This window comes from Daucus carota, chromosome 7, assembly GCF_001625215.2.
Source record: "Daucus carota subsp. sativus chromosome 7, DH1 v3.0, whole genome shotgun sequence".
Classification (NCBI taxonomy): Eukaryota; Viridiplantae; Streptophyta; class Magnoliopsida; order Apiales; family Apiaceae; genus Daucus; species Daucus carota.
The window spans coordinates 30,811,278-30,872,225 of NC_030387.2; the positions used below are offsets into that span (position 1 = coordinate 30,811,278).

The 60,948-nt window shown below is 33.1% G+C and overlaps 2 protein-coding genes and 2 long non-coding RNA genes across 5 annotated transcripts; all 4 read right to left on the reverse strand.

Annotated features, from left to right (window-relative positions):
- Positions 1–27,952: 27,952 nt before the first annotated feature.
- LOC135147997 (uncharacterized) lies at positions 27,953–30,995 on the reverse strand. 2 transcript variants are annotated; one of them, XR_010285826.1, is made up of 4 exons: positions 30,549–30,995; positions 29,158–29,829; positions 28,985–29,069; positions 27,953–28,680 (listed from the first exon to the last, which is right to left on the reverse strand). It is a non-coding gene; the product is annotated as an uncharacterized LOC135147997 (long non-coding RNA). The 2 variants fall into 2 exon arrangements; XR_010285825.1 differs by having other exon boundaries at positions 28,985–29,829.
- A 5,205-nt stretch (positions 30,996–36,200) lies between these two features.
- Positions 36,201–38,846, reverse strand: LOC135147866 (uncharacterized). The gene is made up of 6 exons (XM_064081885.1): positions 38,181–38,846; positions 37,903–38,035; positions 37,470–37,781; positions 37,247–37,372; positions 36,648–37,148; positions 36,201–36,559 (listed from the first exon to the last, which is right to left on the reverse strand). Exons 1-6 carry the CDS (start codon positions 38,471–38,473, stop codon positions 36,353–36,355), a joined length of 1,572 nt encoding a protein of 523 aa, XP_063937955.1. The 5' UTR covers positions 38,474–38,846; the 3' UTR covers positions 36,201–36,352.
- A 1,794-nt stretch (positions 38,847–40,640) lies between these two features.
- LOC135147969 (uncharacterized) lies at positions 40,641–43,408 on the reverse strand. Its single transcript, XM_064082056.1, has 2 exons — positions 40,905–43,408; positions 40,641–40,644 (listed from the first exon to the last, which is right to left on the reverse strand). Exons 1-2 carry the CDS (start codon positions 43,406–43,408, stop codon positions 40,641–40,643), a joined length of 2,508 nt encoding a protein of 835 aa, XP_063938126.1.
- Positions 43,409–47,758: 4,350 nt separating this feature from the next.
- Positions 47,759–50,219, reverse strand: LOC135147697 (uncharacterized). Its single transcript, XR_010285464.1, has 3 exons — positions 50,066–50,219; positions 48,231–48,290; positions 47,759–48,068 (listed from the first exon to the last, which is right to left on the reverse strand). It is a non-coding gene; the product is annotated as an uncharacterized LOC135147697 (long non-coding RNA).
- Positions 50,220–60,948: the final 10,729 nt, after the last annotated feature.

Consider the following 60,948-nt stretch of genomic DNA (forward strand, 5'->3'; position numbering starts at 1 on the left):
CATATTATAGAACATATGTGTTCTACTTGTCGAACATAAATGATTTTCAATATTTTTCATGAAATAGTGATTTTTATAGAATGTATTTCACAAAATAACAAGTTTCATACATTTTGCAATGTTTTTATGCCATTCTATAGTTGCAGAACATACATGGTCTACGGTACTACAGTAAATATGTGGACTATATGGAACTTAACTCTATATTCTATTATAATATATTATATTAATATATTACATAGAAAATAAAAGTGCAATATTTTTAGTGTATTGAGATTGCATACTCTTTTTAACAACTAGTAATGTTTTAAAACCAAATTGATGAGTATCCACATAAATTTTAGTTAATTTTAAAATTTTCGTTAAATGTCACTTGATATCAAAATATTATTAAAAATCTTAACCGAATATCTTTGATTTTTAATATCCTAAAAAAATTCAATACAATCTGCACACCAAATACGATGAGTAGTCTAGACAAGAAAAGAAAAGTATATATTAGAAAAATCTAATAGAAAAATTTGTCTACCAAATTCAATGAATCTAGCTTAGAAATCATAAAAGACGATTAAAGATGTCATAAGACTTTACTTGAAACCCCTGAGCAAGTTCAATAAATCTATCTAGAAAAGTATATGTTTTTAAGAAATACAATAAAACATGTTTACCAAATTTAATGAATCTTGCTAAGAAATGAAATACAAATGAAGATGCCAGTGCCACATGGTCATGATTAAAACCCCGTGGTCGCTGCTGTATATCATCCCTACATACATTCATGTATAGCTACAGCTTTATAAACATGGTGTTAGGTTGCTGCACAGCCAACGCTGATAAAAGCGCAGGACGCCGAGTTCGAATATCACAATAAAGAACCACTAGACTGGAAAGGTGATATGTATATACATCTCTATAATATTATATAAAATTTTGATGCTTTTAAAAGATTTTCTAGTGAGAGTGAATTTTTTGGCTGGTAGATGACCTAGATCTATTGGAAACTGCCTTAATTACACGATTTTATTTACGATCTATTATGTTGATTCCGACTTTTTTGTTATATATTCAGATATACCTAAAAAATGTAATTTTGATTTGATTTTGAAGTTTTATTTTGAGTTTGAAAGTATTCAATATAAATCACATCTTTTAACTTTTGGTTGATTTATCCTATGGTATATTGAATTGATTAATTTCTATGCATGTGCAGACATTATTTGGGATTTTTGCCTGGGATTGTTGTTGATACATTATAACGACTGGTATGTGTCCTTAATCTCAGCAGCTACATTAATATCATCTTCTAGTTTGTTATGTAATTATTCCCTTTTACGGTTCAGTGTGCAAAATGTTTCAAATGGAGACTGATGCCGTCATAGGAAAAAATACATCCTAACTAACCATCATAAAAACTTTTCACTAAATATCATAAAAACTGGTATGTTTTATGATCGAAGGTGTACTACTACAAGTTACTGAACTTTTAACTAAATATTATTTTCTTACTTTTTTCATTTCACATTATACTAGAAATCTAGTATAAAGTTCGTTAAGAAATTGAGATTGACCTTTTGGTGCCCACTTTCCAGAATATTAATTGTCCCGGCCTTGAGTACAACAGCCAAGGTAAAAAAGTATCAAACAAGATTGTAATCAGGACTTCTCCACTAACTAACAGCTTGCTTTGTGTAAACTCAAAATCAAGACTACGTGCATGCATGAACCAGCTTGGATTCCTTAAAACAAGGTAGGCTACACACGGCTTGAATAAATGGAAGGTTGAAAAATAAAGATAAGGAGAGCAGCTGCATAAATGTGTATTCAATATATATCCTAAAATTATGGTGGGCTGTAGAAATATGAAGCAGGTTTATTAATTGTAAACATACATAAGTGAATAGGTGTGCAGGTGTTAGACAGGCTTATTATGGTACTGCATATGCATGCATAGTAAGATATACAAGTTTGTAAAACACAGAAGTGATGAGAAGAGCTGAAGCTCTTTGCATGCTGTAGCGTGAATTTCTTATAAAGAATAAGCCGTAGCTTTATCTACTAAGAAAAAGTGAGATGTACTATTTATATATTTAGTGTGTGAAGCTTATCACGTTTCCAAGCTCATGTAGCAGATTGTATTTTTCCTTGATTTTCAGGACCAAGGAATCACCTTGAATAAATTGTGAGATTCTACTTAGTTTCTCATCAAACTAACAAATAAAATATCCCATTAATTTAAAGCATATTAGACAACAGGTATCTCAAAATATTCTATAATTTGTGAGAATTGATGCCTAATGGTCCAGAGAATAACTTATGCATGTGAAAGGCAAGATAGGGACATAGTTAGACTTCATATAGCCATCTCTTGTTTTTCATTTATTCCAACTAACACATTTTTTCTTTCAGTATAGCAATATTCAATGACTGTTCTTTGTTCTTTGAAGCAATATTTTTCTTTCACCTTATCAAACGTGAAACCAAAAACTGAACCCTATGAAAAGAAGATAAAGATATAGAGAAAAAAATAATGTGAAAATAGAAGTAAGAATGTGACCCATTTATAAATTTTAATTACGGTCCTATTCCTACGGCATGAGTAGGTTTTGATTGGACGCCAATTTTAATTTTCAGTGTAGCAGTCTTTTTTGAATTTTGAATTTTTGAATTTTGAATTTTTGGTGGATTTTTCAATTTTTTATGAGTTTTATTTCCTAACAATTTCGGCAAGATTTGATTCACCCTAATATTGGACTAATTTGTAATCATTTCAAATCTTTTACTTTGGATGGATATTTGATATTGGTAAGTTTTGATCGGGCCACATATTTAATTTTTTCATATAATTTTAAGGAATATGTAAACAAAATATAGTCAACATAGTCAACCAAAAAATATAATGAAATTATTTGATTTCTTATATTTTATTAATATCGGTAAATTAACAATAAAAAAAAGTAGGTGGGTCTATAGAAATATTAGTCCTAATCACCTCTATATATGCTTAGATCATGAGAAGTAATTTTTTTAATTCAAAATATGTAAACTCAAAATGATAATAAATTTGAGTAGAAAATCAATATGAATTTAACACTTATATTTAAAATCATATAAAAGTTCTCGTATCGTAAAATCTTAACTTGCAAGAATTTTTAATAATGTAAAATGATGAATATTGACATAAATTTTTATTAATTTATTAAGATACTAATCTGATATTGTATAATTTCAGAATATTTCATAAAAATCCCAATAAAATATCTTTTTTTTTTAGAATTTTAAAAAATTCAATATGATTTATATGCTTCATATCTAATTTAATGAATTTCACTATGCAGAAGCAGACCCTGTGTTGGGCCATCTGGAGGGCTCGCAAGGATCTAGTTTGGAATCAGAAATTCTCATCTGTTAACAAGATAGTAGCAGCAGCGAAACACAGGCTTACACAATTTACAATCGCCCAGAGCAGGTCTTCTAGCATTCTTCTTGAACCACAGGCTAATAGAGATGGAGTTACTAGCTTCCTGGGTAAAGCCCCAACCAAACACAGTTAAGGTGTCCGTTGATGCAACTATTTTTGAAGATAGGTCTGAAGTTGGTTTCGGAATGGTCGCTAGAGATTCAGATGGAAGATTGATAGAAACAAAAGTCTTAACGAAGTCGGAGTGCATTAGCCCAGTTCTTGCGGAGGCCATAGCTGTGAAGGAAGCCTTAAGCTGGATTGATTAGAAGAAATGGTTAGGAGTTACCCTCGAGTCTGATTGCTTGGTTGTGGTTCAAGCCATCAGGTCAGCAACTCCAATGCGGTCTCATTTTGGAGTGATTAATTAGGAATGTCGAAGTTTTATGCAGTGTCATGTTCAATTGTTATTTGTCAAGTGTTCTACAAAATATGGTTGCTCATCAGCTTGCTTAGGGAATTGTATTTATACCTAGTCGTAGGTCGTCTGTTACTATCAATATTCAAGCTTGTATTGAGATGGAGTTGAGTTAATAAAATCTCTAGCTTTTCGTCAAAAAAAAAAACTAAGAAGTCGTTTGTTTTGGTGAGTAAAATTTTGATGGAGTGATAAATCTAAATATTCAACCGATGATTTTGTTTGTTAAAAATAATTTTTTTTAATGACACAATTTATTGTTTTTCAAGATTAATTATTATAAATTCAAAATTTTGGAAAAAAATATCATTACTTATTCTAATAACACACATTATTTGATTAGTTTATATGTCTTTTGCATAATTTTTTGTCATATTAGTTCATTTTTAAATAATAATCTCATGTTATTTTGATCTAAAATTCACAATCATTTTAATTTTGATAACATGTAAATTATGAAAAATGATATACATATTATTAACAAAAATTATCTAGTTAATCATAAATATAAATAATTCTCATAATGAGGCTATTCATTTATGTAAAAAAGTGTATAAAAGAATGATTGTTACTGCTTGTAATTCTATTACCATTCACTTCAATAAAAGTAGTGTGGACAAAAAAAATGTTACCAAACACTTTTTTATTCACTTCGCTGGGCTTGTTCACTCTTAAACATATGGGCCCGAAAAATATAAAAATCAAACTATCTCTCTTCCAACTTATTCTTCAATGGGCTCATTTACCCTTGAACAAATGGGCCTAAATAAAAAGCAAACTATATATAAATCCCTCTTCCTGTTGTCTAGGGTTATATACTTATGGTTTTTATAAGAGGTTTCGGCTGCGGCGCCTCCATTATTGATAAATCTGTGGACAACGAGTTGGGAGAGTCTCAAAATAAAGAACCAGAGGACCGCAAAGGTGATACCTATATACATTTCTATAAAATTTTCTCATTGCTTTTGATTATTATTTTTTTGGTTAATCTTTTTTTGGCTGGAAGACCTGAATTTAGTGTTACTGTTATGTTTAGGATTTCTTATGTTGATTCCAAACATTTAATTAATTTTTTTAGCAAAGTTTATATTCCATTTTTCTGTATATGTTTGTATCTGAAAATGTAATTATAATATGATTGTTAAGTTGCATTTGTGATTTGTAAATATTCACCATGAAGGACAGTAGTTTTTTGATTTTTAAGTAATTTACTTTATGATGAGTATTGAATTGATAATTTTCTCTTTGTAGACCTTATTTCAGATTTTTGGGGCGGGGGTTGTTCTTCGTGTATCAAAAAGAGGCTGATTCTATCAAATAAAAATTACAAGGATATAAGTGAAAACATACCATAGCAATATATGAAATATTGTGTGTTGTGTTAGTGTTGTAAGTATAATTTAGTCTTATTCATCTTTTTTGAAAAAAGTTAGATTTATATTTTGCTAATTCAGAACTAAAAGCTTAATATGGCCTACTAACTATATGTTAATATATATAGTTGCTTACATGATATGATTGATTTTTGTTGCCATGTCTGCTCTCCTTTTGTAAAATATAAATTTTGTGTGCAGTTTTATTTTGCGAGTATAATTAATTGTCTTTTTGTTTATGTACCCTTCAAAGCATAAATGGATAGTCGATTATTTAATAAGTTTGATTTCATAGACTTTCTTATTAGTCCCAATTATAATAGATACTATATATTTTACGGGCAAGTACTATTATTTGCTTTGGATTGTAACTAGGTCACATTTCATGTACTTGCTCAGCTTTATTTTATTTTATTTGTGACTTGTGAATGATTTTTTCTATTTATGTTGGCTAGGGTGGATAACAAGTGGCAAGGAAGACGAGGATTTCACAAAGAAAGAGGAAATGAAAATGTTGCTAATGGTAAAATCTTGAATCTACGTAGAATCTTGGAAACATATCTTCAATGATGAGCTTACAATTTTATTGTGACAAACATTGAATTTTCTCTCTATAATTCCCATATTGAATATATCTAATATCTTCAAAATGATTTATGATAGATTTTTTTTAATATAACTCCCCTATCATATTCTTTCATGTTCAGCTAACACCTATCAATGAAGTACTTCAAGCAAATAATGAAGAAAATGCTCCAAAAAAGATTGAGAATCAGATGTCGGCGATATATATTTTAAGGTAATATTATTTTACTTTTATATAATGAAATTATTTCATGTTAATTGATTATTGAATTTATGTTAAGGGTTGATATGGTTATGTCCTTAAAAATTTGTTGGCTTGTACATAATGCAAGGTACAGAACTTGCAAATCATGTAATAAATTTTTTTATTATAACTTTTTTTCCTCGCTTACATTTGATGGGATCAGGGAGTATATATTAAAAAGAAAGAAGAAAATTTAATGTATGAGTAAGGCGAAAACCTTGAAGCTAGACATCATCATATTCTGGTGTTATTTGATTGTTTGTGGTGTCAAATCCAAGTATCAAAACTAAATAATATAATAAATAGTCAATAAACTCCATTAGGCCTTTTAGGTGGCATAAATATAAGTTCTGGCTGTTGACAACTCATGAACATGAAGTATTACTATCGATAGTTGGGTAGGAATTAATGTATGTTAAAAGGAATTAGTAATACCAACGAAAATTTAAATTTGAACATTCGTGCAATAATGCAAATTAAAACCTCCTGTAGTTTACATTAATTTGGATTGCACTTAAGTTGAGTTATAATGCATGCGCGACCTATAGTTTCTCTTTCTTTGTTTGTCTATAATCAACACATGGATAGTTGGGTAGTTTCTTGTAGTTTACTATAGATACTTGGGTAAAAGTGCATGTCTTCTTTCTTTGTTTTCTCCTGTAGTTTTTGCAACATGTTCATTCACTATATGCTGCAATTTACCGCCCTTCTCTGTGCAGGCCAGGGTTTTTGGTAGTCTACAATCCTCCTCCTCCACCACCGCCTCCACCATTCAGATCTGGTCGTTTCAAACTACCGGAAGGTTGGGAGGTTGAGGAGGTGCCTCGCGCTGACGCTTCTCGTATTGACAAGGTCCTCTTTCCATTTCCCTACTCATTTAACTTCTCTAATCATGTTTCAATATTCCGGCTCAATCGAAGTTCAGTCTGAGTTAGGCTCTTATTGGTTCGGCCACTTGTGTTTATGTGCACCTGCGTCACAATTTAGCTTACTATCTCTTATGATTGGTTTGATTTGGATTGTGAGTGGGGTTATATCTGTGTGTATGTTTTAACTAGAAAACTTTATGCGAAAAATGATAAGAAGGCCTTTTGAGATTCAAAAGTTTATTCCTAATAAAATTAGGTACATGGTCCTGGAGCTGACTTAGACACCTTGTGTGTTGGGCCTTATAATGTGAGACTAGAGGTACGTGAAATATAAATTTCTTTAAGTAGTGTATAAATATGGCAAGTACCAGAACATCGTGTTAAATTAATTTGGTTGTTTGCGTTCTTTTCTCTACAGGAATGTTTTTCCTCCTTGCATAAAATTTTGGCTAAAATGGATGAAGTTACCAATCTGCAAACTATTATGGATTCTTATGTCCCAGTAATGAAATTCAAGTTCCAAGGAATATTGATTGATCTCGTTTATGCTCCTATATATCTTCGGGGTGTTCCAAATGTAAGTGTCAGGACAACCTTTTAATCTAAACTTATTTTCGTAGTTTATTGGTATATCTAGTGACAAAAAATAATATAATCTATCATTTAAATCGTTAACTCTTATTCTAATGAAGACTATGTGATTTGCCCTTCATTTGGTGTCTCAAGAGTAGCACTGAACAATGAGCCTTGTAATAAGTCAAGTCGATCTATCTTTAGTACTCATGCAAAAGGCCTTCTTAATTACACTTTAGTGCTAGAAAAGAGTTTGCATCTTTGTAAGCAAGTGATCCCAATTAATGTCATATATATATATACTGTTGATTCAGCTAACATGTTTGTATAGATGACGAATAGATAATCAAATTGTTATGCCACATATGATTAGCTTACTCACTCCATCTTCTAAAGGATGTTGTCAGTGAAAATGCGCAATTATCACAAAAATTATTGTAATTAAACAATAGAAATAGATAAGAGTTGAAATATACTCTTAATTTACTATGTTGCACCATATTTGTGTATGCCATTGTATGCCTTTTCTCACAATCAATGAAATCTTATTAGGAATATGCTTAATCCTAACTAGAATATATATGGTGGCCATTGATGTCCAGGAAACTTTTACCCTCCCTTACCAGCAAAAAAGTATAGCTAGATATAGAAGTGCCTTTCAGCCAAAAATTATAGGTGGAAGTGGAAGTACCTTCAGGCTATAATTTTGTGCCAACCAGGAAATGATGGCCGGTTAAATGGTCCTGGACATTGATGGACAGGGACCGAGAACCTTAAAATATTAGTCCAAGCCGCTACTGCTTCTCCAAATAGAACCCTTGGTTTGTTTAGTAGCCCTTTAATTTGAAATAAAGTGATAAACATGATGTAAATTAGAGTTGCCTGAAAAACTCAAGTGTTAGATTGTACATAGCCTCAAATAAGATATATTGAAAGCTAATCTGTATATATATTGACTGTCGCTGGCTTGTTGCCAGATGCTGAAACTTGCAGATGAGAAGGCCCAAATAAGTACAAAATGGCGATTGTTCCCGCTAGAAAGACCCCATTTAGCTCCCCTTACAAGCTACCTGAAGGTTGGGTTGTGGAGGAGGTACCTCGTAACACCCATGAGGGCTATGTTGATAAGGTATGTTCTTTCCCCAAAATATTGCCACTTCATTTTAGCCTTATAAAGCTGGTGTTTCTTCAGAACTATAGTTCTTGTAGTTACAATTTTCATCTCTGTTGCCAGCAATTTAGAGGATTTTGCAATTTTCTCAAGATAACTATTTGGATGAGTACAACTCAGCATGCTAAATCCAATTAATTAGGTCTTGAGTATTTTAGGGTGCACTAAGAAAAGGTGTGGTATCAAGTATTTAGGTGTATGCCTTTTTTTCCTTTGAACTTCATTACATTCCAAATTTTCATCAATATTAGTTTTTTCAAAGTGTTTGTTATTTGGGTTCTGGTTCCATTGTTGATTTGTTGCTTTTTAAGTTTCTATTATAGCCTTGCTAGTTCATTAGATTATTCTTTCTATCATTTTCTGAATTTGATGGTGTAGTTCATATGCGAATGCTGTTAGGAAAAGGAACTGCATATGCTTTAACCACTTTTTTGTCTTTTTTTGATACACTCCTTAAAACTTTTTATCGAGTAATTGTGTTCATTTCTGTAACTTGCATCTTATTTTAGAGAGTAGCTCCTACATTTATATAATGCACATGTTTGCATAATATGTGTTAGTATGAGAGTTTTTACTTAAGTTTTCATTCTGAATTTTGAAACTTCTTACCACGTGAACAGTATAAGGAATTGATATTCTTTCGCATTGCAGGCCAAGGTCTTATTTCCCTAGTTGAGTGTGGAAAGAAACACTGTAGAGTGCGCTAAAAAAGGAATGATATTGAGTATTTGAGTGGCTTTGCCTCATGAGGCGGAATGAGTGGCCTTGCCTCAATTTTTTTGACTCGAAGGCCTTTTCAAGAAAACTACGTGAAAAGCCGAACACCTCATATTGCTTTTCCCGATGGGGGTACTATGAGGACTCCCAGATCTTCTGATCAAGAGAGGCCCTTTTCATGGGCACATCCAGAAGCAACTACAGACTTGTAGCTCGGAATGCTAGACTATAGTTCTCTCTATCAGACCCTGAACCTGTAGAACCAAGTTGACAGTTTTACAATGTTGGTTACACATATGAACCTCCAGCAAGACGAAAGGAGAAGAATCTAGGCATACGGGAAAATGGTTCATCATACGGATTTAGTTGGTTTGTTGACACGTGTAGAGAAGATGATGTTTAAGAAAATATTCTATTTACCATGTTTGTGTGTTCATAAAAAAAAAAGTTGTCTAATTTTTTTTGTTTGTACTTGTATTACTGGTTAGCTGTTTTTTATTTTAAATATGGTTATTGTAAAAGATATACAATTAAAATAAAAATGCTAGTGACTAGATATACTTGTCTTCATGAATGGTACATGAATTTTATATAGTGCATTTTAGCTGCGACATATTATGATAATCGCCATGAGAAGCCTCGTGCTTTTAATTATCACCAAGCTTTTACTTCCTCATCAACAAGACTGTTATCTGCTTCTTGCTTTTGATTTCATCTAGGAGCTCTCCCCTCAGTCATCCTAAAACTCTTGATCAGCATCAGTTTCTGTTGTTATCATCCTCAAACTCTTAATCAGCATCAGTTCTTGTTATCCCACAACGCTTGTCACCTTGTAGATGATCATCATGGTAACAACTGCTTAGGTGTCTGAGTGTGACAATATTAAAAAATAGTTGTATTAAGTCAAAATACTTGTCCTTTGATTAGATGAAAATTTTTCATATATAAAAGAAGTTCTCTGATACTTTCAGTATTTCGGTACAATTCACAGCTAGGGGTCGTTTGGTTCGTGGGTATCTCTCAATTATGGGGATCGCCCATTCCAAACTCATACCTACTGTTTGGTTAAAAAAAACAAAATACCAAACTCATATCTTAAACCCTCAACGTATGGGTTTTTGATACCAAGTGGGGAGGTGGTTATGAGATGGAGGTATGAGATGCATTCATTTTTTATTTTTTTGTCTCTATTTAAGTATGAAATATTAATATTTTATACAAAATTAAATCAATGATGCAAAATATATAATATTGTATATACTGATTCCAGCACTCAACCAAAACATATGATATAGATATGATACTCAAACTCATACTAGTTTAACCGATTCTTCGTTCCAACTCCGTACCACTCCTCAAATCAAACGACCCGAAAAGACAATTAGAAACCGATACAGTATTTGACCAGTAAGGTTATTCTTTTATTTACATATAATTAATTGCCCCAATATTTGAAGTAATTGGTATGTGTAAAACAAACTTAAAAATAGATATAATAATTCATCACAATAAGAAATTCATGACATGGCACTGTTATAACCGACCGTTCTCTGTGGTCGGTTTTGTTTTCCGCGGAAAAATAATTAAAAATCAATTTAAATAAAAATATCTGTGCGTCAGCCCCTCAAAACGACGTCGTTTTTTTGTTTGGTACTAAAACCGACCGATTGGTCGGTCGGTTTTAACTTGCAGCTTTTATATCACTTTTTAGCTAGTAATGAGCTCACATTCACTTGAAATAAAAATCAAAGGAGAAGAAAGGAGCTAAAGTGGGGAAGAATTATTGCTTGCAAACATTTCAAGTAAGTGATTTTCATTTATTTGCATTAAATGTGTGTGTGGTGGGTGTGTTAAATGTGTTTGTTATATTAAATGTGTGTGTATGTAATTACATTGAATGCTTGTATTGCATTAAATGTATGAAATTCATGTGAAATTATTTGTTAAATGTATGTGTGTATTGAATGTATGTGTGTATTGAATGTATGTGTTATTAAATGTATGTGTGTGTTAAATGTATGTGTGTGTTAAATGTGTGTTAAATGTGTGTGTAGATGACAAACTTGGATCGAAGTTGGATTAGTAATCAAGTGCAAAGTGATAAAATTTCGTTAACTCCGGAATATAGGAATGGTGTAGAAACTTTTTTAAAATTTGCAAGTGAAAATGGAATGGGAGAAGATGGTACAATGAAGTGTCCTTGTAAACGTTGTAGGAATTTGAATTGGTTAAGTATCGACGATGTTAGATTCCATTTACTTGCTAAGGGGATGCTTGAGGGTTATACCGTTTGGACATCACATGGTGAAGAAAGAGGAAGAAAACATAGTCGAACATCGCATAATCGTTATTGTGTTCGGGAACCTACGAGGGTAGAACAACCGGTAGATTTGAATGCGATGCTACATGATTTTGCCGGTGAAAATTCCGAATTTTATAACAACGTGGATACGGGAACTAGGAATGTAGAAGAAGTTCCAAATGATAGTGCAAGAAGTTCCAAATATATACGGTGGTCAAATCTAAAAGTCGTCCGATTGATGAATCAATTATTGTGCAAAATGATATAGAGGACGCTTTTCAAGAAGATAGATCTAATGCCGCTAGCTCATTTTCACTATTTGTTGATTTTGCACAATATGGACAAATACCATTTATTCGGCATGAAAATCAAGATGATGATGATGATGAAGAAGACGAATTGCGAGATGATGAAAATCAAGATGATGATGATGATGTTGAACACAATGAAGAAGAGGAAGATGATAATGTAGATGATGATGAAGATAATGATGATGATAATGAAGATGATGATGAAGATGATGACGGTTTTGATGACTTTCAATGATGTGTAAATAATATACAATGGTGTAATCATATACAATGTTGTTTAGGCTGCTTAGTAATTTGGTTATGTATTGGTATTTGATGTTGGTACAGGATTTGGCAATTGAAACTACAAAAGAATCTGTTTTTTTTTTTTCAATTTTTGCCCAGAAAACCGACCGTCAAACAACATAACCGACCGGTTTTGACCATTAAACTACCAGAAAACCGACTGCATTCATATAAAACCGACCCCCATTTTCCAGAAAACCGACCGCATTCATATAGGCGCGGTCGGTTATAAGCCGGTCGGTTATAAAATCCAGGATAGCGTACTGCCACAAAACCGACCGTGTCAAAACCGACCACATATAACCGACCGTTGCAGGATTTGACATCGGTCGGTTTTACTCAAAAGTCAGTCAAAGCCTCTGTATATTATTTGTTATATATATATAAATTATAATAATATAACTTTACCAGAAAACCGACCGTGTTCAAGTAAAACCGACCAATTTTTTCCAGAAAACCGACCGGATTCAATTAAAACCGACCGTCTGCCCAGAAAACCGACCGCTGGCCCCTTTGACTTCGGTCGGTTTTAACTAAAAGTCAGTCAAAGTCTACATATTATTTATTATATAGACATATAAATTATAATATATAAACAAATATATATATTATATAAATATGTATATATATATATTATTTTACATAATATTTTACATGTAATATTTATATAAAATATATTCGTAATATAAATATATATACAGTCATAGCTATCTCTTCAATCTTACATACACGGATGGTTACAAGTGAAGTGTCCGGAGAGGAAGGTGTGAAACCTAACTCTTGTTTCCTCCTTTGCTCACGGTGATAAGTAAACGTCGTTCATCTCGTCCCCTTTGACGGTATTCAAAGCAGATCGTAGACTGACTCAGTACTAGTCACTATCTTGTGTCTATATATTATTGGCTCATTTTTAATATATATTATTTTAACTTTTTTTTCCTAACTTCACGTGCCAAAAATTTAAGATTATTCCGATCATTGCATGTACATTCTTATAACTGATATATGTCATAAGCAGTGTTCTAATTAATAATCGCCCATTTAACTGAGTAATCCCCGATTACTCCACTGCAATGTCGGACATTGATTCGATTTTTGAAATACGATTAATCCTTATATATATTTCTTAATCGCAGTATATACGATAAATATACCAATTAAAATATTATATTACCTTAAATATGAATAATTATAGAGTTTATGAATATAATAAATATATTAGTTGCTAATATAGTAATATTAATTTTGATTTAAAATTAAAATATAATTAAATAATACTAGCTATTAATATAATATTATCTAACTATTTTTAATATTAAAATATTAAAAGGTATGGTTTCTATTTAATTAAATAATATAATTTGGCCATTTTTTCAATTTAGGGTTCCTTAAACCCGACCGACGTACTATAAAACCGACCGATCTTTTTTTGCGCCTAATTTTTCACGAAAAATTAAAACACGCGCCTTAGTGAAACGACGTCGTTTCACCGGACCCAACGTCATAACCGACCGCTCCGTCGGTCGGTTTTAAGCTCTGTATATATAAAAAAACAGCCGTTTTATTTCTTTTCCTTTTATCTTTCTCTCAACTCTCATCTCTCTCGCCTCTCTGAACTCCCCTCTCTGAACTCAAATCTCTCTCGCTCTCAAATCTCTCTCGCTGTCTAATCTCTCTTGCTGTAAACTCCTTCTCTCAAATGGCAATTCAATCTTTCATCTCTCTCGCTCTCAACTCCCTCTTTCTCAACTTGCTCGTGATTATGGTTGCGCTCGATTCTCTATGCGAATTTGTACTCGGTTCACAGAGGAGGGTTCGGTTTCCTCGGAAGAAGAAAGCCCCTTCGCTTTTCGGTTTGGGTTCGGATGATTCGGTATGCTCGATTCGTTTAGTTTGGGCTCTATTTCATTTTTTCAATTTAGTTTAGTTTAGTTTGTATGTGTATATGTTGGTGTGTATGTGTATCTGCATATATTTGTTTGTATTTGTGTTAATTTCTGGGAATTTCATCTATGGGTATGTATTTGTGTATGTTTGTAAGAGTATAAGTTTGTGTTAATTAGTATATACGTGTATGAAAAATTTTGCATGCAATTTGTCCGTCGGTTATAAGTGGGGTGAAATTTTTCTTAAATTTTCAATTTGTATAGTTTTTGTTTTCTTAGGCCCATCATTTGTATGTTTGTATGTGTTTGTATATGTTTGGTTGAGCAAAACACATACTAATTGTATAATTATACAAATTAGTATGTATATTTTGTATATGTATAGTTTGTATATTACTTTAAATATGAATAAAGTAAGCGTGTATGTGTTTGTGTTTGTGTTAAGGGAATAAGTGTGTTTGTGTTTGTGTTGAGGGGATAAGTGTTTAAGTGTGTATGTTTTTGAGTTTTGGATTTAACTTGATTTTAATTTTAATGAATTGTATTGTAGGGGCTCTTTGGTTGGGTGATGATTATCGTCATGATTTCAATGACGATATATATCATGGCAAGAAAAAGGAAAGCAACGGACAAGGACACCGACAAAGGCAAGGGAAAGAGTGTCGGTAGTAGTACAAACAAAAGGCGCGCGAAGGGAAAAGGCAAGGGGAAAGAAAAGACGGTGTTGCGTGACGAGCCAACGGATTCGGATACCGAATCGGACCAAAACCCAAGGGAGGCGGAGGCGGAGGCGGAGGAGGAACCGGTGAGAAGAGTGAGGATGCCGCGGTCACATTCATGCGGCATTTTTGGAGCTAAGATACCAACAAGACCTCGACGGATCAATATCTCCGATGGACAGTAAGTATATTTTTTTATATGTAGTGATTTGTAATGATTAATATATACAGTGTGCGTTAGTTATTAATAATTTGTTCACGAGTTTATATTTATAATGTTCTTATATAGTATTGAAGATAATGAGGTAAAAAAGACTTTGCTTGCGATTATTCGGGCAAGATGGCCTTTGGGTAAATACACGTTTAGTGACATAGACGCGGCTTACCCAAAGTGGCTCGGTCTAAGGGTTGAGGAGTTTCTAGTAAGTAGATTTTTTTTAATATAATATGTTTTTGATTTTGTTGGTAATTGGTGTGATTATTCAATTTTAATCCTTGTACTTGTTGATATTATGTAGAAATATTATAGGCAATTGAAAAGTCAAAGCCGTTCAAAAGCCAAAGCTATCATTGAAGATCACATAAAGGTCACAATCAAAAGGACCATGAATGAATTGAAGAGGAGGATCGAGAGGAAGTCAAGGGAGGAAGGGGTTTCGAAGTTGGCTTTGAAACCGGAATATTGGAATATCATTTTTTGGAAAGATCTTCTCAAGTATTGGGACACGGATGAAGGCCATTTGCATAGGTCGGAAGTTGGAGCTGCTAATCGGCAAAGCGTGGAAAGGTTGCATAGCGCGGGTGCTCGCTCCTTCAACCGTGTGCGCGAGGTAATACTATTTTTAATATGCAAACACACACACACACATTTTGTTTTTACCTTATAATTATATAATATATAATATAATAATGCAAATGCTAATATAAGTTATTTTGTGGTATAATTCAAGAACATGAGAAAGAAATTGTCTAAAAGTCCGACGAAGCTTAAGGTGTGGGATGAATGCCACACTAGGATCGGCTCCACTCCCGAGAGCCGAATATATACTACCCCTGCCGCTATGCGCATTGCGGTAATCTTCTAATTTTAGCATTTTAATTAATTGTGATAACCATGAATACGTCAATATGTTTATATGTTTAATTAATGCTTATATCTTCTTATTTTAGCACTTTAATTAATTGTTTATATCATAACCATGAATGCTAATTAATTGTGAAAAATGTGTAGGAACGATATGCCTCCATTCTTGATCGTATGCCGTGGAGGTTACTCAAGCGGGGGAGCGGGATGAGCCTTGGGATTGGTGGATGGAAGCAATGGAGGTTCCCCAAGGCGAGACGCCAAAAAAGAATTACGTTGTGGGGTTCCCTAAAGCTCGAGCTAGTGATTTGATCCCAACACTAGCCACTCACTATAGGGATTCCACCCGTGGCGGCACCGGCTCATCCTCATCCGCTCCAACACAAAATCCGGTGGTTCCCGATTCCATCTTCCTCCCAATTGTCCGCAATGTGCTCAATGAAACCCGTGCCAATCCTCTCCAATTTGCTCGTCACCTATCGGATGAGGAGATAACAACCTTTGCACGCACAGCCCTCGAGGCATCCGATCCAGCCGCTGACCCGGCTCGGAGGGCTGAATGGAATAGCCTTCTCGGCGGCGAGATTGTGCACATTGTAGGGACATTGCTCGAGGATGTCCTCTAAAAAATGGATGCTCGTGCTCAAATGGTAATATACTTATGCTTTGTTTTTTGTTTTTGGTTGATATGTAAAAATGAATGGATTTTTAATTGTTTGACATGTTTTTGTAGGCAACTGCGCAAGAGGGAGAGAAAGATTACACGGATGTGGACGAGGAGACGGATGAAAACACGGATGATGAGGGTGAAGGCGAAGGCGGTGGCGAAGATGGTGGCGACGGCGGTGGTGAATCATCCGATGTTTCATTGACCGATTAGTGTAATTTATATTTTAATTTTAACGGATGGTATATATTAAGACAGTGGTTGGATTTGGATTGTGAATGTTTGGGTTTTGAATTGTTTGAATGTTTGGATTTGAATTTGTAATTAGTATGTTTGGATTTTGAATTGTTTGGATTTGGATTTGGATTTGTAATTAGAATGTTTGGATTTGGTTTAATTAGAATTGTTTCGTTTAATTTTGTTGTTGGTATTTTGTGATGTTTGGTTGTTTAGGATGCTTGGTTTGATTGTTTGGTTGGTATGGTTTTGGTACAGGGAATTGATTGGAAACTGCAGATTCTGCTGCAATTTTTTTAAAAATTCACACAGTAAAACCGACCGAATGGTCCCAAAACCGACCACTTTTTACCATATTGATGCCAGAAAACCGACCGCATTCAACTATAACCGACCGTGCTCATCACATAAAACCCAGAAAACCGACCGTATTCATCAAGAGTCGGTCGGTTATGAGACGGTCGGTTATGTGAATCAGGGTGGCCTTCTGCCACAAACCCGACCGACTCATAACCGACCGCACATAACCGATCGTGGCAGAAGGTTGACTGCGGTCGGTTTTGTGTCAGAGTCAATTCAGATAAAAGGCACATAACCGACCACTGAAATCGGTCGGTTTTACCAGTCGCTTCTGACGTGGTGTGACACCTGTTGCCACGTGGTGACAGGTGGCATCAAGTGGGGCCACTTTTCTGGGAACAAAACAGCACATAACCGACCACTTACTTGGTCGGTTTTAAGGGTTAAAGCCGACCAATTCGTGTAACCGACCAGGGTTTAACCGACCAGCCATATCGGTCGGTTTTAGGCTTATAACCGACCGATATTGTTCATAACCGACCGATGCTGGCGGTCGGTTATGTCCTGTTTTCCCGTAGTGAAAAGATATACAATTAAAATAGAAATGCTAGTGACTAGATATACTTGTCTTCATGAATGGTACATGAATTTTATATAGTGCATTTTAGCTGCGACATGTTATGATAATCGCCATGAGAAGCCTCGTGCTTTTAATTATCACCAAGCTTTTACTTCCTCATCAACAAGACTGTTATCTGCTTCTTTCTTTTGATTTCATCTAGGAGCTCTCCCCTCAGTCATCCTAAAACTCTTGATCAGCATCAGTTTCTGTTGTTATCATCCTCAAACTCTTAATCAGCATCAGTTCTTGTTATCCCACAACGCTTGTCACCTTGTAGATGATCATCATGGTAACAACTGCTTAGGTGTCTGAGTGTGACAATATTAAAAAATAGTTGTATTAAGTCAAAATACCTGTCCTTTGATTAGATGAAATTCATGAAATGGGCTATGTCAAAATTTAAATTTAAAAAAATATATCTTTCCAAATTTACTTTACATAAAATAAGGGACTAGGTGTTATTTACTCTTTATGTTATACTCCCTCCGTCCCCATGGTTGTTTACGTTCACTGTTTGCACGCATTTTCGAGGGTCCTATAAAGTATAGTTTTATAACTTTTTTTAAAAAAAATCTTTTTTTGAATAAAAGTTTAGACAAAAAGTTTAGACATCAAACTTTTATTCAAAGAAAAAAAATTAAAAAAATATATTGTGAAACTATACTTTAAATGAGTGTGAAAAAACGTGCCAAAAAGTAACGTAAAGAAATGAGAGGAACGGACGGAGCAAAGTTTTAGAGAGGCTTAGTATTAAAAACTTATTTGACATGTTCACTAGCCGTATACGAACTGAAACACTTTTATTTCTTAATCAATACTCGCTCTGTCTCATGATAAGAGTCGCTTTGACTTTTTACATGTAATTTGAGATTGAAAAAAAACATACTTTTATATATTATTTTTAAAATTTTTATTTTTTAATAAAAATATAAATGTTAAACTTTTATTTGAAAAAAGAATTTTCAAAAAATATAAATGTTAAACTTCATATGACCCTCTCATTTCTTTACTTACTTTTGGGCACGTTTTTCCACACTCGTTTAAAGTATAGTTACATAATTTTTTAAAAAAAAGTTTTTCTGAATAAAAGTTTGATGTTTAAACTTTTATTCAAAACGAAATTAGAAAAAAATTATAAAACTATACTTTATATGAGCCTCAAAATGCGTGCAAACAGTGATCGTAAACAACCATGGGGACGGAGGTAGTATATATTACTCCCACATAAATATATTTTCGAAATTAAATTATATGTTTTTAAACACATAAAAAATGAATATTGCATGTTCGGATTTCTCACTTGAAAGAGAATCATTATATATTTATTTTGGTTTTGAGGATGGTGGATATAAACAAGGTAGCCCACTTCCTATACATACATGTATTATTTCATTCCGCTCTAAATCAACCAAAAAATTAGGATAAAGAGTCACGTTGTATCCGATAATACTCTTTGGTTTCAGGTTGAAATTAACCGAGCGAAAGACCTTTATTTCTGTCACCAAATAAAGGTCTTTCGACCCTGAAGGTGGGACTCTCAACTACTTCACTAAAGCCTGGTTTTTCTGCTTATAAAAACAGGAATCATTAGACCGGGAACATGATACTAGACCCCCTTAATCCACAACTCACACTAATTAAATTCTTGGCTTGGTCACTTCTAGCGTCCATATATGTAGCAAGATTGTATTTTTTTTTGATTTTCAGGACCCCGGGAATCACCTTGAATAAATTGTGAGATTCCACTTAGTTTCTCATTAAGATATATAAGAAATAAAATATCCCATTGATTTATGTTGGGATTCTCATTCTTTGTGTATTGTTGCATATATATATATATATATATATATATATATATATATATATATATATATATATATATATATACTATACTATTAAAGCCGAAAGATTAAAAGTTTGGTCGGTCGGTACTTGGGCCAAAATACGGGCCTATCTATATAACCAATTATTCTGGACCTATTTATATAAATAATTATTTTTTTTAATTTGGGCCATAGTACGGGCCTATCTATATAACCAATTAATAATCCTTTTAAAGCCGAAACATTAAAAGTTTGTTAGTTCAGTATTTGGGTCAAAATACGGGCCTATCTATATAACCAATTATTCTGGGTCTATCTATATAACTAATTATTCTTTTTAATTTGGGCCATAGTACAGGCCTATCTATATAACCAGATATTCCTTTTAATTGAAATATATTACTTTTTTATATTTTTGACTAAAAAACTCAATCTTCTAAAATAACATTGAGAAACATGGTAATTATTTTTTTTAACTAAACTATATTATCTTTTTATAAATTTTCCAACTAAAAAATTAATCTTTTACAATTAATACGGATATGGGCGACATATTTATACGTAAAAATGTGTGCCAAAAGTCTGAAAGTCAAATAATAAAAAATAGAGGGAGTATTATTATATTGGTCGGGCGGTCTGTACTTGGGCCGAAGTACGGGCATATCTATATATATAACCAATTATTCTTTTTAACTAAAATAAATTATCTTTTATATATTTTTCAGATAAAAAAACTCAATCTTCTAAAATAATATCGAGCAACATAGTATTTGTCTTTTTAATCAAAACACTTTATCCTTTTTAGATTTTCTAACTAAAAAAACTGAGTTTTTACAATTAACACGGGCACCATATATATAAAAATATAATATCATTAAATATAATTATTAATAAATAACATGTGATATTATTCCACCAAAATACATTAATAACATTATTTATAAATACCTTAATGATCTCATATTAAAAGAAATATTACAAATCTGTCATATACTATATATTATTACACTATTTAAGCCGAAAATAAAAATTCACTTGGTTGGTCAGTTAGTTGAGTTTGATGAATCGTTTGGTATTCGACCCACGGAGCTCTTGAATTTATAACATGTTATAGTATATTTTTTATTATCAATTAAACCAAAATATTAAATTTAGGTTAGTATGATGGGGAGGTATTTGGTTTCATGCGTATGTTTTATACCATATTATTAATTATTAATAACGAAATATCAAAGGTTGATTGGTTCGTTTATATATGAGTTTATAGGCCACCTTAAATTATAACATGTAAAAGAAAATATTTTAACATTTTCATTAAAATATATATGTTCGACCTAATTTTCAGTTAGCTATTTGACGGACTTAACTATGAAGAATTTATCCAACTGTTAAATAAAACATTTATTAAACCACGTTATTCAATCATAATTTTATTTTTACAATAAAATTAGGTAACTTTAAAATATATATAATAAAATAACAAATATATTAACCTCCCGTGCATTGCACGGGTTATAAGCTAGTATATATATAGGGGGAAGATCCTAAGAAAACCCAGTTTATCAAGAAAACTGAGGAACCCGTCTATCTACCGTTGATCTTATAATCATGATCTAATCAGTAATTTATAAAATAAGCAATTAAATCTAGTTAATAAGGGGTAGTTTAGGAATATAGAATTACACATAATCAATCAGAATATTACTATGTGCAATAAGATTGTAGAGAATATTTTTTCATAATTGCATGATACACGCTTCTGTTGCAGAAGAAACGTAAGATCATTATTGCATATTGTTTCCATAATTGCATAACACTACGCTTCAGTTTTTTTACTCTTGTTGTGCATTCTCATCTCTCTCAAGTTTTAATGGAGAACACAGATTCAAATGAAGCAATCCATTCAACTACTGGTAATTTTTTAAATATTTTCAAGTTCTCGAAGTTTTTGTAAAACAGATATATAAGCATGCATACTTCTTTTGTTGTTTATTTTCTATATTTCTATGAAAAAATAATATAATATATGAATATGTGTTAACAACATTTCTCAAATCAATATATCTATAAAATATATAATTTTTAGTGGACATAGTTATGTTCAAAAATAATTATACAAAAATTTAATATAATTTTATATCACATTGCATTCATTCTTTTGAATGAATAAAAATAAATTTTATTTCAAATTATGCTAAAAATATTTATTTTGAAATAATTTTTTTTCAAAATATAATCATAATAAACATCATATTTACATAATAAAAATAAAATGCACGACAAAGTAAATAAATTAATTTTTTAATAAATAAATGAATGATATAGTATCTAATATTTTATCACCCATCTAAACAAATTTCATAATATAAGTTATTTTATAAATATATCAGGCTCATTAAATTATAAAACAGTTATATAATTGAAGTTAAATATGTGATCATAAGGTAAATAAATAAACAGAAAAAAAGATTTAGGTTAAAGTTTTTATAAGTGTATTTTTAATCTATAGTTGACTTGAAGTGATAAAAAAATCCCGAAGACGTAGAGGTGGGTAGAAGTTAAAACTGTTCCTAAATTATAAATAGTGAATTAGTAGTGTATAAGGATGTACGCGAAGATTTATTGATAATGTATATACATAAGTTTTTTATATGAGTTATACTTTTATAGATTGAATTGATAACACAAAAATGAAAGCAAAACCGGAGACGTGTGTTCTAATCTGTTCCTAAATTTTAGGTCGTGAGTTAGTAGTGTATAAGGATGTACTCGAAGATTTACTCATTAAAAATATAATAATAAAAATACCTAAAAATAAAAGTGTTTTAGGAGTAACTTATGACTTATGGGTAATTTATATTAAAAAAAAGTTCAAAACAATTAAGTCACTGGAAAGAGTACCCCAAACTAACTTCTGGCTTTAAGTCAACTTCGGGATTATTTCTACTTTAAGCCCGCTTTTGACTTATTACACAACAAGACATTTTTCATCTTAAAGTTGGAAAAGCGGGGGCTTAAAGGGGCAGGCTCTAACACATTTTTTCTTCCAATATAGCAATCTTAAACGACCGTTCTCTGTTCTTTGAATCCTCCATACCAGTAATTACTTATGTGGCTCTATTAGAATACACAGAATCATAAGCCGCAATAGTTTTCTTTCACCTTATTAAAACTGGCAACCAAAAATTAAACCATATGAAAAGAAGATAAAGAGATAGAGAAAAAATTAATGTGAAAATAGAAGTAAGAATGTGATCCATCTATGAATTTTAATTACCGTTTTACTTCCTAGGGCAAGAGTAGATTTTGATTGGATGCCATTTTTAATTTTTGCCTTGGCTTTTTGAATTTTGATTTTTGGTAGATTTTTCAATTTTTTGTGAGTTTTATTTCCTATCAATTTTGGCAAGTTTTGATTCACCCTAATTTTAAATTCATTTATAGTCATTTCAAATCTTTTACTTTGGGCGGATTTTTGATATTGGTAGGTTTTGATCCGGCCACATATTTAATTTTTTCATAAATTTTTAGGAATTTGTAAAAAAATTAATCAACAAAATCAACCAAAAAATATAATGAATTTTTTTTTATTTCTTATATTTTATTAATATCGGTTAGAAATGCCTACATGATATGTGGATTAATAATATATATATATATATATATATTAACAATAAAAAAGGTAGGTGGGTCTTGAAAACATTAGTCCTAATCATCTCTATATATTGATCATCGGAAGTAATTTTTTTTAATTCAAAAGATGTAATTCCAAAATGAATAATAAATTTGATTAGCAAATCAATATCATTTTAACATCTATATTTAAATCATATAAAAGTCCTCCTATCATAAAATCTTAAAACTTGCATGAATCTTTAATAATGTAAAATGATGAATATTGACATAAATTTTAATTAATTATTAAGATACTAATTTAATATTGTGTAATTTCAGAATATTTCACAAAAATTCTAACAAAATATCTTTTATTGTTAGAATTAAAAAAAATCAATATGAATTATTTCTTCATATCTAATTCAACGAATCTAACTAAGAGATCATTTGTTTTGGTCAATGAGTAAAATTTTGATCTAGTGATAAATTTAAATGTCCAACAGATGATTTTGTTTGTTAAAATAATTTTTTTAAATGACACAGTTTATTGTTTTTCAAGATTAATTATTATTAGTTCAATATATTGGAAAAAAATATCATTACTTATTTTAACATGACACATTATTTGATTAGTTCATATGTCATTTAGAATATCGGCGCATAATTTTTAGTTATATTAGTTCATTTATAAATAGTAATCTCATGTTATTTTGATGTAAAATTAATAATCATTTTAATAACCATGTGTAATTTATGAAAAATGATATAGATATTATTAATAAAAAAATTATTTAGTTAGTTTTAAATATAGATAATTCTCATAACGAGGATATTCACATAAGTAAAAATGAGTATAAAAGGATCGTTACTACTTGTAATTTTATTACTATTCAATTCAATAATAGTAGTGTGGACAAAAAGAAGTTACCAAACACTTTTTATTCACTTCTGAGGGCTTGTTCACTATTCAACAAATGGGCCCTAAAACAATAAAAATAAAATTATATGAAAATCTCTCTTCCAACTTATTCACTCCAGTGGACTCGTTTACCCATAAACAAATGGGCCTAAATAAAAATCAAAATATATATAAATCCATCTTCCTGTATAAATTGTCTAGTTTCTAGGGTTACACATATGGCTTTTATCACAGGTTGCGGCGCAGCCATTGTTGATGAGTCTCTAGACAAGGAGTTAGAAGAGTCTGATGATAAAGAACCGGAAGACCCGAAAGGTGATATCTATAGATCTATATTCTATATACATCTCTATAAAATTTTTAAAATTTTGTTGTTGCTTTTAAATTTTTTTTGGGTTAATCTTTTTTTTTGTTCCTAGAAGGCCTAGCTAAATCGCTATTATGTTTAGGATTTTCTTATCCAAATTTTTAATTAATTTTTTTAGCAAAGTCGGTATCACATTTTTTCAGTATATTTATGTTTGTAACTACATGGAAAATGTAACTGTAATATGATCGTTAAGTTCCATTTTTTGTTTGAAAACAATTCAACATAAATGATAGTTTTTGATTTTTTATTATAATTTATTTTACGATGAGTATTGAATTGATAATTTTCTGTTTGTGGACATTATTTCAGATTTTTGGCATGTGGGTTGTTTAGGGTGCATCAAATGGAGGCTCATTCCATCAAATGAAAGTTACGAGGATATAAATGAATACATACCGGAGCAACATATGAAATATTAGGTGTTGTGTTGTTTTTGTAAGTATAACTTAGTCTTAGTAATCTTTTTTCTAAAAAATCAATTTAATGTATTTCTAATCAATGATAAAACTTAATATTGCTACCAATTACATATTAATATAGTTGCTTGCATGATATGATTGGTTTTTGTAGTCATATATACCCCTCATTCTTGTAAATATGAAATTTTTTGTGCAGTATTATTTTGAAAGTGAATAATTTAGTAGTTGTGCACCTTCATAAATGGATAGTCGATTTTGATTTCATAAATCTTCTTATTAGTCCCAATTATAGTAGATGCCATGTATTTTAAGGACAAATACCCTTTGATTGTAACTAGGTCACATTTCATGTACTCTTGCTCAGCTTTATTTTTTTATTTGTGGCTTGTGACCGATCTTTTCTATTTGTGTTCGTAGGGTGGCTAGCAAGCTGGACGGAAGACGAGGATTTCGAAAAGAAAGAGGAAATCAAAATTTTTGTAATGGTAAAATCTTGAATCTACTTATTGTCATTTTCTACATACATAAAATCTAGGAAACTTTTCTTCAATGATCAGCTCACAATTTATTGTGGCACACATTGAATTTTCTCTCTAAAATTCCCACATCAAGTATATCTAATATCTTCAAATAAATTTATGATGGATATTTTTAGCATAACTCACCTATCATATTCTTTTGTGTTCAGGTAACATCTATAAATGAAATACTTGAAACAAATAATGAAGAAAATGCTCCAAAAAGGATTATTTTAAGGTAATGTTATCTTACTTTTATATAATGAAATTATTCCATGTTAATTGATATACATTGTTAGGTAAAGAACTTGAAAAATCATATAAAGAGAATTTTTTCAATATATTTTTTTACTTGCTTACATTTGATGGGGTTAGTGAGTATTAAAAAGCAAGAGGAAAATTTTATGTATGAGTAAGGCGAAAAGCTTGAAGCTAGATACCATCATATTCATGTATTATTTGATGGTTGTTAGTGTCAAACCCAAGTACAACTAGCTAATATGATAAGTAGTCAATAAACTCTAAGAACCAATCTGAAAGATTAAAATCTCCGCCTAGACACTCTTATGACCCCAGTTTACTGAGAAAACACTCTCGAGAAGCCAAGCTGTCAAGGAAACAATCCCAAGATCCAGGGTCACGAAGACCACCTTGCAGACCAGAGTCTGACCACGACCATCAAAAAGAACAACCCCCCCACCATCAAGAAGACCGTGACGCCCACAAATCGGAGTCATTATCCACCACACCCCGATGCGTCAAGCTGAACCACTACTAAAACTCAGCTGTACCAGTGTCAAAGACGAGAAGAGTTGCCCTGAGCATGAGGTAGCACGCAAGAAGCTAAAAACCGTGACCTCCTCTTCTGCAGCTCTCTCAGATGAACACGAAGAAGATCATCATAAAAACCGGGCAGCAAAGGCGGCACCAAAGAATATCATTAGCAGCACCAGTGGTGATCATGTAGAAAAATGCTACCAGTACAATGCTGAGGATGATGAGTCAAGTGAAGATGAAGAAGATGATCGCCACTTCAAGACGCGGCCATCAAGGTATGTCGCGGTAGAGGAGGAAAGGCATTTTAGCAGACGATCAAAACGAAGAGAAAAGGGCAGTCATGGCAGCCATAGTCACAAGAGAAGAGTTTTTATTCTGAAGTTTGAAACTCCTTGCCACGTGAAGAGTTATTACTTGCTAGAATTGATATCTTTCACTATGCGCAGGCCAAGGCCTTCTTTCTAGTTGAGTGTGGAAACAACAAAGAAACACCGTAGAGTGCGCTAAAAAATGATGTGATATTGAGTATTTGAGTGTTACCTTTTCTTTTACCTTTATTACATTGCAAATTTCATCTATATTAGATTTTTAATAAGTAGACCAAACGTAGGAGTGTTGTGGACCATGTTGTACGGGAGAATATCATATGCACAGGTACTAAGAGATTGTAATACTTCAGAATATTTTTTTCGTTTCTTTTTCTAATTGTCGGATTGGATCCTTTTTGGTATTTAATTTCAGAATGAACTATTCAATTTATTTCATTTTTGATGATGAGTAATGTCCATTTCTCTAACTTGCATCTTATTTTAGGAAATAGCTCCTACATTTATATAATTCACAGATTATATAATGTAGTGTACATTTACATAATGTAGGAGCTATTCCCTACATTTACACAGATATGAGGCGATATCAGAAGAGCACGAGAGGCTAAAAAAATATGTGTCAATATGAGAGTTTGAAACTCCTTGCCACATGAAGAGTTATTATTTGCGGGAATTAATATACTATGCAGGCCAAGGCCTTATTTCCCTAGTTGAGTGTGGAAACAACAAAGAAACACTGTAGAGTTAAAAAAAAGGTGTGATATTGAGTACTTGAGTTTTACCTTTTCTTTTACCTTTATTACATTGCAAATTTCATCTATATTAGAGTTATGTTTCTATTGTAGCCTTACTGGTTTATTTCTTGTTGAGTCAGGAACAATGATTGGCACCGGTTACTTTGCTTGTGCGTGGACTCCAAGATGGCACCAAATTGTTTTGGATGTCATACCATTAGGCAAGGGACTTTGGTCCACATTTGAAGTTCAAAGGTACTTCTTTGAACATCCATGCGAGGAATGGGAAGGAGTCGCAGAAACCAATTAGACAATTGTACAATGGTGGTTACTCATATATATGGACTTCGAGCAAGACCAAGGGAATGGTGGTTACACGTGTATGAACTTCTAGCAAGACCAAGGGAGAAGGACCTAGGCAAGGTTTAAAACTAGTTTATGCTTTATACCATTTGTTAGTAGTCAAGTGTGTTAGTACAACAGTTCTATCAGGCCTCGCGTTGAAAAACTAAGCTAAATTTCACTACTAGAAAAACGGGTAAAATTGACCGCCATTTCCGGTCAATTTTAGTTAAATTTGACCGGGTTCGGTCAAATTTAGCTAATTTTGACCGGAATTGACGGTCAGTCATAGCTTAGTGGATTTTAGTCATTTTCGGTCAAAAATAGTTAATTTTGACCGGATAAAATTGACCGATTAGTTTTGACCGTTTAAAATTGACCGCCAATTTCGACCGTTTGCGGTCAATTTTGACTAGTGTTTTCGAACTTCGAATTTTCACGAAAATTCAAATTTCCCGCCTATTTTTAAATTAATTTGACCAACTCGGTCAAATTTATTTTTTCGACCACTTATATCCGGTCATATTTATAAATTTGACCACTTATTTCAGTTGGTCAATTTTATATTTTTGACTAGAAAGTTGTAGTCAAATTTATAAATTTGACTGAAGTTGGGTGGTCAAATTTATAAATTTGACCGAAAACAGCCAAATTTATCAATAATATTACCAAAAAAAAACGCCATGACCTAGCTTATATACTACTATCCCACCTGTAACCAAATCAAAATAACCCAATCCAATCACAACAACCCAAACTAACTATACTGAACTTTGCAATTTAATGTAAACTCAAATTCGAAAGACACTGTAAACAAACTTCATCATACACCATTCACAACTGGTACCATTCATAACTGATAGGATAAGTTTTACGCTGCAAAATCAATTACTACAGCAGTTAGAAACCTTGCATCAATTACAAGGGAAATTGATCTGCTTCTTCATCTACGTCTTCATCATCATGATTTCCTGAGAAGTCGCGATCCATTGGAGCTTTTTCAATACTAGCACCCTGCAATTGAATAAATTATGGAAAAATAAGAATGCAGAAAAGAAAATAATAGATTTGCAGGTGTGCGACATGTAGACAGCACGTAGAAGAATCCAATAAGCAATACTTAACCTCAAATTTTTGTGGTACCAGACAAATGGATATAGATACATAAATGCTAATTCTGTGCAAATTTCTTCAAACAGCAAAGACCACTAGAGTAGTATTCTAAAAAAGCAGGATTTGGCATTCAAATCACTCAAATATAAATCATAGAGGGCTACATAAAATAGAACTTCTTACTCGTAAATATTATGTCTCTCACCTAATGCAGGTCTGGACATGGTCAGACTTCATAACTCTCAAGTTCTTCACTTAAGCCTTGACAGGTATGTCTAGACAACCTGTCACTAAATTGAACACTTAATTGAGAATAATGCAAAACAGTAACAGGATATCATGCATACCATAAATATAATGTAATTTAGAAGGCAATACCTTGAAATTATAATATGAGATCCAATACATAATCGCTAACAACTTTTCCTTTTTATATCCAAATCCTTGCAAGTATCAGACATTCACATTTCTTTCTCAGTTTTTCTTTTATTGCTGGAAGAAGAGCCAAGTGTCAGGCTCTCATCAAGCCAGTCCAGCAACTCTCCCTAGATAGGTTAGTTTGTTTCCCCTCTACAAAAATCCTATCAAACAGATCCACTATAGAACTCGGCAATGTCCAAAATTTTACCAATGTAGTAATGTTATGATGGTTATGAATCAGTCGGATTGCATATGTTAAGAACTTTTAATGCTTTGTAATAATACTTCTGGGAATAACAAAACTTAATTACAAACAAGAAATAGCACTTACCTCCAAGACAATTCTTGTCCAGGAAGATAAACCACCATTATGCTTGTTGATAAGACTTAACGAGTCATCAAGTAGCCCAATTGCCGCAAATGACAGAGTTGCGACAGCCACAGCAGATACTTCAATAGAAGAGAAACCAACTATGACTTCTGCAACGATCACGCCAATTGGTACAAATAACAGTCCACCCATTATAGGAGTTCCTCTCTTCAAGGCATGCCTATTTGGCCCTTCTTTGTTAATGATTGATTTCATCTTCATTCTATGAAGTAAAGGAACTCCAGTATATCCTCACAGACCTACCATTTTATAATGTGACCATTATGACTCAAGTTAGAAGGGAAATAAAATATCCAAACCAGCTTGCAAATTAAGTGCCTGCAATGTTTAATTTTAATAGATTAACAATAATTTATATTAATTTCAAATAGCCACAGACAGAGCTTTTGTCGTGGTTCACTTTCGCATTAAGTTCTTTAATACATATAGATGTAACCTTGACTAATCCCTAAGGAAGCATACCGGTCGTACTAGTCTGAAGTGGTCAGCCAACGTTCTGGATTCCTATCTAATGTATAAATATGAGTGTATTAATATAATCGGAAACATTTCTTAAAATTGCGTCAGAAATGAAGCTCTTGTTTAGATGAAAATTTTGCTTTTTCAAATTAAAATTCCAAAAGCAAGAAGGTGAAAAAACATACATAACTCGCAAATTCTTCACTTAAGCCTTGACAGGTATGTCTAGACAACATCAAGCATACCATGACCATCTAATCTGAGCATATGGAACTCAACTTAGGCAAGTGTGAGCAGCGACATCAAAAATTAATACCACCATCATATGTAACGCAAAATGCAAGAAAAATTATTAATGTATATATATGCAATACTAGTGCTGCAAACATCAATGAAAAGGCCCAGACTAATATACCTAAATCCAATATTCTGAAATAATAAAGAAATTATGCCTAGACTAATATACTCAAACAATAAGAAACTAAGTTGAGCTGCTCACCTGGAGCCTGGTGCCAAGGGTCTTATTTTGCATTCTTCTTCGTGGTCCACACTCACCTGCTCAAGAAATGCGCTCGAATCGCTTGCAGACCTTCGGTGGGACCTACGCTTTGGGTAGGAGGAGAAGTTGAGGTAGTCATCAACCTATGAGATGCCCTATATGTTGAGATGCCCTGATTAAGAAGTGAAGAACAGAGAAGTTGAACTGAGAATCAAAATCTCAATCGAGAAGTGATGTTGAGAAGTGCCCTAAATCTCTAAATTGAGAACATCAAAACCCTAATTTGAGATATTATGTTGTGAGGTGAGATGTGGAAATGGAGGTCGCCACAGTGAGGTGAGAGAGATGTTTGTCTGAGATATCATATTGTGAGGTCGGAAGTGTGAGGTTAGATGTGGAAATGGGGGTCGCTACTGCGAGGAGAGGTGAGGGATCGACGAGTTTATCTGGAATGTCTGTAGATAGGAAATTTCAATTTGGGGACTTCTATCCTCTTAACATTCGCCTGTCTAATCTAATCCCGCTGTCTTTAAAAATATTAATTTATTTATTTAGTTTTAGTTTTTCTAATTTAAATTATAAATAATATACGTGTGAGAAATATTTACTTCTAACTAAATTAAATACTACTTTAATTATGTGACAAAAAAATATTACTTTAATTTGTCAATTATTATATTATCATTTTTGTTAAGTTTTTATGTAAGCAAAATATAATAATATATATAGACAATAACATCAAAATAAAAACATAAATGAAAACCAAGAGAAACTATACCTAAATGACCTAAAAGTAGGTATTATAAAAATTAAATTATGATTTTAATTTTAAAAATATCAAAAATAAAAACTACTTTTTTTAGTTTCAGATATATTGGAAGAAAGTTTCAAAACTACCTTTTGCAATATATTTAAAAACTACCTACTTTAATAAATATTAAATCAGAATTTGAAACTTCTTTTCGATTATTTTGTTATCAAAAATGGCTTACTTCTCTTCCAAAAAGTTGACCATATTTTTGTTAAAAGTGTATATCAAAAACAGAAAATATTTTTGATAAGTCGGTCTTTTCTCAAATTAACCCCTGTAAATGAGTTATACTATGCTAGATACTTTGAATATCGACATAGATTATTGACTTATGAGAGTAAGAGTTTGTCGGATGTGAGAATCGACAAATCCAAACAAGGGAGAAGAATATAGTCTTAAAATGATATTGATGGATGAAAATGGCAATGCCGAAACTTTTAGTGATATTTGTTTGTTGGTTATTCTTTTATAATATTTGTTTTGTCCGCACATGTTTGTTGTTTTTAATTTTTATATGATTTACTTTGTATAAAGAAAAATATAGACTTCCACAATATCTGTTTGTTTGCTATTATCTCATGGATTTAAGTTAATGTTCGTCTACAAAATATATACAAAATTCAATATAAATGCAAATAAAATAAAATCACAAAATTCTAATCAACTCATACCTAAAATTTATACTAATACACAAATCTATACTAACTTCATCATACATGAGTAACATCAAACATTTATACTAATTTCACAAACAATACTCTACACTAATTTAACAAATTTAGGAAACACAATTTAACCAATATAATTATCATAATTAGGTATTGAATTTATATTTTCAAAGAAAAAAAAATAGAATAAAACTAGAATGTGATACTTACTTGATGGTCTCAACGATTTGATGAGAAAAATAGAAAAGAAATGGTGAAAAAGGGTAAATAGACGAGAAAAAAAAGGGAAATGAGAAAAGGGAAACAAATATGGGAAGGGTAAAATTGACCGAACCCGGTCAAATTTATATTTTTGACCGACTCCAGTCAAATATATATTTAACTTTTTTTTGAAATTTTGTGCGGGAAAATTCCCGCCTAGAAAATAATTTTGACCGCACACAAATTTGACCGCGATCGGTCAAATTTAATGACGTCATCGAAACATGCTTTGGCGGGAAATTTCCCTCCTTTTTTTGCGGGGCCCGCCATTTAAAATTGATCGGATAAATTTGACCAAAAACTAATTTTGACCGTTTTCGGTCAAAATTGTGAGCGGTCAAAATTAATCGGTCAATTTTAACCTTGACTTGGTGACATGCGAGTTTGACCTTAAATGTGACTGCGTTCGGTCAAAAATAAGGCGGTCAAAAATAACCGGTCAAAAATACCCGGTTTTTCTTGTAGTGTTTTCAGATTTGGGAACTTAAAGAATCTCATGGTTTTATCAAGAAGATAAATTAGGGAGAATGGTGCATTCTACAATTGTAGTTGGTTTGTTGACCAGGGTAAAGAAGCTGTTGTTACTTTGGAAAAACATATTACTCAAAATGTAGGTGGATAAGTTCAATTCTAATTAAAGTATTTGTTGTTGAATAAAAAAAATGTCTAATTATTTATTTTTTTTAGCCGGTGATATTCAGTTTGCAAGGTTTTTTCCAAATATTTTTTTACAGGTATATTCTCTTTCGGGTGCATGGTTACAAAGTCCATCTAGATTTTTACCTTTTAACTTGAAAAGGAAAACTTAGTTAGAAGATTTCATGTAATAAAACTTATAAGTTATAAAAAAAACATTGTTATATAAACTAAAGCATAACAAGACAACGTTAGTCGTCTTTTTATTAATGATAAAAATCATTTACCCACTTTTGTTTTTTCTAAATTCTTCTCGAGTTCATTTGTATTTATTAAAGATCATGATATTCTTGTCCATATGACACACAAAAATAAAGAAAAACACCATTTGACAAGATTATTGCATGACAATAGAGGTAGCCAAATAAAAAAAATAATTGACTGATTATTTACTTATTTAGAAGCTAAACAGTCAAAAAGTTATATGTTAAGTTAGTTGTGCTATTTGTTTTGTGACACTGGAGCTTACATGTGTAAAGAAAGTAAATCAAAGTGAGAGTGTGTGGAGCAGTGTAGTAAAGTAGGAACACTCCAAGGATGGTAGCAGAAGAGTTATTGTGAGAGACGATGAAATGAAAGTAGTCGTTAGAGGCCATTCTTTAAAACATTTTGAATTTGGTTGGGCGCAGAAGTTATTAAAAATTTCACTATTCCTTATTGTTGTTGTTGAGCTATTTTTGCTTTTTTAAATATCAGTTATTCTTTCATGTTCAGCTAACATCTATTAGTGAAGTACTTGAAGCAAATAATGAAGAAAATGCTCCAAAAATAGACACAATATATATATTTCAAGGTAATATTATTTTACTTTTATATAATGAAATTATTATATATTAATTGATTATGGAATTTGTGTTAAGGGTTGATACGGTTATGTTCTTAAAAATTTGTTGGCTTATACACATTGTTAGGTACAGAACTCTCGAGAAGCAGAGCTGCCAAGGAAACAATCCCAAGATCCAGGCCACGAAGGCCACCTTGCAGACCAGAGAGTCTGACCACGACCATAAAAAAGAACAACCCCGCCATGAAGCCCACCACCATCAAAAAGACCGTGACGCCCACAAATCGGAGTCACTATCATTAGCAGCACCGGTGGTCCATAGTCACAAGTAGAGACGAGAGAGGAGGGTGGCGCGTGCCAAACGTAGGAGTGTCGTGGACCATGTTGTACATTACAGGAGAATATCATATGCACGGGTGCTAAGAGATCGTAATACTTCGGAATATTTTTTTTCGTTTCTTTTTCTAATTGTCGGATTGGATCCTTTTCGGCATTTAACTTCAGAATGAACTATTCAAATTATTTCATTTTTGATGATGAGTAATGTTCATTTCTCTAACTTGCATCTTATTTTATGGAATAGCTCCTACATTTATATAATTCACAAATTATATAATGTTCTGTACATTTACGAAATGTAGGAGCTATTCCCTACATTTACACAGATTTGAGGCCATATAAGAAGAGTACGAGAGGCTCAAAAAATATGTGTTAATATGAGAGGTTTGAAACTCCTTGCCAGGTGAAGAGTTATTATTTGCGGGAATTGATATTTTTCCCTATGCAGGCCAAGGCCTTATTTCCTTAGTTGAGTGTGGAAACAACAAAGAAACACTGTAGAGTGCGCTAAAAAAAGGTGTGAATATTGAGTATTTGAGTGTTACCTTTATTGCATTGCAAATTTCATCTATATTAGATTTTTAAAAATGTTTGTTATTAGAGTTATGTTTAGCCTTACTGGTTTATTTCTTGTTGAGTCGGGAACAATGATTGGCACCGGTTACTTTGCTTGTGCGTGGACTCCAAGATGGTACCAAATTGACTTATTGTGTTAAAGGAGAGGTTGTGTCTGATTTCAGTTACATTTTATATATGATGCGTGGATGGTTAATCATTAATTTTTGTAACTGAGTTTAGGTTGCAGGATATACTTAATGGCTACAAGCAGGGGAATGGTGTAGACTGTAGCAGCTCGCGAGTTGCGTCCTAAGCTGTCAGGTGATGTTGAACCTGATATTCGGCTGGATGGCAGCAGGTTATGGGCAATTGAAAGGCCTATCATTGCTCAAGCCCCTTTTAGGTGGGAGCCGCTTCTAAGAATTATGGGTTTTGAATGTCTGTACCATTAGGCAAGAGACTTTGGTCCATATTTGAAGTTCAAAGGTACTTCTTTGAATTAACATCCATACGAGGAGTGGGAAGGAGTGGCAGCAACCAAGTGGACAATTGTACAATGGTGGTTACTCATATATATGGACTTCTAGCAAGACAAAGGGAGAAGGACGAGCGAAGGTTTAAAACTAGTTTATGCTTTATACCATCTGTTAATAGTCAAGTGTACTACAAAAAAACAGGACAAAACCGACCGCCAAAAACGGTCGGTTACAACGGTAAACGGTCGGTTTTAACACTAAAACCGACCGGAGAAGCTGGTCGGTTGTAACCTGGTCGGTTATCAGCTATTGGTCGGGTTTAAAGACGAAAACCGACCGAAATGTCGGTCGGTTTTGCTTATTTAAGAAAGTCGCTACCTGGGCCCTGCAGCAATGCCATCTGGAGCCACGTGGACGCCACAGCCACGTGTAAACTAAAACCGACCGGAGTCGGTCGGTTTAAATGTTTGACCAAAATATGGTCAATCGATATAAGAATAATATAACCGACCGGATGTGGTCGGTTATAATCTGTTGACCAAAAAAGTCAAATTTGTTGGGGGAACTAAAACCGACCGTCTGTGGTCGGTCAAAATATCTTGACCAAAAAGTCAAATTTGTGGCAGCTCACTAAAACCGACCGCAGGTGGTCGGTTATAAACGTTTGACCAGAAAAGTCAAACTAAAAACAATGACCTTATAACCGACCGCTTTCGGTCGGTTTCCCATAACCGACCGACAGGACATGGTCGGTTAACGACCAGAGCGCTTGCAGGGATTAAAACCGACCGTATATAACCGACCGATCTACCAAAGATAACCGACCGAGTAGTAAGAAATCGGTCGGTTTTCTGGCTTTTTTGAATGGTAACCGTGGTCGGTTATGTATACGTCGGTCGGTTTTGTCTGTGAATTGAATGGTAAGGCTGGTCGGTTTTGTCTTCAGTCGGTCGGTTTTCTGGGTTTTCTATCAAAAAAAAAATAATCCTGCTGTTTCTATATACTGCCATACCTGCTACCAACAACCAACAATATCCAAAATACATAAACCACAACACCATATATAACAACAAAATGTACCATAACTACAATCCCAAACATCAAACTTATAATTGTCTACAAGGGCAAACCAAAAGCCCTTCACAAGCATTAACCAAATTCCAAATCCAACTTAAACACAATATTCAAAACACAAATATTCAAAAGCCAAACTAATCTAATGTAACATCTGAATCGGAAGCAGCTCCATCCGCAGCGGCAGTAGCACCCGCTCCGGAAGCAGCACTAGCATCCGCTCCCGAAGCAGCACTAGCATTGGCACCCGCATCAGCACCGGCTTCGGGTCCCCCGCGTTCCTCCTCCGACAGCTCCTCTGGATCAGTATAATCCTTCTCCGCTGCGAGTCTGCGTTCCTTTTCCTAATTGCACATATAATAGACAATGACAACCAATAAGAAAATAAGCATACTCGATCAATACAAGTAGATAACAAATATGAATTCGTACCTCTTCAACCTTCCTTTCCATTTTGAGGAGTATATCCTCGACCATCGACCCCACAATGTGTACCATCTCCCCACCAATCATAGAATTCCATTGAACCCTTGTACTTGGATCGGCAGCTGGATCGGAGGCCTCTAGTGCGGTTTTTGCAAAATTCGCGATCTCTTCTTCAGACATTTGTCGCTGAAATTGAAGGGGGCTCGCACGGACCTCATTGAGCACATTGCGCACGACCGAGAGGTACACATTGTCGGGAATGACGGCTTCTTGTCTCTGACCGGAAGATCCACCGGCTTCGCCTCTTATTGAATCCCTGTAACGTGAGGCGAGAGTCGGAATAAGTTGACTAGCACGAGCCTCGGGGAATCCAACAAGGTAGTCCTTCTTAGGCTTTTTGCCTTCGGGAACTCCGGTTGCTGACAACCACCATTCCAAGGGCTCGTCTCTATCCCCTGTTTGTGTAACCGACACCGGCCTGCTTTCTAGAATAGAAGCATATCGTGTCTACAGAGAAATGTGCATCAATCAGTACATTAAACAACTTAAAAAGTAAAATGGACATTGAAACTTTAAAAAAAACCACAAGACAATCATTTAATTACCGCTATGGCCATTGCAGCAGGCGTGGTATACACGGGGTGCTCGGGATCACTTCCAACCCTTGTATGCGTCCGGTTCCATACTTCAAGGCGAGTTGGATTCTTTCCACGTTCCTTCCTTTTCATTTCCTTCCAAAAACAATTTAAATCATCAATATAATATATATGTGAATTAAATCTTAATTAAGAAATTAAGGTGTGTATGATAATAGATATTTATATATACCTCCTTCACTTTATTAAAAGACCGGGCACCGGCACTATGCAACCGCTTGACGTTCTTGCGGTTCGTAGATCCAACGGATGACCTATGCAAGTGCCCCTCATTCTTTTCCCAATAATTTAATAAATCCTTCCAAAAAAGTTCAGACCAATATCCAGGTCTTAAACTCAATTTTGATTTTCCGCTTTCCTTTGATTTTTGCTCAATATTTGTCTTGAGCTCATTCAACGTCCTCTTTATTGTGTTCTTGATATGCTTCTCAATTATATTTTTTGCTTCGGACCGGCTTTGTCCCTTTTGTTGCTTGAAATATAACTACAATTATAATAAAATCAAGATAAATTACATACATGTGGTTAGACTATTTACACATAATACAAATAAATAAAAAAGCATGCATACAAATCACAATGTGAGCATAAGAAGAGTAGCTTACATTAAATTCCTCGACTACGTGTTTTAGCCATTCATCATCATATTCAACAATGTCGGTGAACGTGTAATGTCCAACGGGCCACCTTTCACGAACAATAGCAAGCAAAGTCTTCTTTGCTTGATCATCTTCAATACTACCAAAATGTGAAAAGAGATTATATGTACATATATATGTATGTCAACAAAATTTAAACAAGTGCAAGATACATATATATATATATATATAGATAGATAGATATACATATATATATATATATAAGTTACTACAAGTAGACTTACTGTCCTCCTGAAATATTGATACGGATTGGTTTCGGAGGGACTTTTCCAAACAAACCGGCTGAATGGGATCGTGGCCTCCTAATTACCCTTCGTCTTGGAACTTCCTCTTCATTCGGATTCTCCCCGCCTTCATCCGAATCAGTTGGCTCATCACGTATAGCCAAGGTGCTAGACTTTCCTTTACCCTTCCGAGTGGAAGTTGTCTCCTTGGCTTTCCCTTTTCCCTTGCCTTTGGTTGTCTCCTTGGCCTTCCCCTTGCCCTTGCCTTTTCTTGCCATTAAGGCAATGATCATCACCACAAGGATGACAAACCACCACAAGGTGCCCTAATCAAACACCATAAACACCATTGGTTAGAATATGAATAAAAAAATAATCGACTTTAAATGGAAACTACAACCCCTTATGAATCAAAATGCAAACCACAACCCCTTAATTATATCACATAAATTTCATTCACAACCAATTATGCAAGCCACAACACCTTATGAATCGACTCATTTTTGAACATATAAACGCCAAAATGAATGAAACCACAACCCCTTATAAATCAAAATGCCAAAATACAAACCACAACCCCTTAATTATATCACATAAATTTCATTCACAACCAATTATGCAAACCACAACACCTTAATTATATCAAAATGCCAAATGCAAACCACAACCCCTTTAATACAAACACAAAACCAAATTCCAAGCCCTCCTTATGAATGTGAGTACAAACTAAAAATTACAAAAATATAAAAACAAATAAAAAACAGGGATTTCCAAACTAACATATACAAATTAACATATACAAACCAAAACTAACATATACAAACTAAAACTAACATATACAAACTAAAACTAAAACATATACAAACCAAAACTAACATACACAAACTAAAACCTATCGTTTTCATTCTCATGACATAACCGACGACAAGAACTTGCATGTATATTTCCAAACTAACATATACAAATTTTATATACATACAATGCATACATATAAAAGCTTGAAAACTAAACAAATCAAACAAATTGAAGTTCAATAGAGCTATATACTAACACAAATTTAAGCTCTATACTAACACAAATTAAAAGTTAGGAGAGGGTTTCGGATTCTACCATTGAAGAGGATTTTGGAGAGGGTTTCCGATTCTTGATTCTTGCCGCCATTGCACTTGATTCTTGCCTTGAAAGAGTTAGGAGAGGGTTTGATTCGAGTTTGGAGTTTGAAAGAGTTTGGAGAGGAAAGAGTTTGGAGCTTCGAGTTCGTGTGAGAATAAAAGAGGAAAGGGGGCTTTTTTTTGTTTATATACTGACGCACCAAAACCGACCGGCAACCCGGTCGGTTTTGACCTGGAAATCTGTGCAGAACCATCAAACGATGTCGTTTCTGTCGCGCGGGTGTTTTAATTTTTCACGAAAAAATTCATTTTCCGCGTAATTTTCAAGGTCGGTCGGTTTTACTCTATAGTCGGTCGGTTTTGTGTTTTTGGGAAAATATTTTCTTAATTTAATATTTTGTTTATATAAAGTATTATTATAAAAACGATATAAAAGTGTATTTCGATTCATCGAAATCATCTGAATTTTTGTGTCGACGTTGATGAGATTATTTTATTAACATCCGTACGGTTGGATCGTTTAAATAATAAACCATCAATTTTTGAATAATTAAGAGTGAACGAGATAATTCAAAATAAGACTTCTGGTATATGATTAGTCTTCTGTTTAGGGGATCCGTACATATAAGAATATTTTTTAAAATGTCTAAAAAATTAAAACATCTTAGTCAAGTTTATAATTAACATGTGTGACTTCGTAACGTGAAATTTAGGCGAACCGGGTTTTTTAAAAATATTTTCTTAATTTAAAATTTTATTTATGTATATTTTCACAATAAAAAGGTTATAAAAGTGTATTTCGATTCATCGAAATCATCTGAAATTTTTGTCTCGACGTTGATGAGATTATTTTATTAACATCCGTACGGTTGGATCGTTTAAATAATAAAACATCTAATTTTTGAATAATTAAGAGTGAACGAGGTAATTCAAAATAAGAATTCTGGTATATGATCAGTCTTCTGTTTAGGGGATCCGTACATATAAAAATGTTTTTTGAATTGTCTAAAAAATTAAAACGTCTTAGTCAAGTTTATAATTAACATGTGTGACTTCGTAACGTGAAAATTAGGCGAACCGGATTTTTTAAAAATATATATGGAAAATCGGTCGGTTATATTTGAAATCGGTCGGTTTTTTGCTTTACCGAATGGTAACCGTGGTCGGTTAAATTTGCAATCGGTCGGTTTTCTGCTTTACCGAATGGTAACCTTGGTCGGTTATATAGCAGTTCGGTCGGTTTTCTGCTTCTTGAATGGTAAAAGCGGTCGGTTTTATGACTAGTCGGTCGGTTTTCTGCGTATTTTAACAAAAAAAAACAAGGTTTTGTTGTTTCCTTTCTCTGCCTTTACCTGCGACCAAACCAACAACCATCCAACAAACTAACAAATCAATAATCAATAATTTCATGAAAGTTGAAGTACTAAATTCAACAACATCATAAAATATTCAATTATATTAATCAATTTCATCAAATCCATCATCATAATCATCCTCTTCTTCATCTTTGTCTTCTTCTTCTTCTTCTTCTTCTTCTTCTTCTTCTTCATCATCATCCTCTTCTTCATCTTTGTCTTCTTCTTCTTGTTCATCTTCTTCATGTCGAACGAACGGTAAGGAACCATATTGTGCAAAATCAACAAATATAGAGAATGCACTAGTAGCATTTGATCTATCTTCTTGATAAGCTTCTTCAATATCATTTGATATTTTGATAGATTCGCTTATCGGACGACTTTTAGACTTGACGACCGTAAAATATTTGCCATGTGGATTCAATACACTGGGAGCATAGTAAACCTGGGAAGCTTGACTAGCCAAAATAAAAATCTCATCCGACTTCAATCTTGAAGTAATATCCACGGTCACGACCCTATTTTTATCAATCACAACACCATTTCCGACACTATCAAACCATATACATTTGAATAAATATACATAATTTCCTCCTCGATAAATAAGCTTGACAATTTCCAATAAACACAAAGCTCTAATAACCGATTTCGTCATTAGATCCAAGTCGGATCTCGTAATCACAGATGAACATAATTCTTGAAAAAAATTGGAAATCATTGTCAAGGCATCCACAATTGGTCCCGGTAGAAGCTCGCGAATTGATAGAGGCAACAATTTTTGAAGGAAAATATGACAATCATGCGATTTAAATCCAAAAAACTTACACTCCTTAGCATTGCAACAACGAGATATATTTGAGACATAACCGTCTGGAAGTTTCAACGACTCAATCCACTGACATAGAAGTTTGAGTTGTTTTCTACTAAGAGAGTACGGAGCTTTTGGTTTTTTGCCATTTTCATCAATCCACAAATGAGGCAACACACCGAAGTGTTTGCAATCCGACCTTGCCTTGTGGTGATCTTTTGACTTCTTGCCCCCAACAATGGTAAAAAATATGTTCTCAAACACATTTTTTTCGGTATGCATGATATCAATGGAATGTCGCAAACTATGTGAAGACCAATAAGGGAGATCATAGAACATCGGGGCATGAGTCCAATGATGCTCAACCCCATATCCATCACTTCTTTTCTTTTTGTTAGTCTTTCCGGGTGGTGGAAAGTCTATGCTATCAATCCAAGTTTTAACTTCCTCCCCGGATAAGCGTCCACGCCACAACCTTTTTTCCGAATGGTCAAACAAGCTACTCTTCTTACGCAATGGATCATTAGGTTCAAGAAAAATTCGGTTAGTGCCATGAAAAGAACATTTCCCAGAATGTTTTAACTGAAACCCCTGCACACTTCCCAAACACACTGGACATGCAAGCTTTCCTTTCCCCGACCAACCACTTACCATACTCATGGCAGGAAAATCACTGATTGTCCACATAAGAGCCGCTCTCATGGTAAAATTTTGTTTTAGAGATTGGTCATATGTTTGCACTCCGGTATACCATAATGTCTTCAATTCATCAATGAGAGGTCTAAGATATATATTAATATTTTTCCCAATACTCTCCGGACCCGGTATAATATCCGTCAAAAACATATACGGTCTCTTCATACACATGGACGGCGGAAGATTATACACAACAATTACCACGGGCCATACACTATATGTTTTGTTACCCGTATTCCCAAACGGGTTGAAACCATCGGTCGCAAAACCAAGTCTTACATTACGAATTTCTTGAGCAAATGATGGATATCGGAGGTCAAAATTCTTCCATTCGTCTCCATCCGCAGGGTGAGAAATTTCTTTTTCATTGACCTCTCGATTTTTGTAATACCTCATGTGGTTGGATGTATGTGCCGACATATATAAGCGTTGCAGTCGGGGAATCAAAGGAAAATGTCTTAAAATCTTTCTCGGAATTTTCTTACCATTTTTCCTTGATTTATCCAAATATCGATTACAACTACATATATCACACACAATTTTATCTTTGTCATCTCCATAAAATAGCATACAATCATTCTCGCACACATCAATTTTTTCATATTCCACCCTTAAACTTTTCATAACCTTTTTCATCTCATAATAAGACTCGGGTAATGTGTGCTTTTTTGGTAACACGTCCATAATGATCTTAATCAAACTGTTGAAGGCTTTGTCACTACTATTAGACGCATTTTTGAACTCCAACAATTTTGCGGTAAAACTTAATCTTGTAAATTTTGTGCAACCGGGATAAATAGGAGCACCATTTTCAACAATCGCCTTATAAAATTCTTTAGCACTATCATTAGGAGCTTCTTCAACATTAGTAGTACCCGTGGTATCATAAAATTCATGATTCGAACCGGCAAAATCATGTAACATGGAGTTGATATCAACATGATCATCTACTACCCTACGACATTCTCGCGTTTCACATGATTTTCGCTTTTTATTTTTTTGCGAAACCTCTCCGTGCGAAGTCCATACCGTATAACTCTCCATCATACCCTCGGATATCAAATGAAACCGAACATCATCTACCCCTAACCAATTCAAATTTTTACAAAGCTTGCAAGGACATTTCATCATACCTTCCTCCATTTTCAAGCTTGCAAAATTCAAAAATTCCTCTACACCTTCCCTATATTCTAAATTAAGAGTAATTTTATCTCGTTGCAACCGGTTACTAATCCAACTTCGATCAAGATTTGTCATCTACATAAATATATATACACACCACGTATGTATTAACATAACATAAAACATATACACATTACAAATTATCCAAGAAATTTATATAAACAACATTCATACAAATTATTCTCAACAAAATAAATAAAAATCACAATGTGATCATAATTAAGAAGAGTAGCTTACTTTGTTTTTGATAATTGATTCCTTCCTTTCTTGTTCTTCTTTTTCTTTTTCTTCTTCTCCTTCTTCTTCTTTTGATATTTGATAATTTCCAAGCTTTGTTGTATAATGAAAGTGGAGAGTAGTTTTTAACTTTTTAGCTCACACAAAACCGACCGACTATCAAAAATAAACGGTCGGTTATGTCTATTTAAACAAAACGATGTCGTATCACTGCTAAAACGCACCTACCCGCCGTTTTTTAAATAATAAAATATACAATGGGGGTCAAAACCGACCACCGGGTGGTCGGTTATGTTGCAAAATAAAACGAACGTCCGTTTCTGGTCGGTTAACGAGCAGAACGCTACTTTCCCAGCATTTAAAACCGACCATATTAAACCGACCGCCCAAAAGCGACCAACAATTCGGTCGGTTTTATTTTGCACAAACGACGTCGTCTTAGCACTTAGCCAAAATAAATCAAGAAATAAAAATAAAATAATCAAAACCGACCGAGGTCGGTCGGTTTTATAGTATGCAAACGACGTCGTTCTTCGGTGCCGCAGAGCATTCTCAAGACTTAGCCAAATAAACCGATAAATAAAACTAATAAGAACAAAACCGACCACCATATCGGTCGGTTTTCTGCACTTGATTATGCTATAAACGGTCGGTTATGACCCAATCGGTCGGTTTACTGAGTTACGGCAATGGTAACCTCGGTCGGTTTTGTCGCTTAAATTTTTAAAAAAATAATTTGACGGAACTGGTTTTATATCAGAAAACTCATAACAAACGCAACCATTTATTCACAAGTCGTCTGATAAAAACCAGTCCCGTCATTGATAACTCCCTAAAAAATTGTTTAATCTTCAAAATATTTCAAATTAAAATTTATGCGAACAATAAATTAAACTCACACGCTTTATAAAATCAAACTCAAAAAAATATATCAAAATCAAATCAAACTCAAAATCAAATAAAATAGATGAGTAATAACAATATTTAAATCAAATTCAAAGTCCAAAATCAAATAAAATTAATCTTAATAATATTTCAATTTCAAAATCCTATCAAATTCCTAAGCAATCAAGGGGTATGAATATTGGGAGTGTAACTCATAGAATTCAATACAAGGTAATGGAAGGGTGACTCTTGGGATTGTAACACTAATACAATTCAATGTAGAGACTTTTTAGTTGCTTAACACTTGTGCTATAAAAAGGGCTCTAATCTACCACAAATTAACTACAACTACTACAATCACAATCAAAATTACAATGGCAGTCACAATCAACTACAACAACAACACCGTCACAATCGATGGAGTCTCCTATGGCATTCTCGACATCCCCGATGAAATTTGGGTGGAAATGGATTGGGATTATAGAATCCCAATCATGTTCATGCAAATGGATCAGTATCTCGAACAGGAGCGGTTAGAGGAAGAAAGGCGGGCAGCGCTACGCAAGCAAGAGTGGTTGATTCGCTTCGCGGGGATGATGACCGCGAAGTTGAAGCAACAAAAGAAGGACGAGGACAAGGAGGACAAGGCGGGCAAAGGCAAAGGCAAGGCGGGCCCTTCGGGGATTTGAAGTTGTTACAGTTGTTTTCAAGTGTTTTATTATGAATTTTATTTAAGTATTTATAAATATATATGTTTATGGGTGTTCTTATAAATTATGAATATGAATGAAATGATTATATATTTTGCTTCAAAAACGGACTCCTTCTTCATTATCATGCATTCATGCTTACAAACTCGACTAAAAATCGAATTCAAAGAACATTCACAATTAAAGAGAAACTAAAAATCAAAATCAAACTCAAATTCAAAATCAAACTCAAATTCAAAATCATATACATAAAGAAACATATATATACATACATACAAAAACACATATATACATACACAAAATGCTAAAGAGAAACTGAGGGAGAGATCGATATACCTTTAAATTGAGATTGAACCCTAATTGAGATTGATATCCAAAATCCAATCGAGACCGAACGGAGTTTAAAATCCATATTCTTCATGTGCATTTTATTGGCGGAGAGGGAGAGATTAGTTGGCAGAGAGACAGAGAGAGGGGAGTAGAGAGAGATTTTTGGGAAGAGAAGAGGAAGAAAATAAGTTGGGGAAAAAGAAAGATAGACTAGTGGGGGAGAATCATATTAATCAAAATTACGAGTTAAAACCGACCGGTGCCGGTCGGTTATGATATTTATACAAAAACGGCGTCGTAACCCCTTCCCTGACGAGTTTATGTTATCCATTTTCCACATAAATAAAAAAAATTATATGAATATATTAGGATAAAACCGACCGCTGGCGGTCGGTTTTGGTTTTCGCGATCACACGTCGTCGTTTAAACTCATAATTTATTTAAAAATCAATTAAATTCTTTAAAAACACATAACCGACCGAGGCTGTGGTCGGTTAAGCGTTGTACACGTCAGCCGTAAAACCGACCACTGTTGTTCCGGTCGGTTATAAAATGCCTGGCCTTGCCAGCAAGGCAAAACGACGTCGCTCTGCGACGTAACCGACCGATTTAGTCCGGTCGGTTTTAAGTCGACACTTTTTTTTGGCGGTCGGTTTTAGCCGGTCGGTTTTGTCCTGTTTTTCTGTAGTGTTAGTACAACAGTTCTATCAGGCCTCGTGTTGAAAATCCAAGCTAATTTTTCAGATTTGGGAACTAAAAGAATCTCATGGTTTTATCAAGAAGAAAATTTAAGGAGAATGGTGCATTTTACAATTGTAGTTGGTTTGTTGACGAGGGTACAGCTGTTGTTACTTTGGAAATATATATCACTGAAAATGTAGGTGGATAAGTTCAATTCTAATTGCAGTATTTGTTGTTGAATAAGAAAAATGTCTAATTATTTATCTTTTTAGGTGGTGATATTCACTTTGCAAGTTTTTTTTTCAAAAAATTTTTTTACTTGTATATTCTCTTTCAGATATGTATGGTTACAAAGTCCATCTAGATTTTTACTTTTTGACTTGAAAATGAAAACTTAGTTGGAAAATTTCATGTAAGAAAACTTATAAGTTATAAAAAAATATTGTGATATAAAATAAAGCATCTAAAAACAATGGAATTAGATGTCTTTTTATTAATGATAAAAATCATTAACCCACTTTTATTTATTCTAAATTCTTCTCGTTTAATTGAGATCATTTGTATTTATTAAAAATCATGATCTTGTGGGTATGGCACAGAAAAATAGAGAAACACCCCATTTGACAAGATTATTGTATGATAATAGAGGTAGCCAAATAAAGATAAAAAATAATTGACTGATTATTTACCTACTTAGAAGCTAAACAGTCAAAAAGTTATATGTTAAGTTGATTGTGCTATTGTTTTTGTGACACTGGTGCTTACCATGTGTAAAGAAAGTAAATCAAGTGAGACGGTGTGGAGCAGTGGAGTAGAGTGAAAACACTTCAAGGATGGTAGCAGAAGGGTTATTGTGAGAGACGATGAAAGTAGTCGCTAGAGGCCATTCTTTAAAACATTTTGAATTTTGTTGGGCAGAAGTTATTAAAAATTTCACTATTCCCCGTTGTTGTTGTTAGCTATTTTTTATTTTTTAAATATCAGTTATTGTAAAACGCCAGTGGTTGAATACTTCTCTTCATGAATAATACATAAATTTTAGTGCATTTTATTGCCATTCATGTCCACATTTAGTATTAAACAATCAATCTTTTCTACTTGAAATCTTGTTCTTTTTTATAAGATAGTTTTACTGAGGCGGGTAATTGGATTCCAAGGAAAGCAAAGAAAACGACGACTTCCATGATTTGAGGTGCATGGCTTCCATTTATTATAATCATTATATTGAATTGTGAAACACGACTAAAGCGTAACTGTGATACCACCTTCAAGGCTTACTGTGACCTACTGTAAATCAAGTAGAAGGTCTTGGTATTAGCTGAAAATTTTAAAGCTCGAACTGTCAAGGGCTTGGAAACCCTTGGACAGTCAATGCTCTCAGGGAGTGGGTGCTGGAGGGAAAGGCTAGATATAACTTCTTTGTCGAGACAATGACTAATGTATATAGATCGGAACATGTACAAATATTTGTAGTTTTGTTAAAGGGTTTGTTTAAGTAGTGCAATTTTAGTGTATTGAGATTGCATACTCTTTTTAACAACTAGTAATGTTTCAAATCCAAATCGATGAGTATCCACATAAATTTTAGTTAATTTTAAAATTTTCGTTAAATGTCATTTGATATCAAAATATTATTAAAAATCTTAACCGAATATCTTTGATTTTTAATATCCTAAAAAAATTCAATACAATCTGCACACCAAATACGATGAGTAGTCTAGCCAAGGGAGGTAATGGCACGGGCAACAAGGCTAGCCCGCCAGGACAACAACAACAGATGCCATTTTGGGGTTGGGGTCCGTATGCAAATTATGGGTGGTCTCAATGGGCTACTCCACCATGCCCTATGCCTACCCAAGGATGGGCTCGACCTCCCCCTTCTAATAACAAACCTGGTGTAGAGATGACAAACAGCTACAAAATTCAAAATATTTACCATTATATCTATAATAGATAAAAAGTACAGTGGTGGTAGTATACTAGTGCTTTATATTCACCCATGATTAATATGCAGTAGGAAAAGGAGACATATAAAAGAGTTCTAATAAAGATACCTTAGTTTTTGAAGCATATGCCGTGAAGTAATTAATATACTTTACCCATGCATGTTAGCCCTGAAAACCAACAAAATCAGAAAGTTTATCAGCTTCCAATCATTTATAAAACTAAGTCTTCTTTATTTACAGTTTAACAATAATAAAAGGCTATCCATATATAACAACTAAATCCTACTTATAATAAATTTTAATATTATACCAATAGATTATGTTGGGTGCACATCAAGGATATACTACAAGAAAACAGAACATGCTAAAAAATTACATTTTGTTCAGCAGTTTTTAAAATCCTAAATTATATCCTATATTTGAAGAAGCAGCAGTTTTTAAAATCCTAAATTATATCCTAGAGCTTATGAATCTATCAGATTAATATATGCGCGTCCAGGATGTGATTAATTTAATATTGTGGAAATTAATTTGCTGTCCTGTAATCCTGTGAGTAGTTGAAATGAGAAAGAAACTTATGCATTAATGAAATTTAAGCTGAGTTGCATTTTTTGAGAGAACAATCTGTCCTTTGCGACTCTATATGGGTGATTTTTCATCCATTGTTAATCAATTCATAACAGCAAAGCTCTGTTTCTATTTTGTAGAAGCAGTATACACTGAGGGAGTTGTACTATAATAAATAACAAAGGATAATCAATCCTGTGGGCTTTGTTATCTGGACTCAGCTTGTAGCCTTAACCAACCAACTGCAAACACAGTTTGTTATTAAAAAATGGCACAACTTAGATGTGTTGTTGAAGAGAATGGCATCATGCCATTATCAGTGAGAGCCAAGACGTATTGAGAAAGATTAGAATCAGTGAGATGCCTCGGGACATAGAGGAAACTGTCCAAGGTTTTTTTGCCAATTCGAGATGTTGTGTGAATTAGTGTCTTGTGTTAAAGGAACTAGAGACGTTGTTGGACTATGACACATAGATTTGCAGTGAGCAACAGGATCTTGTCACTAGACTGGAGCCTCTGCCAGACAATGGTTCCAAATCTGGTCTGTAATTCTCAGTTTCTTGGTTGATAAGGGACTAAATTAACTCAGTATTATGACCTAAGAAAGTGAAAGCGCATAAATTAGTTAGTGTGATAAATAAAGCTCTGTTACTTCACGATGGTCCAATCCCCCAAACTATTCTAATGTTTCCTCCAGACTATTATGATGCTGAAGTAGAGCACATTTCTGCTCTACAGAACTCTAGTTTCGATGAAATCAGCTATTGGAGGATTTACTTCTGATTCTAACAAACCACATGGTGCTTGACAATGAAAGAACATACAGGACTAGAAAGAGACATGTACTAGTTCATGCTGCTATAGCCTATAAGATTGTTTACTTATTTGTATATACTCCCTCCGTCCCCCTGAGTAGTATACATTGGGGACGGGGACGCGGCACGGACTTTAATGCTCCTTTAAAGTGTAGTTGTGTAATTTATTTTTGAAATTTTCTTTTTTTGAATTAAAGTTTGGATGTTATATTTTTATTCAGAAAAAGAAAATCTCAAAAATAAATTACAGAACTATATTTTATAAGAGCATTGAAATGCGTGTCGAGCAGTTGAAAAGAAACGTATACAATTAAATGGGACAGAGGTAGTAACATATAAGTAGAATAGTGCAGTACATAGAATCTAAACCGACAAGGCCAGAACCTAAATCAAAACAAGTATAGAATGAGCTTCATATGTGAAACAAATCCAATTAAGATAGAACCCAAATCAAAACCTAAATTTAAAAACCTAGAAAGTTAGGAGAATTCAATTGACAACCTAAATTATAAAATCCCAAACTAAGAGATACAAAGAATTAAGAGATACAAAGATACATACTAATTGAACTGAAGCTTCTGACGACAGCCTCCAATAGCTTCCGATTTGTACCCTGAGATGAACTAGGTGTGGATCGCTCTGCACTGTCCCTCTCCTCTGGACATACATGTTTGTGTGTAAAATAAAAATAACCGACAGTTTTACTTAATTAAATAATTATAAGTAAAAGGTTCTAATAATACGTTTACTAATATAACGCTTATAACAACGCTTTACTACTACTTAAATAAATAAATAAAATATAAATTAATTATTTAAAAAATGGTTTCTTGATTAACGTTCGAAGAAACGCTATGCAACATGGTCTTTAGATAATAGGCCTGTAAATGGATCGAATATCCGATCCGATCTGACCCGATCCGTGGTTAAATAAATGGATATGGATTCTTATTAAAAAAAATCCGTCTGCTAATAATCCGATCCGATAATAATCTGGTCCGATAAGGAATGGATATGGATATTGTCAAATCCGATCTGTTAACGATCTGATCCGATCCATACTTAATTATATTTATATATTTTATATTATATTCTATTATAATATATTATATTAATATATTACATAGAAAATAAAAGTGCAATATTTTTAGTGTATTGAGATTGCATACTCTTTTTAACAACTAGTAATGTTTCAAATCCAAATCGATGAGTATCCACATAAATTTTAGTTAATTTTAAAATTTTCGTTAAATGTCACTTGATATCAAAATATTATTAAAAATCTTAACCGAATATCTTTGATTTTTAATATCCTAAAAAAATTCAATACAATCTGCACACCAAATACGATGAGTAGTCTAGCCAAGAAAAGAAAAGTATATATTAGAAAAATCTAATAGAAAAATTTGTCTAACAAATTCAATGAATCTAGCTTAGAAATCATAAAAGACGATTAAAGATGTCATAAGACTTTACTTGAAACCCCTGAGCAAGTTCAATAAATCTATCTAGAAAAGTATATGTTTTTAAGAAATACAATAAAACATGTTTACCAAATTTAATGAATCTTGCTAAGAAATGAAATACAAATGAAGATGCCAGTGCCACATGGTCATGATTAAAACCCCGTGGTCGCTGCTGTATATCATCCCTACATACATTCATGTATAGCTACAGCTTTATAAACATGGTGTTAGGTTGCTGCACAGCCAACGCTGATAAAAGCGCAGGACGCCGAGTTCGAAGATCACAATAAAGAACCACTAGACTGGAAAGGTGATATGTATATACATCTCTATAATATTATATAAAATTTTGATGCTTTTAAAAGATTTTCTAGTGAGAGTGAATTTTTTGGCTGGTAGATGACCTAGATCTATTGGAAACTGCCTTAATTACACGATTTTATTTACGATCTATTATGTTGATTCCGACTTTTTTGTTATATATTCAGATATACCTAAAAAATGTAATTTTGATTTGATTTTGAAGTTTTATTTTGAGTTTGAAAGTATTCAATATAAATCACATCTTTTAACTTTTGGTTGATTTATCCTATGGTATATTGAATTGATTAATTTCTATGCATGTGCAGACATTATTTGGGATTTTTGCCTGGGATTGTTGTTGATACATTATAACGACTGGTATGTGTCCTTAATCTCAGCAGCTACATTAATATCATCTTCTAGTTTGTTATGTAATTATTCCCTTTTACGGTTCAGTGTGCAAAATGTTTCAAATGGAGACTGATGCCGTCATAGGAAAAAATACATCCTAACTAACCATCATAAAAACTTTTCACTAAATATCATAAAAACTGGTATGTTTTATGATCGAAGGTGTACTACTACAAGTTACTGAACTTTTAACTAAATATTATTTTCTTACTTTTTTCATTTCACATTATACTAGAAATCTAGTATAAAGTTCGTTAAGAAATTGAGATTGACCTTTTGGTGCCCACTTTCCAGAATATTAATTGTCCCGGCCTTGAGTGTAACAGCCAAGGTAAAAAAGTATCAAACAAGATTGTAATCAGGACTTCTCCACTAACTAACAGCTTGCTTTGTGTAAACTCAAAATCAAGACTACGTGCATGCATGAACCAGCTTGGATTCCTTAAAACAAGGTAGGCTACACACGGCTTGAATAAATGGAAGGTTGAAAAATAAAGATAAGGAGAGCAGCTGCATAAATGTGTATTCAATATATATCCTAAAATTATGGTGGGCTGTAGAAATATGAAGCAGGTTTATTAATTGTAAACATACATAAGTGAATAGGTGTGCAGGTGTTAGACAGGCTTATTATGGTACTGCATATGCATGCATAGTAAGATATACAAGTTTGTAAAACACAGAAGTGATGAGAAGAGCTGAAGCTCTTTGCATGCTGTAGCGTGAATTTCTTATAAAGAATAAGCCGTAGCTTTATCTACTAAGAAAAAGTGTGATGTACTATTTATATATTTAGTGTGTGAAGCTTATCACGTTTCCAAGCTCATGTAGCAGATTGTATTTTTCCTTGATTTTCAGGACCAAGGAATCACCTTGAATAAATTGTGAGATTCTACTTAGTTTCTCATCAAACTAACAAATAAAATATCCCATTAATTTAAAGCATATTAGACAACAGGTATCTCAAAATATTCTATAATTTGTGAGAATTGATGCCTAATGGTCCAAAGAATAACTTATGTATGTGAAAGGCAAGATAGGGACATAGTTAGACTTCATATAGCCATCTCTTGTTTTTCATTTATTCCAACTAACACATTTTTTCTTTCAGTATAGCAATATTCAATGACTGTTCTTTGTTCTTTGAAGCAATATTTTTCTTTCACCTTATCAAACGTGAAACCAAAAACTGAACCCTATGAAAAGAAGATAAAGATATAGAGAAAAAAATAATGTGAAAATAGAAGTAAGAATGTGACCCATTTATAAATTTTAATTACGGTCCTATAACTACGGCATGAGTAGGTTTTGATTGGACGCCAATTTTAATTTTCAGTGTAGCAGTCATTTTTGAATTTTGAATTTTTGGTGGATTTTTCAATTTTTTATGAGTTTTATTTCCTAACAATTTCGGCAAGATTTGATTCACCCTAATATTGGACTAATTTGTAATCATTTCAAATCTTTTACTTTGGATGGATATTTGATATTGGTAAGTTTTGATCGGGCCACATATTTAATTTTTTCATATAATTTTAAGGAATATGTAAACAAAATATAGTCAACATAGTCAACCAAAAAATATAATGAAATTATTTGATTTCTTATATTTTATTAATATCGGTAAATTAACAATAAAAAAAAGTAGGTGGGTCTATAGAAACATTAGTCCTAATCACCTCTATATATGCTTAGATCATGAGAAGTAATTTTTTTAATTCAAAATATGTAAACTCAAAATGATAATAAATTTGAGTAGAAAATCAATTTGAATTTAACACTTATATTTAAAATCATATAAAAGTTCTCGTATCGTAAAATCTTAACTTGCAAGAATTTTTAATAATGTAAAATGATGAATATTGACATAAATTTTTATTAATTATTAAGATACTAATATGATATTGTATAATTTCGGAATATTTCATAAAAATCCCAATAAAATATCTTTTTTTTTTAGAATTTTAAAAAATTCAATATGATTTATATGCTTCATATCTAATTTAATGAATTTCACTATGCAGAAGCAGACCCTGTGTTGGGCCATCTGGAGGGCTCGCAAGGATCTAGTTTGGAATCAGAAATTCTCATCTGTTAACAAGATAGTAGCAGCAGCGAAACACAGGCTTACACAATTTACAATCGCCCTGAGCAGGTCTTCTAGCATTCTTCTTGAACCACAGGCTAATAGAGATGGAGTTACTAGCTTCCTGGGTAAAGCCCCAACCAAACACAGTTAAGGTGTCCGTTGATGCAACTATTTTTGAAGATAGGTCTGAAGTTGGTTTCGGAATGGTCGCTAGAGATTCAGATGGAAGATTGATAGAAACAAAAGTCTTAACGAAGTCGGAGTGCATTAGCCCAGTTCTTGCGGAGGCCATAGCTGTGAAGGAAGCCTTAAGCTGGATTGATTAGAAGAAATGGTTAGGAGTTACCCTCGAGTCTGATTGCTTGGTTGTGGTTCAAGCCATCAGGTCAGCAACTCCAATGCGGTCTCATTTTGGAGTGATTAATTAGGAATGTCGAAGTTTTATGCAGTGTCATGTTCAATTGTTATTTGTCAAGTGTTCTACAAAATATGGTTGCGCATCAGCTTGCTTAGGGAATTGTATTTATACCTAGTCGTAGGTCGTCTGTTACTATCAATATTCAAGCTTGTATTGAGATGGAGTTGAGTTAATAAAATCTCTAGCTTTTCGTCAAAAAAAAAAAAAAACTAAGAAGTCGTTTGTTTTGGTGAGTAAAATTTTGATGGAGTGATAAATCTAAATATTCAACCGATGATTTTGTTTGTTAAAAATAATTTTTTTTAATGACACAATTTATTGTTTTTCAAGATTAATTATTATAAATTCAAAATTTTGGAAAAAAATATCATTACTTATTCTAATAACACACATTATTTGATTAGTTTATATGTCTTTTGCATAATTTTTTGTCATATTAGTTCATTTTTAAATAATAATCTCATGTTATTTTGATGTAAAATTCACAATCATTTTAATTTTGATAACATGTAAATTATGAAAAATGATATACATATTATTAACAAAAATTATCTAGTTAATCATAAATATAAATAATTCTCATAATGAGGCTATTCATTTATGTAAAAAAGTGTATAAAAGAATGATTGTTACTGCTTGTAATTCTATTACCATTCACTTCAATAAAAGTAGTGTGGACAAAAAAAATGTTACCAAACACTTTTTTATTCACTTCGCTGGGCTTGTTCACTCTTAAACATATGGGCCCGAAAAATATAAAAATCAAACTATCTCTCTTCCAACTTATTCTTCAATGGGCTCATTTACCCTTGAACAAATGGGCCTAAATAAAAAGCAAACTATATATAAATCCCTCTTCCTGTTGTCTAGGGTTATATACTTATGGTTTTTATAAGAGGTTTCGGCTGCGGCGCCTCCATTATTGATGAATCTCTGGACAACGAGTTGGGAGAGTCTCAAAATAAAGAACCAGAGGACCGCAAAGGTGATACCTATATACATTTCTATAAAATTTTCTCATTGCTTTTGATTATTATTTTTTTGGTGAATCTTTTTTTGGGCTGGAAGACCTGGATTTAGTGTTACTGTTATGTTTAGGATTTCTTATGTTGATTCCAAACATTTAATTAATTTTTTTAGCAAAGTTTATATTCCATTTTTCTGTATATGTTTGTATCTGAAAATGTAATTATAATATGATTGTTAAGTTGCATTTGTGATTTGTAAATATTCACCATGAAGGACAGTAGCTTTTTGATTTTTAAGTAATTTACTTTATGATGAGTATTGAATTGATAATTTTCTCTTTGTAGACCTTATTTCAGATTTTTGGGGCGGGGGTTGTTCTTCGTGTATCAAAAAGAGGCTGATTCTATCAAATAAAAATTACAAGGATATAAGTGAAAACATACCATAGCAATATATGAAATATTGTGTGTTGTGTTAGTGTTGTAAGTATAATTTAGTCTTATTCATCTTTTTTGAAAAAAGTTAGATTTATATTTTGCTAATTCAGAACTAAAAGCTTAATATGGCCTACTAACTATATGTTAATATATATAGTTGCTTACATGATATGATTGATTTTTGTTGCCATGTCTGCTCTCCTTTTGTAAAATATAAATTTTGTGTGCAGTTTTATTTTGCGAGTATAATTAATTGTCTTTTTGTTTATGTACCCTTCAAAGCATAAATGGATAGTCGATTATTTAATAAGTTTGATTTCATAGACTTTCTTATTAGTCCCAATTATAATAGATACTATATATTTTACGGGCAAGTACTATTATTTGCTTTGGATTGTAACTAGGTCACATTTCATGTACTTGCTCAGCTTTATTTTATTTTATTTGTGACTTGTGAATGATTTTTTCTATTTATGTTGGCTAGGGTGGATAACAAGTGGCAAGGAAGACGAGGATTTCACAAAGAAAGAGGAAATGAAAATGTTGCTAATGGTAAAATCTTGAATCTACGTAGAATCTTGGAAACATATCTCCAATGATGAGCTTACAATTTTATTGTGACAAACATTGAATTTTCTCTCTATAATTCCCATATTGAATATATCTAATATCTTCAAAATGATTTATGATAGATTTTTTTAATATAACTCCCCTATCATATTCTTTCATGTTCAGCAAACACCTATCAATGAAGTACTTCAAGCAAATAATGAAGAAAATGCTCCAAAAAAGATTGAGAATCAGATGTCGGCGATATATATTTTAAGGTAATATTATTTTACTTTTATATAATGAAATTATTTCATGTTAATTGATTATTGAATTTATGTTAAGGGTTGATATGGTTATGTCCTTAAAAATTTGTTGGCTTGTACCTATTGCAAGGTACAGAACTTGCAAATCATGTAATAAATTTTTTTATTATAACTTTTTTTCCTCGCTTACATTTGATGGGATCAGGGAGTATATATTAAAAAGAAAGAAGAAAATTTAATGTATGAGTAAGGCGAAAACCTTGAAGCTAGACATCATCATATTCTGGTGTTATTTGATTGTTTGTGGTGTCAAATCCAAGTATTAAAACTAAATAATATAATAAATAGTCAATAAACTCCATTAGGCCTTTTAGGTGGCATAAATATAAGTTCTGGCTGTTGACAACTCATGAACATGAAGTATTACTATCGATAGTTGGGTAGGAATTAATGTATGTTAAAAGGAATTAGTAATACTAACGAAAATTTAAATTTGAACATTCGTGCAATAATGCAAATTAAAACCTCCTGTAGTTTACATTAATTTGGATTGCACTTAAGTTGAGTTATAATGCATGCGCGACCTATAGTTTCTCTTTCTTTGTTTGTCTATAATCAACACATGGATAGTTGGGTAGTTTCTTGTAGTTTACTATAGATACTTGGGTAAAAGTGCATGTCTTCTTTCTTTGTTTTCTCCTGTAGTTTTTGCAACATGTTCATTCACTATATGCTGCAATTTACCGCCCTTCTCTGTGCAGGCCAGGGTTTTTGGTAGTCTACAATCCTCCTCCTCCACCACCGCCTCCACCATTCAGATCTGGTCGTTTCAAACTACCGGAAGGTTGGGAGGTTGAGGAGGTGCCTCGCGCTGACGCTTCTTGTATTGACAAGGTCCTCTTTCCATTTCCCTACTCATTTAACTTCTCTAATCATGTTTTCAATATTCCGGCTCAATCGAAGTTCAGTCTGAGTTAGGCTCTTATTGGTTCGGCCACTTGTGTTTATGTGCACCTGCGTCACAATTTAGCTTACTATCTCTTATGATTGGTTTGATTTGGATTGTGAGTGGGGTTATATCTGTGTGTGTATGTTTTAACTAGAAAACTTTATGCGAAAAATGATAAGAAGGCCTTTTGAGATTCAAAAGTTTATTCCTAATAAAATTAGGTACATGGTCCTGGAGCTGACTTAGACACCTTGTGTGTTGGGCCTTATAATGTGAGACTAGAGGTACGTGAAATATAAATTTCTTTAAGTAGTGTATAAATATGGCAAGTACCAGAACATCGTGTTAAATTAATTTGGTTGTTTGCGTTCTTTTCTCTACAGGAATGTTTTTCCTCCTTGCATAAAATTTTGGCTAAAATGGATGAAGTTACCAATCTGCAAACTATTATGGATTCTTATGTCCCAGTAATGAAATTCAAGTTCCAAGGAATATTGATTGATCTCGTTTATGCTCCTATATATCTTCGGGGTGTTCCAAATGTAAGTGTCAGGACAACCTTTTAATCTAAACTTATTTTCGTAGTTTATTGGTATATCTAGTGACAAAAAATAATATAATCTATCATTTAAATCGTTAACTCTTATTCTAATGAAGACTATGTGATTTGCCCTTCATTTGGTGTCTCAAGAGTAGCACTGAACAATGAGCCTTGTAATAAGTCAAGTCGATCTATCTTTAGTACTCATGCAAAAGGCCTTCTTAATTACACGTTAGTGCTAGAAAAGAGTTTGCATCTTTGTAAGCAAGTGATCCCAATTAATGTCATATATATATACTGTTGATTCAGCTAACATGTTTGTATAGATGACGAATAGATAATCAAATTGTTATGCCACATATGATTAGCTTACTCACTCCATCTTCTAAAGGATGTTGTCAGTGAAAATGCGCAATTATCACAAAAATTATTGTAATTAAACAATAGAAATAGATAAGAGTTGAAATATACTCTTAATTTACTATGTTGCACCATATTTGTGTATGCCATTGTATGCCTTTTCTCACAATCAATGAAATCTTATTAGGAATATGCTTAATCCTAACTAGAATATATATGTTGGCCATTGATGTCCAGGAAACTTTTACCCTCCCTTACCAGCAAAAAAGTATAGCTAGATATAGAAGTGCCTTTCAGCCAAAAATTATAGGTGGAAGTGGAAGTACCTTCAGGCTATAATTTTGTGCCAACCAGGAAATGATGGCCGGTTAAATGGTCCTGGACATTGATGGACAGGGACCGAGAACAGTGCAAGCCGCTACTGCTTCTCCAAATAGAACCCTTGGTTTGTTTAGTAGCCCTTTAATTTGAAATAAAGTGATAAACATGATGTAAATTAGAGTTGCCTGAAAAACTCAAGTGTTAGATTGTACATAGCCTCAAATAAGATATATTGAAAGCTGTCGACCTAACTAAATCTGTATATATATTGACTGTCGCTGGCTTGTTGCCAGATGCTGAAACTTGCAGATGAGAAGGCCCAATTAAGTACAAAATGGCGATTGTTCCCGCTAGAAAGACCCCATTTAGCTCCCCTTACAAGCTACCTGAAGGTTGGGTTGTGGAGGAGGTACCTCGTAACACCCATGAGGGCTATGTTGATAAGGTATGTTCTTTCCCCAAAATATTGCCACTTCATTTTAGCCTTATAAAGCTGGTGTTTCTTCAGAACTATAGTTCTTGTAGTTACAATTTTCATCTCTGTTGCCAGCAATTTAGAGGATTTTGCAATTTTCTCAAGATAACTATTTGGATGAGTACAACTCAGCATGCTAAATCCAATTAATTAGGTCTTGAGTATTTTAGGGTGCACTAAGAAAAGGTGTGGTATCAAGTATTTAGGTGTATGCCTTTTTTTCCTTTGAACTTCATTACATTCCAAATTTTCATCAATATTAGTTTTTTCAAAGTGTTTGTTATTTGGGTTCTGGTTCCATTGTTGATTTGTTGCTTTTTAAGTTTCTATTATAGCCTTGCTAGTTCATTAGATTATTCTTTCTATCATTTTCTGAATTTGATGGTGTAGTTCATATGCGAATGCTGTTAGGAAAAGGAACTGCATATGCTTTAACCACTTTTTTGTCTTTTTTTGATACACTCCTTAAAACTTTTTATCGAGTAATTGTGTTCATTTCTGTAACTTGCATCTTATTTTAGAGAGTAGCTCCTACATTTATATAATGCACATGTTTGCATAATATGTGTTAGTATGAGAGTTTTTACTTAAGTTTTCATTCTGAATTTTGAAACTTCTTACCACGTGAACAGTATAAGGAATTGATATTCTTTCGCATTGCAGGCCAAGGTCTTATTTCCCTAGTTGAGTGTGGAAAGAAACACTGTAGAGTGCGCTAAAAAAGGAATGATATTGAGTATTTGAGTGGCTTTGCCTCATGAGGCGGAATGAGTGGCCTTGCCTCAATTTTTTTGACTCGAAGGCCTTTTCAAGAAAACTACGTGAAAAGCCGAACACCTCATATTGCTTTTCCCGATGGGGGTACTATGAGGACTCCCAGATCTTCTGATCAAGAGAGGCCCTTTTCATGGGCACATCCAGAAGCAACTACAGACTTGTAGCTCGGAATGCTAGACTATAGTTCTCTCTATCAGACCCTGAACCTGTAGAACCAAGTTGACAGTTTTACAATGTTGGTTACACATATGAACCTCCAGCAAGACGAAAGGAGAAGAATCTAGGCATACAGGAAAATGGTTCATCATACGGATTTAGTTGGTTTGTTGACACGTGTAGAGAAGATGATGTTTAAGAAAATATTCTATTTACCATGTTTGTGTGTTCATAAAAAAAAAGTTGTCTAATTTTTTTTGTTTGTACTTGTATTACTGGTTAGCTGTTTTTTTATTTTAAATATGGTTATTGTAAAAGATATACAATTAAAATAGAAATGCTAGTGACTAGATATACTTGTCTTCATGAATGGTACATGAATTTTATATAGTGCATTTTAGCTGCGACATGTTATGATAATCGCCATGAGAAGCCTCGTGCTTTTAATTATCACCAAGCTTTTACTTCCTCATCAACAAGACTGTTATCTGCTTCTTGCTTTTGATTTCATCTAGGAGCTCTCCCCTCAGTCATCCTAAAACTCTTGATCAGCATCAGTTTCGGTTGTTATCATCCTCAAACTCTTAATCAGCATCAGTTCTTGTTATCCCACAACGCTTGTCACCTTGTAGATGATCATCATGGTAACAACTGCTTAGGTGTCTGAGTGTGACAATATTAAAAAATAGTTGTATTAAGTCAAAATACTTGTCCTTTGATTAGATGAAAAATTTTCATATATAAAAGAAGTTCTCTGATACTTTCAGTATTTCGGTACAATTCACAGCTAGGGGTCGTTTGGTTCGTGTGTATCTCTCAATTATGGGGATCGCCCATTCCAAACTCATACCTACTGTTTGGTTAAAAAAAACAAAATACCAAACTCATATCTTAAACCCTCAACATATGGGTTTTTGATACCAAGTGGGGAGGTGGTTATGAGATGGAGGTATGAGA

Bases quoted from the DNA above. Each gene is read 5' to 3' on its own strand.
- LOC135147866 (XM_064081885.1), bottom strand. From the start codon at position 38,473: ATGATCATTGCCTTAATGGCAAGAAAAGGCAAGGGCAAGGGGAAGGCC. The intron at 38,036-38,180 runs GTAAGTCTACTT...ACATTTTGGTAG, and splicing joins ATCAATATTTCAGGAGGACA to TATTGAAGATGATCAAGCAA. The intron at 37,782-37,902 runs GTAAGCTACTCT...TTATAATTGTAG, and splicing joins ACGTAGTCGAGGAATTTAAT to TTATATTTCAAGCAACAAAA.
- LOC135147969 (XM_064082056.1), bottom strand. From the start codon at position 43,408: ATGACAAATCTTGATCGAAGTTGGATTAGTAACCGGTTGCAACGAGAT.